The sequence below is a fragment of the Choloepus didactylus genome, chromosome 10 (genome assembly GCF_015220235.1).
Source record: "Choloepus didactylus isolate mChoDid1 chromosome 10, mChoDid1.pri, whole genome shotgun sequence".
NCBI lineage: Eukaryota > Metazoa > Chordata > Mammalia > Pilosa > Megalonychidae > Choloepus > Choloepus didactylus.
This window is the reverse complement of record NC_051316.1, coordinates 104,682,153-104,754,241: the sequence shown is the minus strand read 5'-3', so window position 1 is coordinate 104,754,241 and position 72,089 is coordinate 104,682,153. Positions and strand designations below refer to the sequence as shown.

At 36.5% G+C, this 72,089-nt stretch overlaps 1 long non-coding RNA gene and 1 pseudogene across 1 annotated transcript; one reads left to right on the top strand and one right to left on the bottom strand.

The window, feature by feature from the left end:
* Positions 1 to 30,193: 30,193 nt before the first annotated feature.
* Positions 30,194 to 40,654, bottom strand: LOC119505552. The gene is made up of 4 exons (XR_005210756.1): positions 40,369 to 40,654; positions 40,083 to 40,196; positions 38,677 to 38,721; positions 30,194 to 30,871 (listed from the first exon to the last, which is right to left on the bottom strand). It is a non-coding gene; the product is annotated as an uncharacterized LOC119505552 (long non-coding RNA).
* A 5,763-nt stretch (positions 40,655 to 46,417) lies between these two features.
* Positions 46,418 to 47,260, top strand: LOC119505519 (annotated as a pseudogene).
* Positions 47,261 to 72,089: the final 24,829 nt, after the last annotated feature.

Below are 72,089 nucleotides of genomic sequence, written 5' to 3'. Positions count from 1 at the left end.
CCTCTGTCCAAAGTCTGAATAGTCCATTAGCAATGAATGATCTATTTATTCAAGATCCTCTATTTGCTCAGTTGAAAGGAAGTGTTGTCTACTCCTTGAAGCTTACAATCACAGAATTCTTGGATTTTAGAATTGCCAGGACCTTAGAAATTCTGTTTCAAATCCTAACCTTCAAAAGTTCAGAAATTGAGGCCTGGAGAGTGGATGAGTTGGGGTCCTGGGAAATTAGACAAGAGAGCTAACATTGTGAGTCAGATCTCCTGAAACTTATCTTTGAAAAGATTGGTATGAAAGAGTCTTCGTATGACATGGATCAGGTGGTTACAGTTTTGGTTTTTTGTTTTTTTTTTTCCTTGCCATGTTGCCTAATGATCCTCAAGAGTCCTCACACTAGATTTCACATTCATTTGATCATCTCTTCTTGGGAAATTCAGGAAAATGAGTATTTCTCACTGATGATCACACTAGAGGACGTGGGGAGGGGTTTGGTTCCCTAGGCTGCCTGGGGATTGCCTCCATTGAGAAGAAGTGCTTCCCTTGAGAAAACAAGGATATTTTTTCTAGTCTTGTATCATGATTTAGAGCAGAGGCTCTGGATTTAAACATACCTGATTTTAAATGCTGTTTTCTCGACATATAGCTTAAATTATTCAAATTACTTAAATTGCTTAGTTCCATTACTGAGTAATTTCAAGCTTTAGTTTTCTATTCTGCAAAAAAGGGATAAAAAATGTGCTCACTAAACGTTAGTTAGCTGTTTCCAAGCAATATTCTTATCCCTGGGCAGGACTGAAACACAAAGACTGATCTCCAGAAAAATCTGGTGATTTGCCTAAAGAGAATTGATTACAGAACAACAATTGGAGCTCAAGTCTTCTTACTGTGGCTCTTTTTCCAACACCTAGTGTGAAATTGTGGGATACATCATCAAATTCACTTTGACTTCGAGGAAGATCTTACCAAATTAAGATGACAAGGTGGAAAGCTTTCATGGATGAGATGGGACTTAAGTACAGTCTTCAAGAAGACACCATTTAGATGGGGAGAAGAGGAAAGGTTCTCAGCAAGAAAAAAATCTCAGATTGACCAAATGTGAGGCATTGGAGGGGGACAGGAAGATATAGGGCATCATGAAATGTTATAAGCATAGGGCTTTAGTCTTGATTAAGTCCATATATTCATTTGATAAGGGAAGAAATTATCACCAGGAGAGGCAACATGATAAATCCATGAATAAAGTTTTTCTTACCTCCTGATCTATAACTCACTGTGTGATACCATGTGGTTGTTAATGACAAAATATTTGCTTCAGTAAATATTTTGCACAACATCTGGTGCATAGTAATGCTCAATGAGTAGGGTAATCATACTATGAAATTAATTTATTATCTATTTGGGGGTGAAAGGGGTTACTACTTGAAATCACATCAAGAAAACTGGTACAAAGCAGGGCTATCACAGGCAAACTAAGAAGGGTGTTTGCCCTACAAGTAAATACATCTTTACTGACTAAAGACTAATTGCTGATCACCATGTATTTCCTAATGGCCCAGCTTCCATCTGATTTCTTTAGACATCTTAGAAGACCTGTTGATTGTCCCCCCAAAAAACTTATGTTTTTGAGAACAGAGTACATTTTTAATATTTTCAGGTAACTGATGCCTGAGTTAGATTAAGCTTGGCATTGATTGATCTTTTTGACCTGAGCCAGGGCCACTTTCCATAGACCTTTTGACCTCCGTTACTAAACCCATTGTAAAATGTTTATCGAACTGACTATTTCTCCACCAAGCCCCTCTTTGTCAACCTTATGAATTAGCCTTTGAAATGCATTATTCCAAAAGCATACTAGAAGCCCATGTGAATTATATGTATGGTGATTATAACATCTTTGAAAAGTTAATCAACTTTGCTAAGCATGAGCTCCTTTTGAGCAAACCAAGAGAGAGGAGATAGCCAGCTATTGTCAAAAATCTTTGGCCTAAGAAAACAAGTTCCTGTGTTCTAGTTTCAGCTAAGTGCTAGCCAGGTGTGCAATCCTGAACTAGCTGCTTGTAAACTCAATGAGACTAAAGAATGGCATGTAGTAATTAAAAATGCATGTATTGAAAGTTTTAATAGGAAGTGAGACCTGGTAGGTTTGCATAGGTTAGTGTGAAATAGTGACACATCCCAAAGTAATTTGGGCAGAGAATAAAAATATATATTCAGGGACCCCCTGAGGAGCTGGGAGAAAATGCAGAGGTGTTGGACTTCCTCACTTGGATTATTGCTGATGTTCTGACAAACATCGAGGACTGACGGTTTGATGTGCCGAGCCCATGTTACTGCAAAGGAGAAGCTAAACCTGCTTATAATCATACCTAAGAGTCTCCCCCTGAGTACCTCTTTGTTGCTCAGATGTGGCCCTCTCTCTCTAGCTAAGCCAACGCGGCGGGTGAGCTCACTGCCCACCCCCTACATGGGATCTGACTCCCAGGGCTGTAAATCTCCCTGGAAACGTGGGATATGACTCCCAGGGATGGATCTGAACCCCACACAGTGGGATTGAGAACATCTTCTTGACCAAAAGGGGGATGCGAAATGAAATGAAACAATGTTTCTGCCACTGAGTCCAAATGGAGTTAAGAGGTCACTCTGGTGGGCACTCTTATGCAGTACATAGATAACCCTTTTTAGGTTTTAGTGCAGTGAATAGCTAGAGATAAATACCTGAAACTATCAAACTACAACCCAGTAGCCTTGACTCTTGAAGGCGATTGTATAGCAATGCAGCTTACAAGGAGTGACAGTGTGATTGTGAAAGCCTTGTGGATCGCAAGGCTTTTATCCAGTGTATGGATGGATGAGTAGAAAAATGGCGACAAAAAACTAAATGAGAAATAGAGGTGGGGGGGGATGATTTGGGTGTTCCTTTTTCCTTTGTTTTTCATTCTTTTTTTCACTTTTTTCTGGTACAAGGTAAATGTTCAAAAAATAGATTGGGGTGATGAAAGCACAACTATATGGTGGTCTGTGAACAACTGATTGCACACTTTGGATGATTTAAGGTATGTGAAAATATCTCAATAAAAATGAATTTTAAAAAATGCATGTATTGAAATCACAAAGAATGTCAACCACTTACAAGACTTTGAGCAGCTTGTTTAATTTGCCAGCTCATTTTTTTATCAGTAAAATGGAATGATATTAGAAATTGCCTGTATTACTTATTGTCCATGTTAAACTTCTGTGCCAAGGAGATCCTAAAATACAGTGATTTAAGTGACCTATTGGCATTTATGTATACTCACTTAGATTATTTTTAAAGTAGTTGTTCAAGATATTACAATATACATTCTTAACTTTTCACTTAGAGTTTTCACTATTAAAGTTTTAAAAATTTTAATGTAAGTTATCATTGCATTATTACAAGAAAATATAAGAAACTTGAAACTGCTTGAGTCCACTTAGCCCTTCCCCATCTTTGATGATAAATTTTTATGCACAGTATATTCAAAAATACTATACACTCCACAATATTTTATAATCTTTGGTTTAAACAGTCATATATATTTAAAGAAATTAAGAGAAAAAAATGGCCCTTTGCAATTACTTACATAATCATTTCTGCTGCTATCCCTTCAACCTGAAAATTCACATTTCCATCTGGTATTATTTCCTTTCAGGCCAAAGAACTTCCTTTAGTGTTCTTTGTAGCACCGATATGCTAGTATCACATTCTCATTGTTTTCTGCCATCTGAAAATTTCTTTATTACAATTTTATCTTTGAAAGATGGATTTATTGGGTAGAATTCCAGTTTTTCAATGTATTCTTTTTCCTTTCAATATTTTAAACATTCTGTTTTATTGTTTCTGATGAGAAGTTGATGATCAATCAAATTGTTGCTCAAATTATCCTTTTTTTTTTCCCCTAGGTGCTTTTAAGACTTTCTTGTTTCTTTGGTTTTCATGAGTTTAGCTATGTATTACCTAGGCTTGACTTCCTTTTGAGTTACTCCACTGGGCTTCTTTACTCTGTAAATTTATGTATTCAACTAAATTGGGAAAAATTTAAGCCATTTATTTATTCAAATACTTTTTTTTTCTGCCCAATTCTCTTTCCTTGTATTCTGTGACTCTAATTACATGCATGTTACACCAATAGATATTGCCCCAGAGGATTCAGGACACTATTTTCTTAATCTTTTTTCAGTTTGGATCATTACTATTGATCTTCTTCTGTACTGATTTCTCTCTGCTATCTCAAATTTGTTCTTAGGACTTCATTATTTTTTATTTCAGATTTTTAAATTTTTGATTATAGAATATCCCCATGGAACTTTGTATAGTTTCTGTTTATCTGCTGAGATGTCCTTTTATTTATTTCATTATGGTAATATTTTCCCTCATGCCCTTGGGCAGAGTTTTAGCACCTGGTCATGGTTCATCTACATTAGTTGCCTTTTCTCTTGAATATAAGTCACATTTTTCTGTTTCTTCATATGTCTGATAATATTAGATTAGACTGTGGACATTGTCAATCATATATTGTGAAGATTCTGGATTCTCCTATGTCTCTGCAAAAAGTATTGCTTTATTTGTTGATACCTCTGTGTTTTATCAGGCAGTTGATTCATCTGAATTCAAACTTCAAACCATGAAATCTCAGTTCAGGTTTTTTATCCTTCAATACATTGGACTATTAGTATTCTCTTCAATATATGTTAGTTCAGGCGTCACCTATCTCTTTTGGAAGATTTCATATACAAAATATTTAGCATCCCCTTTCTATTTCTTTCCTTTCTAGGACTTACCTCCATATTCTCCAACCATTTGGTTGCTCCAAACTCTGTCCTATGATTTTTCAAGCCAATAAAAGTACTGGTTCTATTCCAGTCTTAGTTAGCCCATCAGATGACATCTGGAGGCAATCTCTAAGTTAGAATCCGTATAAACAGAAAACGCTCCCACTGCCATTTTTTCTTCCAAATTGTGATCCCCTGGTGTATCTGTCTGCTTTATTAAATCCAGAGTGTTTTCATGCAGTGTATTTTAATAATTTTTCTATAGTTTACAGTTGTCGTCTGTGGGATGGTTGGTCTGATATGAGCTACTCATCAATTATTAGAATCTGACTTGTGTTTGACCCCAGTGGTTTAAATAAGATAAAGTTTATTTCTCTCTTATGAAATATTCAGAGATGTGGGAGTGGTTTTTCCCTTTGACATTATTCAGGACTCAGACTGTTATACTGAGTTTAATTTTACTGAAATGTGGATTTCATTTCTGGATCCAAGTCTTAAAGTGTTGTCTTTTCTTGCCAGAAGGAAGGCTGCAGGTGTCAAATTCTGAGTAAACAGTTTCGTTTTTGAGGAAGCAACTCAAAAGTTGTACAAATAACTTCTAATTGAATTCTATTGGTCCAATCTCATTCATATGGTCACAGCTAGCTATAAATGAATTTAGTAAATAAAATTTCCTGAAGGACAGCCAAGTAGCCAGCTAAAACTTGGCATGGAATATGAATATATTATAAACAGTCAGAATGTGAGAATGTCTTCTCAGGAAAAATTTGTTTTCTCTGCCACAGTCCATTCCAATGGCTACCTATGTATTCTCTGTACAATCACTGTCTGATTATGGGATAACACTTAGGTCACAAGTCCAAGATTCCTTGATGATAACTTGTTTTTTTTTCCGTCTTATTTTGGTATAGCTTCTCAGAGTCTAAAACTCTATTAATTAATACACAATAGTTACCCTCCCCATACACAGTCACTATACAATGATGAAATAGGAGCAGGGTACTGGATCAAAAACCAGTTTCTGAAAGGGGAAGAATGTAAAAACATACAGCAGCCATTGTTCCATAGCAATAAAGTAATTTATTTGTCAGGTATTGCAAAAATGTCCTCCCCTGGCAATTGTGTAACTTTCTTTTGTGGACTCTGCTTCTGCTCTCTGAGAGGCACGCATTTATCCAGTGTCCTTCATGACTTATGGCCTTACCCTCTGAACAAAATTCCTTTCCCAATATCCCTCATGGGCATACCTGAAACATCAGTTGGAGAGTATGTTCCCTTGTACACTAGCAATTTTTGTCACCTTCTTCTTGGTACAAGTTTAGGGTCTTTGTTGTTTCAGGCATTGAGCACTTAATGTCCCATATATACCATCATTTGATTTCTTTGGAAACAAAATAAAATAAAATAAAACACTAAAATCACTAGAAAGTAGATATCCAATCTATGCATTTTAGCTAATTGCATGTGCATATGTCCACAGTCAAATAGTCCTTATGTTTATATTTATTAAACCTGGCATATACGACTTTATCTACTGGGTCTTGTGATTATTTTCAGGCCGATCTCCCTTAATTTAATGGAAGATGTGCCAGTTTGAATGTATTGTGTCCCCCAAACGCCATTATCTTTGATGTGGTCTTGTGGGGCGGATGTTTTGGTGCTGATTAGATTTGCTTGGAATGTGCCCCACACAGTTGTGGGTGATGACTCTGATGGGATATTCCCATGGAGGCATGGCCCCACCCATTCAGGGTGGGCCTTGATCAGTGGAGCCATATAAATGAGCTGACTCAAAGAGAAGAGACTCAGTGCAGCTGTGAGTGATGTTTTAAAGAGGAGCAAGCTTGCTAGAGAGGAATGTCTTGGGAGAAAGCCATTTTGAAACCAGAACTTTGGAGCAGATGCCAGCCACATGCCTTCCCAGCTAACAGAGGTTTTCCGGATGCCATTGGCCATCCTCCAGTGAAGGTACCCGATTACTGATGTGTTACCTTGGACACTTTATGGCCTTAAGATTGTAACTGTGTAGCCAAATAAACCCCCTTTTTATAAAAGCCCATCCATCTCTGGTGTTTTGCATTCCACAGCATTAGCAAACTAGAACAGAAGACTATCTTGAAATCACTGAAACAGTTACTCAACTGAAGTGTACAGGCAGCACCTTTAATCATTTTTTGCTACTAGATATGCTCTTGGTGACAATCTTATGTTATTTAGGGTACAGAAGCAGTTGGGTTTTTTCCAATGTAGAAGACTTAAAATGTCTAGTCTGAATCAATTTAGATTGCAAGTCATGAGAAGTGAATAATTCCATCAGTGCAGCACTATTCCCTTCCATCTCTGCTTGTGAAATGGCCATTCATACCACTGGCCAATCCTCAGGTGTAATGCCTTGCTAAAATTAGCATTCTGCCTTCAGTAAATCTATGATACAATGGACATGTCACTTGCCCTCTGAATTATCACAGATGGCACAAGTGTTTTACCATGTTCTAACAAACACCACTAATATTTCTGCCTGTTTTTTGCCATTCACAGTTTGACAATTTTATCAATACCACAAGTGTTTGGCATTTGTTATATTAGAACCTGTTTCTACTGGTAACAATCACTGCATTATATAAGGTATGGGTTAAGCTCCTTATAAAAGACTTTTCAAAATAGACAGGCTTAAATAAGACAGAAGATTATTTCAGTCGCATAGTAATACACTGGTAATAGATCTGCTTATGGTGGGGTTGCTTAATTCTAAAAGATCATTCAGGAATCTGGCTGGGAGAGAGCAACAACAGTATTCTAACTCAAGTAAAGGGAGAAGAGAAGAGTCTAGTATAATGTGTACTGTAAATCTTAGTGGAGTCATTTGGAAGAACATAAAGTAGTATAACCAGTCATCAAATTATGGGAATGAAACGAAATCATTAAAAATTTGAATTAGTTGAAAATTGGACAGAAAAGGAGAACAAAAGGAAGAATAATCCAAGAGGGGACGAAAAAAGTGATGTTCAACTTAAATTCAACCAGATCAATAACTACATTAAATGTAAACATTCCAAACAACCCAATTTATAGGCATAGGATATCACATTTTATTAAAGGACACCAGGATCCAAGTAAATTATTTTTAAGTGGAAGAAAAGATAAAACACGCAAACATTATTCAGAACACAAATGGAGTGATTATAGTACTAGACAAAGTAGACATCAAAAAAACAAAGGAAAAAATAACTGGCTAAAGAGAGGCATTATATACTTATTAAGTGGTGAAATCATGAAGAAAACATGATAATCGTAACTCTCTATACATCTAAAAACAGAGATTCAAGCAACATGATACAAAAACTGATAAAACTGAAAGGAGGAAGAGATAACGTTAACACTCTTCTCTCAGTAATCCTGATAAGTTAAAAAAAAAAAAAGTCAGTAACAACGTAGAAGACTGAAAACACTACCAACAAACTTGACCTAATTGATATTTATGTAACACTATGAAATAGTAGCACAAGAAACATTTCTTTCAAATCACATGAAACATTCACCAAGATAAACTATATGCTTGTCCATAAAACAGGTCTCAACAAATTTAAGAGTTCAAATTATACAATTTATGTTTTCTGACCCCAGTAGAATTAAACTAGAAACCAAGATAGGAAAGGTGACTGAAAATCACCAAAAATTTGGAAATTAAACCACTTACTTCACAAGAAATTTTAGATCAAAGAGGAAGTAATGAAGAAATTTAGGAAATATTTTGAATTGAATGAAAAATGAAAGCACAACATACAAAAATCTGTTGTGATGTGCAGCGCTTCGAGTAAAATGTATAGCATTACATGTTTGTATTAGAAAAAGAAGTCTCATTACTGATCTAAGCTTTTACATGAAAAAATTAAAAAAAAACTAGAAAAATGGGACTAAACTAAATACTAAGCAAGCAGAATGAAGCAATAAAGATAAGAGAACAATTGATAACATTGAAAAAGAAAAACAGTACAGAAAATAAATCAAAAAGATGGCTAATTCATTCTTCACAAAGTTCAATGAAACTGACAAGACATTTACCCAAAATGATTCAGAAGAGAGGGAGAGGGAAAGGGGAACGGGAAGGGGAAGGGTTAGGTAAAACAAATTACCAATATCAGGAATGAAACAGGACACATAACTACAAATTCTAAAAAAAAATTAAAAAACAATAAGGTAATATTATGAACAACTTATGCCAGTAAATTTGACAACTTAGAAGAAATGGCCAAATTCCCTGTAAGACTAAAATTACCAAAACTTCCCAAAGGTGAAATATTCTACATATAATCCTATATCTATGAAAGAAATGGAAATCATAGTTAAAAAGCTTTCCAACAAAGAACATTCTTGGTGCAGATGCCTTCCCTGCTGAATTCCATAAATTTAAGGGACAAATAATGCCATTTCTGTACAATTTCTTCCAGAAAATTGGAGGTAAAGAAGCTCTTTCCTACTCATTTTATGAGGTGAACATTATTACTCTGATAATAAATTCAAAAATATTAGAAGAAAATAAAACCACACACTGATATATTTCATGAACATGGATAAAATCTTTACAAAATATAAGCAAATAAAGTTCAACCATATATATAAAAATACAAGACAATCAAGTGGCATTCATTACAGGAATGAGAGGTTGATTCATCACTTAAAAATCAATGATTATAAGTCATCATATCAATAGAATATAGAAGGAGAAAACATGATCATCACAATTGATAAAGAAAAATTATTTGGCAAAATTTAAACATCTACTCCTAATGAAGCATCTCAGCATATATGGAAGAAAAAGGTACTTTTTTTTTAGACACTTACAGTTTTTTGGAGCAAAGTTGGTCATCATTTCAAGTAGGAGTCTATATAATTTACCTGGGACCCTGGAAAGATATCTTCAGTCTTGAAGGTGAAGATTGTGTGAAGACCTGGAAGATGGGCAGGAAGCTTTCTTAAATAGCTTAATGAGCTGTGATGCTTTGCGGGGTGGGGGGTGGGGTACTCTGGATATCTGTTGCCTCCCCAGATTGAAGGTGTTAGTCCTCTTGGACATGAAGGGGACAGAAGACTTCTGGTCCCTGGTCACCTTTGGCAGAAGGGGCTATGTCTTCACCAACAGGACTGTGTTTGTACCTCTGGTTAGATCTTACAAACCTGGGACAAGTGAAAATCTAGGATGCCTGTTTCTTTCTCATGGAGCTGTTGTGACTGCTAGGAACAGTGACAAGCAAAACTCCAGCTTAAACACTAAAAGAACCAGATGAAGAGCAGAGAAGGGTCTTGCTGCTTCATGAAAAAATTCATTGCTTGGTTCAACAAGATCCACGTTGGTCTGAGATATCTTGTGACTTGTGTCTAGTGGTCTTAATTGTGCTCCTTGCATCCAGCACAAATATCCTTATCTCTTGGCCACAGATCATGTCCCAGATATGGAAAGAGAGACTTGAGAATCACTTGAGATATAATTTTTCTAATCTAAACATCCTTATTCTCCTCAGAAAGACATCTTTAGAAATAGTATCGTGTACCTTTTACATTTCACCAGAGACTTTACATACCATAATCCAACCCAGCTTCTAAAATGTATCCTCTATGCTCTTCCATCTTTCACCACAGGGATTGTTTTTATAGACAAATAGTGCCACATTCCTCTCCTTGAAGCACTTGGATAACTCCTTATTGCCCTCAGAATGAAGAAGAAAATTCTTACCGTGGTCTACTCTGATCCCTTCTTACCTCTTCAGCCTCATTTCTAGACCTGATCCTGCCTGGCCCATCCTTCCATACTTTGCATATCATGCTCCAGCCAGATGGTGCATTTTAAAAATTATATTAGAACGTTTTTCTTCTACTTTTCCCTCTCACGGCCAAGACTTTGCACTTGTTGCTTCTTCTATCTTGATTATATATCATTATGCTCCCCTATCCCACCCACACCCTGAAAGATATGCACACACAATATTTACTTGATCAGGCTAGTTTCCATTTATCTTTCAGGTATCAACTTACTTTCAAGTAAGATTTAAGTGCTCTTTCATGAGCAGCAAGTCATATCACGCCTATTTCAATTTCTTGTGTAACCATCTGATTGCCCTGCTAGACCATAAACTCAGTGAGGGTTGGCAACCATGTCTTTCTTCTTGTTGATCACTTAATGGTTCAAAAAGACTTAATACAAAGCTTGGTACAGAGTAGTCCTCCCCTCCAAAAAAAAAAAAAAAAAAACCAAGAAATTCCGGGGAAGGAAAGAGAAAAAGAAGAAATTATTCATACTTTCACATTTTGTGCCAGTGGGGGAAACAATTCTGTGACCTTTCAATCACACTGTATTTGTGTGAATGGGCAGGGAACAACAATGCCTATGTCTAGGACTGGAATTGCTGGTTTTGTATGAATTTCCTACTGGCAATGCTACTGTAAAGTCCCGGAGTGGGGAAAACAGCAACCTCCTTCACCTTGAAGGCTGGATTTTATTCTGTCTCTTTTGCTGATCTACAATTCTGCAGCAGAAGGCCAGTTCAATCTCTTTAAGTTGGTATTCCCTGGCAGAAGAAAAAAAATGACTACTGCTGTTGAGATGGTTTAAAATGAGTAATTTGCATGTTTTCATTATGCTACTGGAGTCTTATGGAGAAGGGCGTATTTAATAATATTTTTAATCCACTAAAACCACAATTATTGTAGCAACATAGCCACAAACCTAGAGTAGGAGGCTGTGATGTGTGATGGTCAGCTGGGTTCACATCTGAGCTCCACTCCTGAGGAGTCATAGCCAAGTGTCGAGTCTGCCAAATTTCATTTTCCTAATTGCCAGATGAAGAAGATGATACTTAACAAAAGGTATATAAAATAGTTAAGAATAAAAAATGCACAGCACTTAGCTGATAATAGGCATACAAAAATACATGATGATAATGAAGTTTATATTTATTGAGCTCTTCTTCTATATTACTTACTCTGTTTACAGCCAGAAAGCATCACAATATTAATCAAATTATCTAGGCCAGTTGGTATTTGTGAAGTAGGCTAATTTTTCATAATTTCCCATCCTTTTTTATCATTCTTATTCTTATCCATTTATTATGACCCAGTTCAATCCTGAGATTACTGTGGATTCTTATTTAAATCACCTGAACCAAGTGATTTTTATTTTCTTCTCTGCCTTGCTGTATAGCTTTGAACCAGCACCTCCCATTCTAACATTATCTTTCTGAGGATGGTGTTTGCCTTTTCCAGCCTACAAATTCTATACACATGTGTGTTATTGAGCATCTTAGAATTGAAAAATATTAAAATGTCAGTTAGCCCTGCTATCTGGAGAAAGGTCAGTTTCATTATTCTAATTCAATAAATGAGACGACTGAGCACCACAGAATAAGTGAATTTTTCAAGGTGATAAGAAAAGGAAGGAAACATTCCCTGAGGGCCGACTATGCATGGGGCACTGTGCTAATTACATGCACAAAACAATGAGAGCTCAGGTTTATTTAGAGCTACTTGTTATGTGGTGGGCGCTGTTCCATGGGATTTGTATTTAGGAAACCATGTAAACCACATAGTTCCATTATTTAGGTACTAGTATACGAATTTTCCAGATGAGGAAACTGAGACACAGAGACATAAAGTACCTTGGCCAATGTCCTGCCTGTCAGAGCTGCCATCTGAATCTGGCTGTTCAGTCTCCAGAGCATACATTTTCCCTTTCAATTCTGTGCTGTTCATAGACGTTTTCTAATTAGAGAACAGAGTGAAATTATTATAGATGAGGATAATGAGGACCAGAAAAGTCAAGAACTTTGTGCAAGGTCATGCAATGACAAATGGTCAGAGTCAAGGTATCAGCATGTCTTTTAAACTCCAAATTCAGTGTTTGTTTTAAAACACCAAGCCTTATTCTTAGACAAGTACTCTTTTCTCATTTAATATAGTGATTCAAGTCACTTCAGTCCTCTTGGCCTGCAGTGTAAGAAGATAACATTAGATTTACTTTATTTATTGATTCAGTCAGTCAACATACGCAGAGCCCTGACTACAAACCAAGCACTGCTCACTCTAAGAACCAGGAAAATGTTGCACCAAACAGACAACTTCTGCCTCTTTAGTACTTTCTGAGTTGTATCATCGTACTACCCATTGAATGCTGTGGAGGGGGGGGGGGGTCTGGAGTCTAATGAAAGCAATTTACATATATAATATTTGATATAGTCCTGTCTTGCAATTGGTGCTCAAAAAGTGGTAGGGAGTAGACTGACATGAGTGCTGTCAGATAATTAATATCATGGGTAGTCTAAGAAAGAGTGATCGTGTCTGGCTTTGAAGTGAGGGAAGGCTTCACTCAGTGTTACAGATTGTTTGAAAGAAGATTTCAGGTAAGCAGCATAGAAGAGAAAGGGCGTGTCCAAGAAAGGAACAATATGAAACCAGAATGCTGAATGTGTACTTATAGGACATTTCCCCACAACCTTCCCAAAGAGAACATGTAAGTGATGGCTTTGAAAATGACAGAGATGGCTGCAACACTGATGGGGCAGTGGGTGGGACATGACTGTCAGACACAGGAGTTCACAATTTATCCTACAGTGATGATAAATCACAGTTAATTTGGTTTAGAGCAAGTTGATATGGGATCTGAACAAATTAAATTTTTTTCCCCCAAATACACATCTCTCCCCATTCAAATGTGTGTGCATTTTTAAGTCCTGATGTCACTTTTGCCAGGTTGCATGTGGTCACCCTGATTTCATTGTCAGGTGACTTAGTTCTAGTTAAGCTTGTCCATTTAAACCATTAAACAATTGAAAAGCAAAATTGTCACTTTTAAATCGAGTCTGCACATAATCACATTTTGAAATGGTCCTCCTCTGGCTGAGAAGAAGTTGTGTGCATTATAATATTGAATTTTAAATAATATATTACACAAAATAGCTTCCAATTTGATTTGGGGGAATATATTTTCATGAATTATTGAATATCTGATTATTGTAGAAAGCTTTAGCCATTATGCACTGAAACTGCCATTCTTTCAGTTCTGTGATATATGAGCTTAGTTATCAATATTTTAAGTCACTGTGAGCTCAGTGTGGGCAGCTGAAAGCTGAAACATGGTTTAATCAGCAGTGATGCAGGCAGAACTACTTTTATGTCCCCTCAAATACAGGAAAAGGGGTGCTCTGGAAGGTTTTCCAGCCAGTCTCCTGCAGATGAATTTTCAAGATCCAGTTCATCTTTCAGAAACCCGCTCAGCAGGAAGTGGCTCTTATTGATCTATAGGGAGCTGATTTAATATAAAGAAAAAAAAATGCACATATTTTAGGTTTTCTTCAGATAATATTTACTTGCAGCTGAACTACAAAATATGCTCTATATATAATATACATATATAGTATACAAAGTACACTATAATTTGACTCATGTGTTTGCACAACTAAAATGTAAGCTCCCTGAAGTGAAGGTTGCTGCCCCTCTTGTTCACTGTTGTATCCCAGTGAACACTTATCTAATTATTTGGTACAGAGTAGGTGCTCAATTTTATTCACTCTCTGAATAAACAAATGAATGAATGAATAAAAGTTTAGTGGTTGATGGTCACTATTCATCTTTGTATAGAATGGAACACTATTCCTTTGCATTATTCAAAAAATGGCTTTCATTATATGTTTTCACAAGGAAACAAGGTACTATCAACATATTTTTCTCCTAATTTAACATAGTTAAATAAATATCATCACTTTTCTTCGAAGAGGAAAAAGGAGGAGCCTATAATTATTAAGCAGTTACCAAGAACCACCACTTTGTTCCTATTATATAATTTAATCCTCATCACAGCCTTATTTTACAGAAGATACAAATGATTGTCAAATTCTAGGTATAGTAAATGCCACAACAAGACATTTCAGGGATTGATTCTTATAGTCAACAGTGAACATATCTTTCCTGGGCACTAGGGAGCATGCCTGAGGCACAGCCTAGAACATATGAAGTTTTCAATTCCTTAGAGAATTGACACAAAGTACAATTATTTACACATACGGTGGATTACGCAAGCAAAGGATACAGAGGATGCTGATGGAAAAGGTGTATTCCTTGTAGAAAAAGTTCTCCTGGGGTAGTAACACCCAACATGAAACCTGGACAGTAAGTAAGAGCCAGATAAAGTGGAATGGGTAAGGAAGAGGTGAAGAATATCCCAAGTGGAGGGAATGACATTTCTTTGAACAATCATCTAGAAATGAGTGAGCTTGTGGCACATTTGAGGAGTCCAAAACATTCCAGTGGATGAGGATCAGAGAGGAATGTGTCTTCCTAATGCCTATATTGATGGAACTTCAGTGTCTTGCTTTGCAATGGACTTGCCTCGTAGTATCATCTTAAAGCTCGCCGAGGGGAAGGAAAAAGATTATGTCATTTAGAATTTCATGACACCTTTGGGTATCTTTTTTCTTTCTTTTCTTTTTCTTTTTGGTCTGTTCGTGCCTCTTTTTTCATTCACACATGCACAGATAAAGACACTCATTCACATAATTTTGCATAGTATTTCAGGGGTGAGGGAACTCTTCAATATGAATCTCATGCTGATTTCACTGTTCCTACTTGCAGCCCTGAGGTCTAAAACATTTTTTTTTTCCATTTATTCCTATCTTAACAGTTAATTTGACAAAAATCAGTTGTTTCAAAGCATATGTGAGTGACGTCTCATTTGCAGTAAATTTCCATTTTCTAACTAATGTGTTTACCATTTTTAGAATAATTAAAACATTGGTCTTAAACTTATTGAATGCACACAAACACACACACATTTTTCTTGATGTATGCTCAAAACCCTTGAAATTCCCCACCCCCCCAGCTGCCTATTCCCCTTTATCTGACTTGTTTCCCTTCATGCCTTGACCACAGAGAAGCTCAGATAAAAATCTAGGGCCCACGGACACTATTTTCTCTCCTCCTATATACTCTGTGCATGTTCGATTTTTATTTTTATGCATGTTAGATGCATGCATACTTTCAAAAGCAGCAGTTTCCTGCCTCGTCTTTTCCACACCAAACCAACTTTCTAAGGGCCACCACATTCAACTCTTCCCTATTTTTAAGTAATTTGTGCTATTTCTTGATTTGCCATTAAAGTATCTTTGTCTTCTGCCTGTAAAAATTGGGATTTTAGCTCTGTTACACTTGTGCCCCAAACACTTTGGATAATAAAATGACATTTTAAATTTTGGTTTAATCAGTATTCAGTGGTTATGTTAATATAAATATGTAAATATTTTCTACAGGTGAACCACAGGATATACTATGGTTGTGTAATTTCTCATAAAATTATGCTTTAACTACTTAATAATTATATCTCACCCCTATGCATACTTAATATTCAATGTATGTATAATTATTCTTTATAATTGGTGATAGAGCTTTAAATCCAGTAATGCATGAATCCTATTTTATTTCTCGGAGACATCACTCTTGGAGTCTTCTGTACTTTTCTGCTCCAAGTCCAGCCTTTCCTGGATTATCCTCTACCATCAGTCAGGGAATTTTCTTCATGAGAATTATTATCTTGAGCTACTATTCCCTGGGTCCCATGTCTTCCTCTGTCTTCATTAAGTCCTTTTTGGTTGTTGTGGTTGTTGAAGGACATTTTCCAGTAACTTCAGAAAAAAAGTGTTTCAGAGATTCTTGAAGCTTATATTACTGGGAAAAAAATGCCTTTATTTTCCTTTCATATTTAATTGAGAGTTTGGCTGGGTTTAGCATTGTAGTTTGGAAATTATTTTCCTTGAGATAATTGAAGTCGTTTTTCCATTGTCTTCCAGTAAGAATCCCGAAGCCATTTTGTCCCTGATTCTTTATATTTAAATTCTTCAATTTTTTTTCCCTACCAAGGAAGTTTTGAAGATTTTATCATGATGGCTGGAATTCTGAATTTTTGTACTAATATGTTAGGGTGCGGATCTTTAAAAATTTCTTGTGCTATGTACTTGTTCGGTTCTTTTACTCTAGATAGACATATTTTTTATTTCTGTAAAATGTTCTTGAGTTCTATATTTGATGATTTCCTACCATTCTTTTCATCTGTTGTCTCTTTCTGACTCTTTGTTGTCAGATTTTGATCTTCCTACACTGAAACTCTAATTTTCTTCTATTTTGTCTCATTTTTTTCCTATTTGTTTCATTGCCTTACTTTTATCTTGAAAAGTTCTACATTTATCTTACATTATTCTCAAATTTATCTTCCACTTCTGCTAATATGTGTTTATATTTTTATATTTTTGCTATCAATTTAATTTCCAAAAGCCCTTTTTCCTTCTCTGGTTTTTCTTGTTTCTTACTTTAATATTTTCTATTATATGGCCAATGATATTGATTATAGTTATTTCATTGTGCTTCCAGAATTCTCTGGTTTTCCCTGTTTACTTTGCTCATTTGTTTGTTTTTGACTCCTTCAGTATAGAGATTTTTCTTAAATTTCTGGTGGTCTCTAGCCATTAATTCATATTTAAATGAGATTTGTCTACAAGAGTTGTTACTGTAGGGTGATTGATCAGAGCTTGGCCATTTCTTTGGGGAAATTGTCCCTAAATGTCTTGCTTTGTAAATTCCTCTTCAGAAAAATCCTTCCATCTTCAGTTTGGTAGGTATGCCTGACTACTAAATATGCAGAGTTAAGTTGGAGAAAAAAGGGCTGGGGGTTCTCACAGTTCATTATGTAGCTTAATCCACTTAACCCAGTTCTTTTCACCTCTGCTCTCTACTGTGCCTAGAGTCACTGAGCCTCATGCTTCTTTGATTCAATTTAACTGTGAACTTATTTTCCATTTCCAGGTAACTTTCTGGAAATATGTGGTAAGAGGGAAGATTTGGGTCTAATTGTTCTTTATTCATACTTTCACCCAATCCTTCTAGTTATAGCCTAAATGTTACACCTGCCTTCTGAAGAACTTGAAGTTGCTAATTTTTGAGATTTTTCCCAGCTCTGCAGCATTACTCCACTTGTTTTCCTATTGTCATCACCCTTTTCAGACTCTGAGATTTCAGATTTCCGTGCTTTTCTTTTAGAAGTCAATTACTACTCAGTTCCGTTTTATGACTATCAAAATTTGCTCTCCTTCAAGGTTATCACTTTTCTTTTTATTCCTTTACCATAAGGTTTCAAGAGAAAGTAGAGATGAATATATTTTTATCTGCTTTTTTTTTTTTTTTTTTACTAGCTATCCCTCAGACCATTTTGCCATAGTGCTTTTGAAATTTCAAAATCACGATCAACACAAGTAATTTGGTGAGAGCCTTAGGGTTACTCTATTCCTACTGCTTCCTTGTACAGGAGATAAAAGTGAGAGTCACGAAGTTCAATATGATACAACATAAGCAAAGTGTCGAACTAGCCAAATACAAGCAAAGCATCAGAACTAGGATTAGAATGGTACACATGATCAGTTCTTGCAAAATTTAAGTGGTTCCCAGTGATGCATAGCTGTGTATGATTTTCTTAAATAACAAAAATTTCCTAAAGTTTGAAATAATAGATGTCAATCACTAAATGACACTTGCATGCTTGCTTGAAGAAAATAATCTTTAAAGTGCTCACATTCATTTAGATAAAAGATTTGTACTAATATTGAGATTTAGTGAAAGGTTTTCTATACATTTCTACCACATTTAATAAAAGCACTCAATTTTTAAAATGCATGTTTCTTTTCATTTATTTGAGGTTAAAACAAATTTTGCTTTTTGGACTTAAAACCCTTTTTTAATAAAACTGTCAACCTTATAGAGAACACTTTAAACTACTATTCACATTATGCTTAAAAAATTTAGTCCATTGTGTCCCTGTTTTCATCTTTTCCTTGGCTATTAGTGAGGGGTTCACTTTTCAAATTGGTTTTAAAATATTGATCTTCTTTGCTTAATATTTGTATTATTAATTTCTAGTCCTTAAGAACCGTGCTCGAGGTCTGAAGTATGTGAATTTTCTTTTCTGCAATTTATCTGGTCAACGTTCAGTTTTCTTTATATAAGCTCTATTTATAGAGAAAGAACATGTGTTCCCTTTGAAGGGATATAGCTTGGTTTATGTCAGTCACGTTAAACATACACACACACACACACACACACACACACACACACACGAACAAAAAAGACAACCTCTGTTTTCAGCTGTTCTCTCACACTGGTACACCTGAGGGAATTGACACACTTGCCTTTGTAACTGAGGCTGTGGCAGTAGCAACATCAACTTTTTAGACATGACCCCCAGGGCAAAGCAGTAGGATGAACTATGAGAATGTCTGGACTGAGGCAAAATCTGTTTAATTTGAAAGTTAGCCTTTTTTGGTGATTGTGATATATCCCACTCACTTCTGTGCCAGTTTGGATATATATATCCCCCAAGAAAAAGCCATGATCTTTTAATCCAGTCTCATGGGATATTGGGATTAGGCTGTTTCCATGGAGATGTGACCCACCCAACTGTGAGTGACACTTTTGGTCAGGGTGTGACCTAGGACTGAATGTTTCCATGGAGGCGTGGCCCCACCCGTTCAGCTTGGGCCCTGATTAGCTCACTGGCGCCCTATAAAAGATCACGGATAGAAGGATGTTAGAGCAGCTGCAGCTTACAGAGACATTTTGAAGACAGCCTTGAAGGCTGACATTTTGGAGAACCCCATTTTGAAATGCAACCTGGGAGCAAGTGGACCCCAGCCATGTGCCTTCAGAGCTAACAGGGGTTTTCCGGACACCAATGGCCATCCTCCAGTGAAGGAGGGTACCCTGTTGTTGATGCCTTACCTTGGACACTTTATGGCCTTAAGACTGTAACTTTGTAACCAAATAAACCTTCTTTATAAAAGCCACTCCATTTCTGGTATTTTGCAAAACTGCAGCATTAGCAAACCGGAACAACCCCTTAAGAGTAACTTCTTTAAGTATTTTTTCCCCTTCTATAGCTGTCATACAATAATAATGGTGAGTTGAATCTGATAACTCAGTTTTGATCATTTCTCATATTTTCAGCAGTTTTTGCTTTATGTATTATGTGGTGCTTTATTGCATATTTCTTAGATTATTACTACCACATAATCCCCATCAATATCCCTATTTTCATAGCACAATGGCCATCTCTGTATCACACTTTACCATTCTGAGTGTATTTTTTCACCATGCTTGCTTTCATTCTGTAAGAGTTTATTTTCCTGTATGTTTATCATTATCATTTCTGTGAATTTTTGGATTAGACACATTTCTGATAAGAGATGATTTATTGACCTTTCTATTTAAACCAGTCATACTCAGTTACATCTGTAATGAAAATATTGTAAATATAATAATTTGTTGCCTATTATCCTTTTCATTGAGTAAAAAATGCATTTGCTTTTTATTTATTTTCATATTTCCCATTGGATGTACAAATTTTAAAAATTATATTCAAATATGATTTAAAGGATAGCCATGCCATTTAAGAATTATTCACCATTATTTTAAAATGGTCTATAAATTTTCTTAAGAGCATATAAAATTAATTGTGACATATACCCATTTATGACTTTAAAATATTTTACGATTTTGCCTTTGTTTTTTCTACACTTCCATAACTTAATAGTGCAATTTGGTATCATATAATCCTATATTTTCAAACAATTATTGTTTTAGCTAGAATTAAAAGAAATACTCTCAATCATTAATTTTAATTAATATATTTATTAATATTTAAATTTACTCCACTTTATATTCTTATCTCTCAAAATGTGTAGCTGTTTTTGCCTAAGAATACATTAATGGTTCAATTTAAGAGTGAACACTCATATAATAAATCCCAGAAACAGGGAGAACAAGAAAATGCATAGGCCTGCATACATAAAGACAGATAAAAAATCAAACAGAATTTTCTTTAAAAAATAGCAAAAACAACTTTAAAATAGGAATATAAATGGTAGAAAAATTTCAGAGAAAACTTACCAGTATATGCCAAATAAAAAGCAAACTTATCTATTGTTCCATCAATCAAACCTCTAGATTTTTCTCCTACATAAGTCATTTACATATTCAAACAAAGAAGATATATATGCAAGGATTTTCAGTACAGAATTATTTGTAACAGTGAAAAATTTTAAATCCTTAAATATCCATGTATAGGGAGGTGATTAAACAAATTATGTATACTGATATGTGACTACCATGGAGTATTATGCAGGAATTAAAAAGAATGTTTAGATCAGTTTGTACAATAATGAAAGGATATAAAAAGTAATTTTCAGGAAATAAAACCCTTCAAATTATATTTGCATATGCACACACATACACACATACATATATAAATATATATCCATATACATAGGTGTACACAGATAAAGACTAAGAAGATACATACTGAATTTATAAAGGTAAGTTGTGTTTAAGAGAGAAATGATAGAGTCAGTGACAAAAGAAATGTTTCTCCTTTTAGTGTGTATCATTTGTTGTTGTTTGAATTTTCCACACACAAAATGCATATTTATGTACCACTTAGGAAGGAAAGCAGAAAGGAGGAAAATAAGAAAGAGAAAGAATCCACCTTTAATATAACAAACAGCATCACTCTGAGACAAAATGTCCTGGTTATAACTCCAATCAATATAAAGAAAGTCCATAGAATTCCCCCTTTAAATTTATAAATAAACATCATGTCTACTAATATTAGTATTGCCATTTTTAATTTTGTACATTCTCCCAAATGTATTAACATAGGAAAGGGTAAGGGAGAGAGAGAGAGATAGAGAGAGAGAGAGAGAGAGAGAGAGAGAGAGAGAGGGCAGTGGGAGAGAGAGAGAGAGAGAGAAAGTTCAATCCAAGATCAGATTTTAAATTAAAATTAAAATTAAATTAAATTAATAAGTATTAGAGTGGATAATATCACCAACAAAAATGACAACAACAAATGATGGCAGGTAAGATTTCTTGAGGGCTTGCTATTTGGCAGGTATTAGCCTAAGTGTTCCCTGTGCTAACTCATTTAATATTCACAACATTACTATAGGGTATGTCCCATTTTACAGATGGGGATTCTGAGGTACATAAGGATAGGTAATTGTACAAGGACTTAAAGGTAATAAGTGGCTTATCCATCATTAGATCCATGTGGTTTGCTTCCAGTTTCAGTGCTTCTAAAAACTACTTTAAACTGCCAAGAAGAATATTAGCTTAATAACAATAACCATTTGGAAAACATACTTAAAAATCCTTTGTAATGGCAATAAAATGTGAAATATGGAGGCATAAATTGTACAGGCAATATGCAGCCATAAATTAATCTATAAAATCATATTATAGAGAATTTAAAAGGAGATTTTATTAAATGATTGGATATATTAGGTTCCTGGATTGGAAGAAAACATACCAGAAAATTGTCTATCATTGACCTTGATTTTTAGATTTAAATTAATTCAAGTTAAAAGCCGAACCTTCTTATCTTTGAAACCTAATTAAATGATTTTTTTATTCATTCAGAAATATAAGTAGGTAAATAGCCAACATTCGATAAAAGAAGTTCAATGAGAGTAGTCTGGCCTTATCAGATGATAGGGAACAGTGATAATGTTGCCCATATAGATACATAAAACAATAAAGTTAAATGGAAAGTACACTATCACATTGAGTAATAGCTTCCTTTTGGCAGATTGTTACTATAACCCCTTCTGACTAGTTTCAGTGATAAAGGGTATTGATTATTTCACATAACTGAAAAATCCAGAAACATCTGGGATCATGTACAGCTTAGTCATAGCTTTCATCTCCATTTCTCTGTGGTTCTCATGGCTGTGACTTCCTCCCTAAGTCAGCTTCCTTCCTGGCGGCTTTTCCTCTTGGCTGCAAGACGGCTGCCAATAGCCATGAGAGCTTCATGCTTCCTTACTCGTATCAAAGGAATAGATCAGAATGGTTTTCACAACTATCCAAACAAAAGTACTGATCTTCAAACGAGGTCTCTTATGAACCATTATCATGGCCAGGAGAATGCCACCGAATAGTTTGTCCTGAATTTGGACTTAAGGTCAATCTTATTCCTCACCTGACCATTATGAAATAGGTTGATTTTTACCTGAGCCCCGTGATTCTGAAAAACCACTGACCACGACTGTATTTTTTCTTTCTCTCCACCAAGCTGCCAGCCTTGCACCTCTCAGGACCCTACCCACTCCTCCTTGCCCTGACTTCCTTGAAACTAATCTTACAGTTGTGGGGCTGCAGAGTAAAATGACCCAGACTGCAGAGAAAGATAACTTCAAAACCAGTTGTTTCAAATATTTAACTGCCCACCCCTGCCCCTCTATTGCTAGATGGTCCACTAGTACTTTTCTACTGCCCTTGCCCTATTTGCCTTGGGGTTCTTGAGTTCTACTCTCTCTCCCCTACAACAGTAGCTCCTGAATCAACTCATCCTTGTCTGCTTAACATTGATAGTGCAAATGTTTTTTTTTTTTTTTTTTGACAGTTCCCAAGGCATAACCTCTGTGTGATTAGAACAGTGAGATGGAAAGGATGTTGGATAGGCAAGCAGAAAACAAATATATGCAATGCATGTCTTACATATATGATTATAACTTTATTTTTAAAATATCCAAGGGAAATATAAGATAATTATAAAATTGAAACTTTTTTGCTGGTCATATTTTGAGTATTTAAAAAGTAAAATAATAATGTTTTATAATCATTAGTAATACCTACTGAGGATTACTAAAGTTCCAAGCTGAGATGTTATAGCAAATATAGAAACAGATCATTTGAATTGAGAAAATAGTGCTGAAATAGAGAAAGGTATACATTAATACATGAGGTAAAACAGTGGTTTATTTATAAAGCTTTTGATGACAAGCAACAAACAAACCATTTCAAACTGTCTTAGATAATAAAATGATTTATTATTTCATGTAGCTGAAAAATCCAAAAGCATTATTATTTTATAGATATGGAAACTGAACATTAGAGGGTTTAAATAACTTAACTACAGGACCATAGGCTGTAGGTTCAAGGGGGTTTAAACCAGATCTCTCTGATTACTAAACAGTGTTCTACATGATTCCATTATTTTTTATAACCATTGACCAGTTTGCTTTTTACTTGAAAGAATTCACTCAAGTTTCTATAATGTAAGTTATTTGGGAAGAAAATATGAGAGGAATTTAATTTTTTAAAGAGGAGATAACAATAAGATGAAAACCAAAAATGTAGTCTTATTATCCGACAATGAGACTCCTCTTGGGAAAGAAATTACCCTCTGAGAAAAATAACTGGAACTAGTACTCAAAGTAGGTCAGATTCTCTAGGTCTCATTTATCTAATATGCCAAGGCACTTTTTGAAAAGAGGGGTAGCATTTATTTGTTTATAAGTAGAAGAATATTTTCTTTGGAACTCCTGAGACCAAGTAAGGGAAACGAATGAGAAGTGTTTAGAAAAAAATTATTATAGGATGCTGAGAGAGGATGAAGGGAAGGGCTGGAGAATATGGTAGGGGTCCTATAGGCCATATGGCTGGGGAGGGGGGTCCTATAGGAGGGTGAGGGTGGCAATGGCTGAAAAACTTTGGAAGATGTTTGTATTGCTATTATTGCTATGATATAACTACCTCCTCTTTTCTCCTCCCACCTTGAAATGTTTAATAATATTGTCTATATTCAGAAATGCTTTAGGTTCTGAAGGTACGTTTTTATAAAGGAGACACAGGAGTGAATGAATCTCATTTAAATTTTCAGCATGGTACAAAGGAGGGGCATGTCTGCAAACGGGGATTAGAGGCTGAGACAGCCAAAAATAAAAAGTGGCAGTTTTTTGTTTTGTCTTTGTGTGTGTGTGTGTATGTATGAGGATGAGTGCATTTAGACATCTGAAGCTGGTGGAATTGGGGGCTCTTGCCAAATTTTGTCTACAATTTGAAGATCAGAGAGGCCTCTTGTTGTTCTACACATTTGCAAATGAAAACTAAAGAAAACCAACATGGGGCCTTTTCCTATAAACACTCTTCACCTCCAACTGTGGTTCTTTCCAACAATACTTATCAGCCCCTGACATTGTACCATACTCTGGGAGTGCACTGAACACAGGAGTCAGTCCCAACCTTCACGGAGTTGCATTTTACTAGAGCACTTAACAATAGGCATTAAGTAATCCAATAAACATTTTTTAAAAAATTATACTTGTGATAAGTAATACAAAGTAGAAATGAAAGATCTAAGGGGCCATAAGCTTTCCACAGAGAGCCTACTCTGTTCTGGGGACAACTTCTGAAGGAAATGAAATTCGGACTGAACCTTGATTAGAACGTAGGAGGTAAAAGAAGGCCAACGTGTGGTGAGTGAATGGGAGATGGCAAGCGATGAGGCTTAAACTATTGTAGAGGCCAGATAGTACACATCCTTCTTGGACCTTTAATTATTCCAGTCTTTATTCTCAGAGCATTGGAAACCATTATAAAATGTGGCCCTCTCAGGGGTGAGAGAAGAAGGAGTCCAGAGGTATGCAGGATATGAATATATATGGATTTTCTAGAGGATCATTCAGGCTGATCACCCATTCTCCAGTTCTTTGCCCTGGATGGAAAACAAACGCTGAATGGTTCCATAGTTAGCAGGCAAATTGGACCAATTTGTCCATTTCCAGTTGGAGCTAAAGAGAAAAGAGAATGAACACTCAGACTCATTCCCTGTTTTTGCATGCTTCGGACTCTAAGAAAGAGAGAGGAATGACTGAGATTTAGGAGAAAACAAAAAGTAGAAAGCTTCCAGGGAATGAAGCACACCAGCCATCACCGGCCTCGAGGGTAATTTGACAAACCTTGAATCTCTTCTGGACTGAAGAAGTGTCTCTGAAAAAGCAGTGTGAACTTCTTCCAGGCAGCTGTTACTCTCACCCACCACCACCCTCTGCCCTTCCCATCCTAAAACCCCTGTGGTGCTGACTTAACATATTAGCACTGAGGCATGCTTTCTCTCACTGAGGATTGTAGCTGAGTTGGGGAAATTTGCACATGAGGCAGTTGGGAGGTTTAATGATTCAGAAAAGTCCAGTGTGGGCTGATTGTGTCTGGGGAAGCACTATCGTTTGCCCGGGTAAATATTTTTCTTTTTCCTTCTCCACCCCACACCCCTTTCCTTTGTTCATTTTTTTTTTTTTTCCTTCATTTTCCCAGATCCTTCTTTAGAGGAGAGAACATGTATTCCGCAAACAGTTAAAATCTTTGTAGTGTGAGTTGAAGAGCCCTGGGGATGAGTAGCTTCAAGACAATCTAAACATTTATCCTTCTTGTTCTAAGAAGCCAGGAATTCCTGTAAAGGGACACCGATATCTTAGACTGCGTGAGAAGAGATTTATACAACCTTCCCTCTTCCACAAAAGTGTGTGGGAGATAAACGACATTTGGACTTTCTGACTCCAAATTCGACTTCAATCTCTATTTCTGTCACTTAGCCCATTAAATGCTTCTTTCCTTCCTTCCTACATTCCTTCCTTTCTCTTTCCTGCCTGCCTTCTACACTCTGTCCCTCTCTTCCTTCCTAATTGTCTCCAAATTCTCCACTTTCCCCTCCAAGATCTAATTAAGAACAAGGCAAACCCCAGAACTGAGTGACTTCAGAGAGTCCATATCTTACTCAAAAGATCTTAGATAATCCTACAGCAGTGGAGGAGAAGGCGGAAAATTCCAGGGCCATTTGCAAGAGGTGGAATTTCAACTGATAGGACACAGTGGGGAGAGGTACAGAAGGGTAGACTTGAAAAGGACTCAGGAGATGAAATGGTTCATTCCATTTTAGACCACTGCTTTCTTACATTGGAATAGTGCACTACTGACCACAGAAACAGCTGTGGTTGGGAGACGTTAAAAATACAATTTAAAAAAATGCAGTTGTTAAAAATACAATTCCTGCACCCCACGCCGGACACACTGAATTAAAATTATTGGAGGTTGTTTTTTTCATAAACACCCAAGGTGATTGTTATGTATACATATATTTGAGGACCGATGACCTGTAGTTATCACAAGAATCACCTGAGCTGTTTACTAAATGTACATGGGTACCTTGGCTCACCCTTCAGATTCAGTAAGCTGGGAACTGGGGCTTGGAAATTCTTAAAATACTGCAAGTCTGGAAAGCAATGGGAGAATGTGGGAAAGAAACTGTGATGATGTCTGGAAGGCATTGTTTTCATACTGGAGGAAATTGGGATCTGACTACCCAGTGGGTTTGTGACCAGGGCAGTTTTTAATTGTCCTGACTTCATAAATTCTCCTCCTGGAAGAGGTTTAACCTGTTGGATTAATATTAATGTTAAGTGACAGATATGGATCACAATTGTTTTCCTTATAGGAAGTTTTTGGTGCATTCAGTAATCTCTTCTATTTGTGAAGCACTCTTACATTTGTGAAATAATATCTTACATTTGTGAAGCACCTCACACACACCACCCCAGTGATCCTCAGAACAGCACTATAAGTTTAACAAGGCAGATTTGGAAGCTGAAGCTAAGAAAAATGGAATGCATTTCCTAAAGACACCAGCTGGTAAGTGTCACAGAAAAGGTCTTACAACTGGACGCTTCTGTCCTTGGGTCCATATTAAGATTCCTGATGTTAACTTGTGTAAAATGCGAACATATCAATTCTTATAGCAGACAAGTACAAGGATCATTCATGGTAAGATACAAAGGCTTAAATTGTATCCCCAGGACTTTGTCTCCACACAGTCCTTTTGGACAAAGGGTTCCTTTACATCTTTTGGTTCTCTGATTCCATACACTTTCTCACCCACCCACCTGAATTTTTACCACTCCTTCTGGGAAGTCCTTTCATGGAACTTCAATCTGCATTTCTTTGCATGTCTGTTTTATTTTTCTTGATCTGCTTCCCCACTAAGATCACAAGTTCCATATTGTATCCAACAGCATATACTCAAGACTTAGCACAAAGAAAGTGCTCAATTCACAACCTGTCAAAGAAGCAAATGGAAATGCATAGGCCTCTCAAAGCGTCAATTCATTTAAATTTATGATGGAGTTATTAACCCTAACTTAAAGGAATGTTGTGAGTATGACATGAAATAATATGTGTGTAAAATGTCTAGTGCATTTCTTAGCACATATTGGATGCTCTATGGATGATAGGTCCCTGATTGCTGCAGTCTTCCAGGATGGATATCAGAGTCAGAGTTTTAGGTTTCACAAATATGTCTAAGCCCAGCTCTAAGGAACTTTATTTTGGCTGCTTTACAAGAGCCAGTAGAAGTGAAGGAAGGGGTGGAGGAATTGAGTTCTTAGTAGCAGCAAGTATTAATTCAGCCAGTAGTGGATGCTGGCTTTTTAGATGGCAGTCTTCCAGCTGCAGTGAATAGAAACTACAAGATTCTCAGTGTTTAAAAATACACGGAGACTGATTAATTGCTGATTGCTGACAGGCAGAGGGGCGTGTGTGCCACTTTATGCCCTGACCCTGCACTCAAAACAAGATAACATACCAATTGATTTCCTCTCCCCCCATTAACAGTTTTGTAGATGTTGTGATTGTATTAATGAGCAATTTTATAACACTTTTAGAATTTAGAAAGCACTTTCACATATACTCTCTAATTTGAGCCTCACAATTTTTCGAGTTTTTGGAGACTCTTATGAGCAAATAAATGGTTGCTTATTGATTTAAAACTCTGTAACACAGTAGGACAGCCACAATTTCCCCATTAAGTTACTATTTTATGCATTTGGAAATAGTTTTGGAAAACTGAGATCATTTGCCTGAAGGCACTAGCTAGTAAGGGTTAATGCCTTTTCCAAATAAAAGAACCAGCAATCACCAATCTTCTTCCATTTCGCAGGATGTTGGAACAGGCCACTCTATGTCTGCATTTCCACTGAGTGGTCAATAACAAAGTGAATGACCAACAAATCCTCATTATCCTTGTGTGAAGAATTTATACAGGAAATGTAAGGGATCTGGTTCCACAGCTCTGAGGACCCACAAACAGAAGAAGGACATACATGGGATCAGGGTGTGGGGACAAGAGGGATCTTGGAATAGATTTCTTTATAGAGAGCCATTGCAGGGCTGTGGCATCCAATTCTATTCCAGACCCTACTCCTGGGAGAGACTGCTGTGGGAAGCGTCATCCTTCAGCCCATTCCTAGAGAGAGGAGGCTGCCTTGGCATCACTCAGGAAGCTTGATGTGTGTGTGCCTGTCCCGGATGCACTCTGTGGCCTGAAGTCGGACGCCTGCCCAGGATATCTAGTGTGAGTATGGGCTGACCACTGCTTTAAGAGCAGAGCACAGAGCTGCACATTGCTACAGTGAGCTCAGCCTGCACTTCCTGAGATATCAGGGCAAGGACGTGAGTCTCTCCATGAATCAGAAGGAGAAAGCTGAGATGGAGATGTCTTGGATCCTTGGAACCCAAGGATCAAGTGGGAGGTGAGAAAGGAATTCCCAAAATCATCTGGACAACAGAGGAAGTCTCCTGAAAAATAGAAGGCAAAATGCTGGATAGAGAAGAGAAAATGCCAACCATCCACCCACACCTCTCTTTGTTAATACAGGCTTCCAGGTGGAAATGGGTCTGAAGTGGGAGAGATGAGTTCTGACAAAATCAAGTTCAGGGCTTTTGGAAGCACTAAGCTAAATGCTGAACTGAGCTTTTCTGTGCAGGTTAAGGTGATTCTAAGCTGATTATCTAAGAATGAGCAGAAAAGAGTTTTGTTTTTGTTGTTGTTGTTGTTTTAGGATGGTGGTTGACTGTTTTCACTGAAGAAAATCAGGTGAGGCACATATAAGTAGAGAGAGACTTAGGAGAGACCTTCAACAAATGTGTGATTGAATGAATGAATGAGCTTCTTTAATTCTAATAGAGATAGCGTTAAGCATACTTGAAACATCTGTGTGCCACTCTCCAAATGCATATTCCTAGATCAGTATTTTCTAGGAATTGTGATTCAGAGATATGAGGTGGCTTATTTTTTGTTATCAGACTCTTCTATTCATTAGCTATGTGACCTTGGACAAGATCTTGAACATCCATAAATCTGTTTCCTTCTCTATAATACAGGGGGAAGTAGTATCTATACCATGGGGTAGTATGTAGATTTGATTCTTGCTACTCATGAACCCCCAGCATCAGCATCACCTGGAACTTGTTAGAAATGCGAAATTTCAGGCCCCATCCCAGGCCTACTGAATCAGAACCTGTATTTTAACAAGAGCTCATATTGCATGCATATTTACATGCAAGTTTGAGAAGCACTGATCAAATGACATAATATACATTAAATTGTTTAGCACAGTGCCTGGTATATTTCAAAAAGTTCAATGAAAGGTGTTCAGTCATCTAACAAATATTTATTGATCACCTTCTAGGGGCAAGGCATCATTCTAAGCATTGGGGATGCTGTAGTAAATAAAACTGTCAAGAGCACCAAACTCATGGAGTATCTACCCTAAGGGAGGAAACATGCAATAAGCAAATAAACCAGTAAATATATAATTAAATAGCAAATATTATGTTATTATTAATAGAGCCATTAAGAGTCACAGCCAGTCAAGTTCAATCCAATTAGACAAATATGTATTAAGTGGGTACATGGCACCTCATAGATGTTTGTAGAGGATGGATAGAGGCCAGATCTCCTCCGTCTTAGAACAGAACTCTTTCCAAAGCTCCATGCTGATTTCTTACTTAATATGAGAAGTAAATAGTTCATTAGGGCCAGAATCAACAGGAAATCGTGAAGCCACTTTATAAACAGCATTACTATAAGGGCACATCTGGGGTCTCTGCTAATAACCACAGGTTTACATTCAGGTTGTCAGTGTGCACACCATGACTACTGATTAAGCATATTCTTTTCTTCACAGTGTACAGTGATTGTAGAGTCCTCTGAGCAGGTGGAAGCTTGGCAGAGTAAGTTAGTTAAGTCCATTTCCTGAGGGTTAATGACTGGCATGGAGAATTCATGACCAGAGTCTTGCTTACATCACTAACTTCAGCTGATCACTTGTACCTTTAACTGAGTCCAAGGTCATTGTAGATATTGGAAGCTAATTGACGAGTACCTGTGTACCTGTAAATACACAACAAACACACAGATGCAAAAGCAAACACATGGTTTAGGTTAGAGTGTTTAGGGTGAGTGAATAAAGGAATGTGTCAAAGAGAATCAAAGATGATTCTTGAAGAGTGCTGGCAAGTGGAATGTTTGCTTTACCCACTTTCTGATCCCCCAGCATGGGAATCTCTGACTTGTTAATCCCCTTTCTGATCCTTTAGCAAGGAATATCGCTGCCTTCCTGGTCCCAAAACTTACGGAATCTTTTCCTTTCCATCCTTTCTTGAACCAGGGTTCTGGAAGGGAATTAAGCCCTAATGCTCAAAGGAATAATAATTAGCCTCGTACTATGCATGTAGAATGTACTACTTATGTAACATCCTTGGAAGAATTTAGAAAATCATCACTAAGATCATGCCTATGATGTGGGGTTCATAAGAGGAACCCTGGTTGAGAAAGGCTGCCTTAGGGAGTGATGCTCCTCAGTTGTCACTCTCTGCGGTGCTCCTTATTACATTCTTGCTCAATTGCATTGGTTCTCACTGGATAGCAAATCTTAACTGAAGGACACCAGTAGTTACTTGCTGCCTTGCATTGTAATTTGGCCCATGAACCTGCCCCTTTCCCCACCCACGAAAGAACACATGGTTGAGTCAATTCTCCTAGAGCTTGGTTTAGGTAATTCAGGTTCTTGGAGCTACATGAACCTAATTATCAGGTGTGTGTGTGTATATATATATATATATATTTTTTTTTTTTTAAGAAGGTTTGCAATCTCCTTTCCAGAATCTTTGAATGTAAGGCCCAATTGTTTGCATTTTACAAGTTCCCAAATGATTTTCAAGTTTGGTAGTTTTGTATCCCAGGTATTTTAGTTTGCTTCTCTTTTCTTCTGTTTCCACACCCCAGGTTGAACTTATCCCAGGGGACTATGCTTCCTATGGGTATAATGGAGCTGGACACTTATGTGATCTATTATGAGCATGGAGATTGTGGATCCCCATGTAATATCTGTTGTTGCCAGGATGAATTGGCTATAGCCCTTCCCAATAAGCCTCTGCCTGTTTATACCTTAGCAGTTTAATAAAATGTTAGAAAAGTCAATAGCCTCTTCCCTAGGATGAGCATCTAACTCAGATCCTTGTGCCTACTGCTTCTATGATGTTCTCAATATGTACTATTTCATTTGTTCCTCCTGCCTTGTCCAGTTGTCCTAGACTCAGTGCTTTGCCTTCTAGGCCTACAGACTCTTGCGGACTTCCCAAGGTTGGTCAGTTCTCCTGGATGTTCTTGGTTCAGATCAATCATAATCCATTTTGAGATTGTCCATATGGATTTTGAAAAGGGAGGGAACTCAGTGACAAGAACTGAGTTATATGCTGTAGTTACCCATATTTACTTTCCAAACCTTTTCTAATGAAGAAATGAAAGCTCAGATTTTGGTTGTTTCCAAGGTTATATAGCTGATTTGTAGAAAAGGGAGATTCTAAACTCAATTCTGTCTAGCCCCAAATAACCTCCCCTGTGCCCCATGATACATTAAAAATCAAATATTTCAGAAAATGGAACTTATCTTAAAAACTTAGTTTTATTTGAAAACTCAAATTCACCAAAAAATGAGTATTCTCATTACATGATGATTCTTTAGTTTACAAGAAGAGTCTCTGCAAGGTTCTTTTATATACTCTATTCCCTTAGTTAAGTTCAAATGGGATTTGATATACAAAGTATGATTTGTATGAGACTTGTCAGGAACACACTGGTTGTATCAAATGAGTGCACCTGCACATTGCGGGCTGCATCCCTCCTACTGTAGATGTTTTCTTGCCCTTCACTTGTGTTCTTCTAATGAAATCTCCAAATACATAGAAGCATGTTGAATACCCTGTGGTTCACAAGATTGGAAGGGAATTTAAACATTGTTAAATCCTCTTCCTTACCCAATGCCCGGATCTCTCTTCAACTTTTCTTGCAAGTAGTAGACTGATTTATGCATGAACAATTCTAAGGACAGAGAGCTTACAACTTCTCCAAGCTAAGGATCTCTGTTTTCCCTATTCCCTAACTTGTAATTTACTATTAAAAATAATGGCACACAATGGAGTTGAGAGGTCTCTCTGGTGGACATTCTTACGTACTATGTAGATAACACTTTTTAGGTTTTAATATATTGGAATAGCTAGAAGTAAATACCTGAAACTACCAAACTCCAACCCAGTAGCCTTGACTCTTGAAGATAATTGTATGACAATGTAGCTTACAAGGGGTGACAGTGTGATTGTGAAAACCCTGTGGATCGCACTCCCTTTATCCAGTGTATGGATGGATGAGTAGAAAATGGGGACAAAACTGAAATGAAAATTAGGCTGGGATGGGGGGTGTGTGATTTGGGTGTTCTTTTCTTATTTTTATTTTTTATTCTGATTCTGATTCTTTCTGGTGTAAGGAAAATGCTCAAAAATAGATTTGGGTGACGAATGCACAGCTATAGTATGGTACTGTGAATCGTTGATTGTACACCTGATTGTATGGTATGTGAATATATCTCAATAAAACTGAATTAAAAAAACAAACAAAAGCAAAAAAAACAAAATGGCACAATATATGTTTACTAGATCCATCCTTTATAACCTCTATTGAAATCCTATGAGATCTCAAGAAAAACATTTGTACTTTAGTTTTCTCAAGTTATCTGCTATTAAATGTGACTGTTACCTTTATTCTTATTAGTTTGGGTGCATATGGGAATTCATGTTTCACTATTGGAGTGCTAAATTATACTTAGAAAGAAGGATCTATAATAGTACAAAAGCCTATGGAAATGTGTTCTGCTTCGTCTATCAAATTATTCCTCCAGACAATCCTTTTTCCAATGGGAAGATCAATGGGGGGTTAAGGGAAGATGGTTTATGAACATGTGGGCCTTTCCTGATGTTATTCTATAGTTAATGACACATATCAATCCATGATTTTGAAAATGTATTCAAGTTATCTACTTACTGTGCCTTTGGTATTAGATGTGTTGCATATGCACCTTAGCCTGCTGTTTCAGTTATCTACTGCTGCGTAACAAACAGCCCCATATAAGCAAGTGGCTTGAAATAGCCATTTAATTTCTCACATTGCTTCAATTTATGTTGGGAACAGAGTGGGGATGATTTTTCTGCTGGTCTCTCCTGGGGTCACCTACCCAGCTGCAGTCATGTGGCATTAAGCTGGGGTGTCAGCCCCAAAGCCTTGATTTGTCTCTACACGACCTCTTAGCAGAACAGCCTGGGTTTCTTATGTGGTAGCATCCTTGTAAGGCAAATGCTAATGTGCAAGCTCTTTTCAAACCACTGCTTTTGTTACATTTGCTGGTCCCTATTGGCCAAGACAAGTCATGCAGTCAAGCTCAGGTGAATATGAGAAGGGACTACCCAAGGACTTGGCACCATTTATTGCGAGCCATTAATTTAACAATCCACCACACTTGTACTATATTTTCTCCTCAAAGCAGTTATTACCTTCCAAAATACTATATAATTTACTTATTTCATATGTTTATTTTTCAACCCTGCCTCCCTTCCCTAGGATGTAAGCTCCATAAGGACAGGGTTGTTTTTGTTTTTGTTTTTGTTGACCTGTCCTAAACTTCATTTATTTTGCCTGTGGCCATGCTCCAACAATGCTCGTAATTGGGAGATATGAAAATTTCGGGAGGAGAGAAAAAAAAAACATAGGAGGGAAAAATACTTTTTGTGAAGTTAAGAATTCTTTTGTAACTTTCTTTTTAGCCCTGAAATGTCTTTTTAAATCCACCCTTTTTATGTTGCACAGTTTGATGAATTTTGACAAATATATGTAGTCATATAACCAAACCCATAATAAAAATGTGGGATATTTCCCTCACCTCAAAGAATGTTCCCTTATGACTCTGTTGTTAATCCCCTCCCCCCTCCAACTCTACCCCTGGCAACAACTGATTTGTACGTTTGCTCCCCTCCCCCCAAGCAGGTCATAAAAATGAATCATAAAATACTTCATCTGTTTTTTTTGGTCTCTTTCACTTAGCCTAATGCTTTTGAAAACATTCATATTATTGCATGTATCAGTAGAGTCTTCAATTGCATGTATCAGTAGAGTCTTCATTTTTAATTGCTAAGTACTTCCATTGTATATTTATAGATGCATCAGTTGCTGAACAGTTCATGAGTTGTTTTCAGGTTTTGTCCTATAAATAAAGCCACTAGAACATTCTTTACATAAACATGCGTTTTCGTTTTTCTTGGGTAAATACCTAGGAGCTGATCATAGAGTAAGCATATGATCAGCTTAAAAAAAATACTGCCAAACTCTTTTCCAAAGTGGCTCAACCATTTTACATTCCCATCTACAGTTCCTCACTCTTGTATCTTTGCCAGCACTTTGAATCTCTGCTTTTTACCCCCATGCTAGCTGGTGTTAAGGGCTATCTCATTTTACTATAATTTGCATTTCCTGGATGACAAGTAGCATTGGATATATTTTCATACACATATTAAGGGCAGAGAAGTTTGCTTGTTTAGTTTATCAATGCATTCCAAGTGCCTAGGACAGTGTCTGTGCATCGTAAGTACTCAACAGAATATTTGTTGAATAAATAAATTTATAACCTGGAATTCCCTAACTTCAAGGAATTTATAGTCTCATCGAGGAGACAAAACATGAGGTGTAAATAGATACAATTAAGACTTGGAGTCAGTTCTGTGGTCTGCAAATTTCTGGGTTGGCTGTCTGCAAATTTCTTTCTGTATGACATTGAAGAAGTACCTTACTTAAAACTCTCAACTTCATTTTTTTTCTTTACCTGTACACTGGAAAAAACAACTATTCTGATTAGTTGTGGAAGAAAATAAGTGCAAATCATCTTATATCGTGTATATGATACATGATTTAATAAAAAATAGTAGCTCCTTTCATTGTTTTGTTAATAATAATAATAATAATAATAATAATAATAATAATAATTGCAGCAGACCAAACTGTAAAAGGTTGTACTGACTAAAACTGCAATAGGATTTAAAGAAGAGATAGCTTGGTGTGTGAGAAGTCCTGAGAAAGATTTCTGACTTTAATGGAAAAAATAGAAAAACACTGGTTGAGAGCTTGCTATGAGCCAAGTACTGAATTGTTTATCTCATTAAGCTCCTACATTCCTGGTAGTTTCCCATTATTGCCATTTGGAGAATGAGGAGACCAAGGCTCAGATTGTTTGATCAGCTTGCCTCATGTTCTTTGATAGTATGTGCTAAGCCAGTCTAAAGATACCTTCAAATTGTGTTTCTTGGACCTCTCTGGTTTCCATGGGGGTATCCCAGGGTAACCGTGGGAACCAAGAAGTGAGGAGAGAAGTAGGGCTGTAAGCCTCCATCCTCTTTTCAAACATAGTTGATCTATTTTAATATATTTTATGTTTTGAACTTCCAGACAAAGTTTTCATAGATAAATGGCTCCTGATATGTTTTTAAAATGTGCAAAACCCTGAACTACATTACCCTGTTTTGCTACATCCAGACAGAAGAATAATACTTAATATATCTAAAATATCTTTCCCTTCCCTTTACAAACAATGGGATTTGTAATCAACAGACTCATCTCTTAGTGCTGTTTCTATTTGCTGTGTGTAATGAGTTTTGTATGTTTACTGACCTTCATTGAATGTAGTCAGATTTTCCTGCAAGTATCCTATTCAAGCCTCTAAGGAGGCCCTAGTTTTCCTGTGTCAGATGGGCTGTGCACTCCTAAGACCCCTCATTCCCTCCCTCCATCCCCTTTGTGATTTTACCAAAGCTAAAGTGGGTGGTGCCAAGCAGCTGGCTCTCCTTGTCTGGGCTTTGCTTTTCTCTGTCAGTGAAAAACAGCTTGCAGGAGGAAGGCCCCCTCCTTCATCAAAGTGCCCTCTTCAGCATTCAGCCTTAATAGCCAACCCCCTCTAACTTTAGTAGCACTCTTCTCAGAATGTTTAGGACTGTTACAATAGAGTGCCACGGGAGAATCTGAATGGGGAGCTCATTAGCTTTGTGAGCCTGCATATGTCCAAAGAGGGTTTGTGCGTAATCCTAACAATTTTCTTTTGTTTGTTCTTTATGTTGCATTCTCTTTGACTGGGGTTGGTTACGCTGGATCATTAACTCACACAGAACTGGAAATAATCCTGTAGGGAATTATCCCAGCCCAGACTCTAGGGAGGAGCAACGAAATAGTTCTTCTCCATCTTCAATGATTCTGTTTCTAATTAATAATGGTCTTGATGCTGCTTATAGAGGTTCTTCTTATGTCATTACAACATCAGCTTCTCAAGGGGAAAAGAGCTACTGAAAACTCTTGTTAGTTGAAGCTCCCATTCTCACTTTCTAGCTTCCTACTGCATTTTGGACTAGCCCATGCTCTGTCATTTGCCATCAGAAAATCAAAGGATGTCATATCTCCTTTATTTACTTTGGCCCCTTTTGAAATATTGCTTTACACACGCAATAGCTTCCAGCTTCAAAACACCACATTGAAGATTTTCTTATTCAGTCTCATATTTTCTTTTCTGAGAGATGAGCATTTAATTGCAATTTAAAATTTCCTTGTGCCGAAGCACATAGTAAGTGCCTGGGACATACTAGGAGCTCAAGAAATGGAAATCTCCCTTTTCTTTCTGTTGGAGCTCTGAGATGTCATTACTGATTATTGCAATTCCACTGCAGCCATTCAAATGGCTCAGATACAGTGAGAGGAGCTATGTCAGCGGGATTCAGTATAAAACTACCAGACTTGGACACAGGAAGAAAATAATGATTTGAATGTTGACTTGCAACAATACCCTGATGCTAATGCTATTTATTACTATTACTTCTACTGCTGACATTAACTAAATGCTTACCATGAGCCAAGCATCCTGCCAAGCACTTAAGGTTAATCATTTCATTTGCTTCAACAATGCTCTGAAGAAAGTATTACTAGTAACTCCATTTTAACAGTGAAGAAAATTAGGCTTGGTTAGGTTAAGTAAATTGACTGAGATCACAAGGTAGGAGGTAATGGAGCTAGGATTCGAACCTAGAAAGTCTAACTCCAGGGTCCATGATTGTAATTGCTCTCATCCCACCCAACCATTCATACCCCTGCCCTGCCACCTCTACTTACTTGCTCTCAACACCAGTCAGTCATCCATTATATAAACTTCAGTTTGGAAGGAGTTGTGGTAGTTTAAGACACAAGGATGGTCACAGAAAAATATTGGAGGTTTCCAATCAGAAGCAGAAGGGCTAAGTTACAATATAAGATGTTGAGGGAAGGTCCTGGGATTTTGATGCTTATTCTGACTTTATCTCTACCTTCACTTATTAGCCACTGTGATAATTCTGGATATGAAACAGAGATCAAAGCTACATTTCTCTCCTCAATAATTGTATAGTTTAGCATGGAAAAGTGGCAGGTAAAACATTTATAATTCAGAAATACTTGCTATGCTAGGGTTCTGGAGCTGTGGACCAGAGGACCTGTGTGTGGGTCTTGCCATGCAACTTGGGCTATTCAGTACATGGCAACTTCCAAGAGAGAACATTCCAACAGGGAGCATGCATGGAGCATGAGAGATGGGAAATATTTTTATGACTATCTTTGGAAATTACAATCTGCCATAAGGCCATCCCAGAAAGCAAATTCCTTTCTTATACATAGGCACAAAGTCTGAATAGTTTTACATCAGCTCTACTAGTATGCACATATTTATATAAACATAAGACTTAGCTACCACACTAGCTATATTTCCTTGAACATAAGATTTGTTTCTTAGATATTGTTGTACTTACAGTGTCTATTACAGAGGCTGGCACATAATAGCTGTTCTATAAAATCTGTTGAACAAAGAGATAAATCCACTCAAGGTCTATTAAAAGAATGCCAAGCATTCAATAAACGCATACAAGACAACATATCACCATGCTCTATAGTTCTATAAAAATGTGGCCCAAAATGAGTAAACTATTAATTTCCAAAAAGAGTCACTAATAGTGGCATTCTAGATACTATGACATAAGGGTAGGATAAACAAAATATTTGTAAACAAAATGCATTTTAAAGCCCTCCCCACCCCAAACCCACTCCCACAAATCCTATCATTTTTCCTAGGAGGGCTTATGCTGGTAAAGAAAAACAATATACTTTTCATCTAAGCAATTAGACATTTTGTTCTGTTGGTTTGTGCTGTTACTTTGACTTGGGAGGCTAATTATATAATTAAGAATGTACAATCCACGACTGGAAAATACTTTAGTCAGTGACTCACTGTGTGACTTTGAACCCATGGTATGCCTTTGACATCAGCTTCTTCATCACCCAGAACAACTTATAATCAAAAGATACAGCAGCAAATGAGTCAAAGGTTTTTCCAAAGTGACAGCACATGGAGTATTACAGAAATATTATATGATAAACCTAAACATCTCCCTGTGTCTAACCCCCCTGATGGTAAGTCAGTCTCCTTGGAAGATGCATTTACACTCTCAATCAGAATATAAATAATAATTTGTTCCTTTGGAGCACAGCAGTTGGGAGAATTTGGCACCAGCAACTTTCTCTCTCTCGCTCTCTTTTTCTTGCTAATATCATTTGGCTTTCTTCTCAAATGGAATTTAAAATGAAGCAGTTTGGCAATTCATATTAGCACCATCTAGAAACAGTCCCATGTTGGTTCCACTGCAGTTTGATAATTTACAGACTCATTGAGCTGAAAGGGACTTGGCGAGCTTATTTAATTCAAAGGTTCCTAAACCTGGCTGAACACCAATATTTAATGGGGACCTTTTAACAAATGCAGATTCCAGGGCACAAAACCCTAATGATCAGTAGGTTAGGCTGTGCACAAGTGAGGTCTGAAAATTTTTATCTTTACAAAGCACTCCAAATGATTTTGTTGGCAAGCAAAGCTTGAAAATCACTGCTCTAATCCATATCCCACCTTCAGTCAGGAAAACTGAGTGGTTTTGTTTGTTTGATTTCATGTTTATCTATTTATCTATCATTCTTCTTTCTTTCTTTCTTTCTTCTTTTTTTTTTTTTTTAATAAGTAGAGAATGTCCTGCAATAAAACCCTCCAATTCCCCATTGGTAATTTTCAAGACCTCTCACAGAAAGTGGCCAGGATGTGCTGTGATCATTCTTAGAGATAAGAGGCTAAAAGAGGTCCTTCAAAGCATAGGCACTTCCAGAAGCTTACCATCAGCAACATTTCCTCTTGGAAAAATCCTTAGCAGCGAGGCCTCTCATGTGGCCTCTGAACTCTGACCTGGTTCTCAATTTTCTGATTTCCATTGGAATTTGATGCTTCTCCCTAAAGTATGGATTGCATAAAAATTGGTAAATGTCCATCTCTCTTAAGACCACCACTCTTTTTACATCTCAGACATCACATATTAAAAGAAAATGTATCAGATTATAATATCTCCTTGTTTAAAACTCTCCAATGATTTCTTATCTGATGAAAAAAAGAAAACCAAACTTACTTTGGTCCTGTGCCCCCTTCACGGTTTTCCTCTTGCTGGCCTTTTTGACCTCACCACATTCCATTTTCTTTCTTGTACACTGTCCTCAAAACCTCCTTTCTGTTTTGTCAGCACAAAGCCCTCTCCTGCCTCTAGACATTGACCCCTGCCCCCCTTTTTTGTTCCGTTCTGCCTCCAATATTTATCTCACTATTTAGATTCAGCTAACTGTCACCTCCTCGGAGAAGACTTTTCAGACCAATCTCTTGATGGCTTTCTCCACACTCTCCCGCTCTACAGCTTATCACTCAATTTATTTCCTTTGCAGAAATGATCAGAAGCTGTTATGCTCTTGTTTACTGATACATTGCTTGGTTATGATCTGCCATCCTGTGGGTAGATAGTCTCCCTGAGGACAGAGAGCTCACTGCTCTTTCTACTGTGGAATCCCAGGATCCCAGCAAAGTGCTGGCACATAGGAGACACTGAGTACCTATTTGTTAAATGAATAACTTACTCTTGGAGATTTGCCCAACAGACAGGCCTCTGAAATCAGAAGTAGCCTCTTGTCCAACCTACAGTGTCCTAAGAAACTCTGTTCTCTGGTACATCTGGCTAATATAAGAGTTGCAATTTTACTTAGACATAGTGGCTCCTAACTTGGTGCAGCCATCCTACTAACTAACCGGAATTCCCCTTTCTCTAATGTAAGGCCACATTCTTTTCAGACTAACTTCAGAAAATGAAAATACAATGGCAAACTTAGAGTTTATTCCCAATAACTTACGATTAGTAAACCATAGCCTTGGCCTTGATTATCAGACACCACTGCAAATGACAAACTACCTAATGAAGATGTATTACCATTTCATTATTTTTACACAGCAAACATACATTCTTATGAACTGCTGAGTCTGGAAGCATTTAGAAAGTTTTTAACCTTTTCATATTGAAGTTTTTGTGATTCTAACCTTGCAGCGTGGCACTGTGGAAAAAGAACTGGGTGAAGCACTTGCTGGAGTAATTATTTCATTTTCTATGTGACTTTGGAAATGTTATGTTGCATACCAAGCCTAAATTTCCTCCTCAATAAAATGGAGATAAAACCTAACCCATGGAGTTATTGTGACATTTAACATCCAAATAAAATACTGTACATGAATGCATTTGATAAATACCAAAACCTATTCAAACTTAAAGGAACATTATATGAATTGAAGCAATAGTCGTTCATTTGAAAACAATTTTTGGACCCTTGGAATGTGCACTTTTTGGGGTAAATGCAAAAGACACACTGATCAACATAGAAACAGTCCATAGTGCTCATGGAGCATTGGTCTAATGAGAGAGACAAATGTTAAATATTCATAAATAAATATATAAACATTAATCATGATAAGTATTATGAAATAATACTTTATGAGATTATGAAAGAGACACAATGTTGATTTATTCATTAATAAGCAATAACAGTGACAAAGCTAATATTCTCCTAGAACAATTCTCTATTACTCCAAAATTTCTCTGGTAAATTTCTCATTCTCTAAGGAGATTAACAGACATGTTAGACATCTGAACAAGAGAATAGTGGTATACACTGAAGACAGTCTAAAATGTTAGAGTCATTCCCAAATCCAAATTAATCCAATTCTTAGAGGACTGGAGAATAAAGGAATTTCCTTGGGGAAGAAGTTTCACCTATACAATAGGTTGGAATTTTATCCTTCTCTTCTTCCACAGCTGCACCTATTTCTGAAGGAGCTCATGCTGATTTCTTTTTCTCTATTCCTTTAAGTTACCATAGACTTGATTACTTATCAAAATCATTATAGCAGTCCTCTAACTAATGTCTGTGTTTCTAGTATCTTCTTTATCCAATCCAAGTGATATTTGCTTTCAGGATAATCTTTCTATAATGATCTACACTGATAATATTATTTTCTTTGGTCAGCAACAGTTCAGCATATATATGTAAGTCATAAAAACAATTGGAAATTTGACTACATATACCTGAATAAAAGACAAAGTACCTGCACATTACCAAAAGACAAATGATAAATAGGGAAATTATTCACAAGACATAATACAGGGAAAGGGCCAATTTTATTGGTATGCAAAGAACTTCTGAAAATCAATAAGAGAAAGATAAATGACCCAATAGAAAAAATGGGCAAAGAAGATGAACAGGCAGTTCACAGAAAGAATCATACAAATGGTCAATAAACATGGAAAAAGCACAATCTCACACATAATTAAGTAAATGCAAATTAAAATTTGCCACCTATCAGAATAGTATAGATTAAAGGCTGAGAATTCTCCTTATTGGCAATGGTTGAGAAAACAAAGTCTCACCATTGTTGAGACTGTAAACTTGTAAAAAGTATGGGAGGTCAATTTTGTCCCATCAGATTTTTCAGCATGCATAGTATTTCACAGAGGAATTCCATTCTTGGACTATACCTTACAGATATACTCACATTTATTTATTTATGACTGTGCAGCCTTCTGTGTGATTAAAAAAAAAAACACACAAAACAAAACTGGAAAAAATAAGCAAATGTAAATGCCTGTCAATGGAAAACTGCTTAACTAAATTTCCTACTTTGATATATATTGGGTTCTTTTAGAGGGTGTCCAAAAAATAGCACCTTTTCCTCTGCCTGGGTTAAGGACAAATTGAGAAATAAGACTAGGAATAGCATATGAAGAAACAAAAATATTCCTTTGAAAATGGATAAAGGCTGTGTTAGAGAATGTGGTGTGTATCTGCAGGTGGATTGTCTTTCTAGACACTCCCAGTAGCCTGGACCATTATAGTGCTCCCCGTGGAGCAGAAGCTGTTCCCAGAGGGACACAGCACAGTGCTTGCTCCCTGAAACAGCACTATTTAAACAGCATAAAGAAAGAGATGAGACAAGCATGTCCAGTCCATTCTTCCCAAATTGATCAATCAGAAAAATCACTACATTCTTGAGGATGTGGACTGAGCCAGGGGGAGAGGCTGAAATGTTCTACTAAGTGGACTCCGTCTGCAAGACAGGAAAACTCAGAATTTGGGTGAAGTTCTCTCCTCCCCTGAAATACAGAGGGCAATAAGTATGTGTCTAAAAGAAAGAATATGATGAAAGATAGTTAAATAGAAAAAAACAAAGTACAGCCCAATAAATGATCCCATTTGTATAAAATCCACATAGGCATCCTTGAGTAACTTAAATCCTTCTGGAACAATCAACCAAGCACTATTAATTGGTTACATTTGTGGAAGAGGACAGGCTCTGGGACTTGGGGCAACTGTTACTGTGTATTTTACCTATCCTGTACTCTCCAGATTTGTTTTTTAATATGGTCACATATTTTTCCAATAATAGTGATAATAATAATAAGACTAATATAAAACATTTGTTTGGATGGAACATCAGTAAGGAAATAGAAGATCTGAACAACAGTATCAACCAAATAAATCTAACCAACATATGTAGAACACTTCACTTCACAAATGATGGAATACACATTCTTTTCAAGTGCACCTGGATAATGCTTTAGGAGACATCATATGTTAGGGCACAGGAGAACTATAAATAAATTTTAAAATATTGATATCATGAAAGTAATCTCTCTGACTACAATGGAATGAAGCTAGAAATAAATAACAGAAGAAAAACTGGAAAATTTACAAACATATAGAAATAAAATAGCACACTCTTAAACAACCAATGGGTTAAAGACAAAATTACAAGGGAAATTGGAAAATACTGTGTGATGAATGAGAACAAAGAGACAAGATACAAAAACTTCTGGGATGAAGTAAAGGCAGTGCTCAGAGGGAAATTTATAGGTATTAAAACCCACAGTAAAAAAGAAGAAAGATCTGAAATTAATAGCCCAAGTTATATCTCAAGGAACTAGAAAAACAAAAGCAAAGTATACCTAAAATTAGCAGAAGAGAGGAAACTATTATAATTAGAGCAGACATAAATGAAATAAAGAATAGAATTGAAAAACAAAACAAAAAGCTGGTTATTTGAAAAAAATCAATAGAATTGACAAAACTTTACATGACTGACCAAAAAAAAAAAAAAAAAAAAAAAAAAAAAATAGAAAAAGTCCCAATAATTAAAGTCAGAGAGTAAAACTTTGATACCGCTAATGACTTTACAGAAATAAAAAGGATTATAAAAGAATATTATGAAAACTATATGCCAAAAAAGAAAACAGATAATCTAAAGAAATGGAAAAATTCCAAGAATTACATCAATTACCCAAATTGACTTGAGAAGAAATAGAAAACATCAGAAAACCAAATACAGAGAAAACATCAGAAAAACAAATAGAGATTGACTCAATAATCAAAAACTTTCCACCCAAGGGTCCAGGACCAGGTGACTTCATTGGTGAATTCTACCAAATATTTAAAGAAGAATTAATACCTATCATTCTCAAACTCTTCCAAAGAATTCAAAAGAAAGGGACACTTTCTGATTCATTCTATAAGGCCAGTATTATTCTGATAGCACAGCCTGGTAAAGACATCACAACAAAAGAAAATTACAGACCAATTTTACTTATGAATATAGATGCAAATATCCTTAACAAAATACAAGCAAATCCAATTCAATGGTATATTAAAAAGATTATACACCATGACTGAGTGACATTCATACCTGGAATGCCAGAATGGTTCAACATACAAAAACCAATCAATCTAATACCCTACACAGAATTAAGAAAAAAAAACCAACAATACATGATTATCTGAATAGATGCAGAAAAGGCATTTGGCAAAATCCAATACCCTTTCTTGATAGAAAAATAGAAACAGGAAAAACTTTATCAACATGGTAAAGTCCATTTACGAAAAACCCACACTAAAATCATCCTCAGTGGTAAAAGACAAAGTTTTCCCCCTAAGATTAAGAATGAGACAAGGATGCCCAGCTTCACCACTGCTACTTGATATTTTACTGGAAGTTCTTGCCAGAGCAATTATACAATAATAGCAAAAGGTACCCAAATTGAAAAGGAAGAAATAAAACTGACTCTATTTGCAGATAACATGATTTTACATATTGAAAGCCTATAGGAATCCACAAAAAAAGAAGTATACAGGGTGTTAAATGAATTCAGCAAGGTTGCAGAATACACGATTAATACACACAAAAACTGAACCATGTTCTGATATACTAGCAATGAACAATCTAAAGAGGAAACTGAGAAACAATTCCATTTACAATAGATCTGAAAGAATAAAATAGAATTAATGAGATACAAAAGACTTGTATACTAACATCTATAAAATACTGCTGAAGAATATTGAAGAAGACATAAATAAATGGCAAGACATCCCATGTTCATGGATTGGAAGAGTTAACATTGTTAATATGTCAATTACTCAAAGCAATGTAGAAATTCAATGCAAACCATATTAAGATTAAAGCAGCATTTTTTTTTTTTTTTGGTAGAAATGGAAAATCTTCTAATTCAAATGGAACTGTGAGGGGCCCCAAACAGTCGAAATAATCTTGAAAAAGAGGAACACAGTTGGTAGACTCACATTTCATGATTTCAAATGGTATTTCAAATGTGGACAGTAATCAAAGGAGTATGGTACTGGTAGGAAGACAGAAAAATAGAACAGTGGAATAGAGTTGAAAGTCCAGAAATAGACCCACATATCTATGGCCAATTGATTTTTGACAAGGATGTTAAGTGGAGAAAGAATTGTATCATCAACAAGGGGTGTTGGGAAAACTGGTTATCTGTATGCAGAAAAATAAAGTTAGAACCCTACCTCACACCATACACAAAAATCAACACCGAATGTTTAAGGATCTAAATATAAGAGCTAAACTATAAAAGTCTGAGATGATAACATAGGGGCAAATCTTTAAGGCCTAGCTTCTTAGATATGGCACTAAATGCATGTGCAACAAAAGAAACAATAGATATTTGTTTTCATCAAAATTAAACACTTTCGTATGTAGAAAGAAATTATCAAGAAAGTGAACAGACATCCTACAGAACGTGAGAAAATAGTTTCAATACATATACCAGCTTTTTCCTATCTTGGAAGATGGTGGGTGTAAAGGCTGGAAAGCTAGCTACTGTGGAGAAGAAACCTGAAGCCAAGAAGTTTAGTGCCCGTGGTGAGGTTAACAAAAGTAGCCTCAAGCCCAAAAAGCCCCCAAAAAGGGAAGTCTCACTGCAGCCAAAGCCCAATCCTCCTCAGAGGACTTGGCAGATATTCACGATCTGCAATGTATTCCAGAAAGGCCATGTATAAGAGGAAGTATTTTACAGCTAAATCCAGTATTAAAAAGAAAAAAAGGAAAAGGTTCTCACTACTGCCACAAAACCCATTGGTGGTGACAAAAATGGAGGTACCAGAGTGGTTAAACTTTGCAAAATGCCTAGATATTTTCCTAGTGAAAATGTGACTTGGAAGCTATTGAGCCATGAGAAAGCTGCAATCTAGCATCACTCCCAGGACAGTTCTGATCATCTTCACTGGTCACCACAGGGGCAAAAGAATGGTTTTCCTGAAGCAGCTGAGCAGCAGCTTGCTACTTGTGATGGGGGCCCTGGTCCTCAATTGAATTCCTCTGCACAGGACACACCAGAAGTTTGTCATTGCCACTTCCACCAAAATTGACATAAGGGGTGTGAAAATCCCAAAACATCTCACTGATGCTTATTTCAAGAAGAAGAAGCTGTGTAAACCCAGATACCAGAAAGGTGAGATCTTTGACACAGAGAAAGAGAAAGATGAGTTTACAGAGCAGCACAAGGTTGATTAGAAAACGGTGGTCTCACAACTTACGCCAAAAATCAAAGCTATTCCTCAGCTCCAAGGCTACACCTGTTTTCTGTGTCTTGTCTCACAAATGGAGTTTTTCTTCACAAATTGGTGTTCTAAACTTCTTGCAAAGAACCTAATTAAATAACTGATACATTTTAAGAAAAAACATATATGAGATAAGGGATTTATATTCAGAAAATATAAAGAACACCTACAACTCAATACCCAAAAGACAAACCACCCAGTTTAAAGATGGATAAATAACTTGAATAGGTATTTCTCCAAAGAGGATGCAAGAATAGCCAATAAACACATGAAAAGATGTTCAAAATCATTATCCATTTGGGAAATGCACATTAAAACCATAATGAGATACCATTTAACACCCACAAAGATGGTTATCATTAAAAGAATAAGGAATGGGAAGTTAAGGCTCCGAAGGTACAGGGTTCCTATTTGGAATGATGGAAATGTTTTAGTAATGGATGGGGTAATGGTAGCACAACACTGTGAACAGAATTAGCAGCACTGAAATATATATCTGAATATGATTAAAAGGCGATATGTTAGAGTTTATATATGGTAACCAAATAAAAATGAAAAAAAAAAAAATCCAAGGAACTATACTATACGATGAACCCTTAGTTAAACCATAAGTTTAACTAATAGTAGAATTCTAAAAATATGTTATCAATTGCAACAAATGTTCCAAACCTATTTTATGAACTATTGTTCTGTAAACCCACAATTTCTCTAATAAAGAAAAAAAAAAAAAAAACAGGAACATGTAAGCCATCCCCAGGGAAAAAAGCAGGCAAAAGAAACTGCCTGTGAGAGGGCCACATGTTGGATTTAGCAAAGATTTCAAAGCAGTTATTTTAAGTATGCTCAAAGATCCACAGGAAACCATGCTTAAAAAAGTAAAGGAAGGTATGAGAACAACGTTTCGCAGAATAGAAAATCTCAGTAAAGACTTAGAAATAATAAAATAGAACCAAATGCAAACTCTGGAGTTGATGAGTAAAATAACAAATGGAAATGAAATGAAAAATGAGTGGGGGCTCAACAGGAGATTTGAGCTGGCAGAGGACTAGATAATAAATAAATAGAGAATATGTAATGTGAAGGAGAGAGAGAAAAAAAGAATAAAGATGAATGGAGCCTAAGAGAAATACAGGACTTCATTAAGTGCACCAACATATGTGTAATGAAAGTACCAGAGGGAGAGGAGACAGACAAAGGAGCAAGAAAAAATTTTTTTTAAAAAAAGAATGGAAAATAAGTGTTGGAGAGAATGTGGAGAAGTTGGAACACTAGTGCATTGTTGATGAGAATGTAAAATGAGGAGCGACTGTGAAAAGCAGTATGGTGGTTCTTCAAAATCTTAAATAGAGACTTAACATTTGACCCAGTAATTTCACTTCTAGGTACATACCTAAAGAGAATGCAACAAGTTCTCCAACAGATATTGCACATCAGTGTTTATAGCCACATAATCGACAATTGCCCAAACCTGGAAATAACTTGTGTCCATAAACAAATGAATGGATAAACAAAATGTGGTACATACACAAGGAATATTATTTGGCCATAAGAAAAAATGAAGTTCTGAGACATGCTGCAACATGGAATAATCTTGAAAACATTGGATTCAGTGAAACAAGCAAGACACAAAATGACAAAATATATAATTGTATGTCCTACGTACAAAAAGAGATATCTAGAAATAAGCAACTTTGCAAGAGACAGAAAGCAGATTAGAGGTTACCAGGGAAAGGGACAGGAATGAGGGAAGGGAAGAAGGTAGAGTGTTTGTAAAAGTAAAACTAAATAAACATAAGAATAAACAAACAAAAAAACTCTTGAAAATGAACAACCAAAAAAATTTAAGTTTTATTGCCAACTAAACGGAGTGGTCAGTTCAAGGAATGAGTCAAAGATGTTATGTTTCTTTTTTGAGGAACTAGTGGTGCCATTATAATGCAAAATATAGATTACTAAATTAATGAATAAAATCTATGCTTCTTTGAGCCTAATGGTCTCTGCCTCCTCTTGATTACATTGGGAATGCATAATCTAAACATATACTGAGTAATTTGTTCAATTCTGGGCTCCAAACTAGCAAACACAGTGCATATCCAGAAGAAGGTAACCAAGATGGTAAAGTACCTTGTAAATTTTATATGATTAAATATGGAAGGTATGGAACTGTTTGTCTTGGTGACAGATAACATATTTGAGGAAGAAATGGAGTTTTCCTTAGTAATAATAGGACCAGTATCTGTAAGTTATAGGGAGAAATTTTGGATTCAATACAATAAAAATATTTACCCTAACTATAGATCCTTAGCTTAATCATGGGTTGGTCCTATTGTGAACTCTCTGTTGTTAATTCTGAGTTAGAAAGAAGGTGAATGAACTTCAGAGACTAAAGAAAGTGGATTTCAAAATGCAAAGTTTAACCCTAAAATAATTTGAAATTACTTTTGAGGGTGTTTCTGTATCAAGGAGTGTGGCTATTTTGGCCTAATTGGTTAGAACATCAGACTAATTAAATGAGTTGCTTCTATCTATATTGCTTGGTACAGGATACTCAGTAACTGTTGAAATGAATGTATCTGGATGAATAAACTGGGATTAATATACTGGTTTCTAAATAAGGGTTTTGTATAATACTTTCAGTTACTATGCCTTCAAAAAGTCCCAACTTTGCAACAAGTTCTCCAACAGATATTGCATATCAATGTTTATAGCTGCATTATTCACAATTGCCCAAACCTGGAAAAAACTTGTGTCCATAAACAAATGGATAAACACTGTACGGAATTGGGAAACAGACACCTTTATCTACTGCTGGTGGGAGGGTAAGTTATTGCAAACTTTCTGCAGAGCAATGTGGCTGCAACACATAAATACCTTCAACATGTTTGTTTCTTCTCCTGGAACAATTATTATAGATTGTGAAAATTTTATCTCTAAAGATATTCATCATAGAAGTGATAATAATGGGAAAAAATGGAATAATCTAAATGTCCTTCAATATGGAATTGGTTAAATACATTTCAACACATCTATACAATGAAATATTATTCAGCCACTAAAAATAACATTATAAAATAACTCTTAAACAGGGGAGACATGTTCACAACCTATTTTTAACTTTAAAAAGCAAATTTCCCAAGTGTTATGATTCAATCTTTGTGGTAAGGATTCAGTAATTTCAAAGTTGTGTGACTATGAAAGATTTAACATTTTGCTTTTCACTTATTTGTAATAAACATTTTTCTACAAAAAACATATTACGTAAAAACTAAGAACTCCTACTCAAATGCTGCTATTGGGCAAGAAAAAAAAATGATGATCGTTTCTCAAAGATGAGATAGTGTATCTATCAATAATTTAAAAATACCTTTCAATCTGACACTTCCAGTTTTAGGAATTTTCCTAAACCAGTCCTATGGAGGCAAGTAAAGCCTTAATTTCTAGGATGTCCATTGGATTATCACTTTTAATTGCAGTGGCTTTGTTAATATTAAATACCCAATATGAGGTATTAGAATTGGTTAAATAAGGTATGAGATGCTCCTACAAAGGAAAACTTGTGGCCGTAAGAGGGGTGAAAAAGAATATATGATGATCTGAAAAGATGTTCTCACCAAATCCTTAAATGGAAAACTGACACATCAGTACAAAACATTGTATAAAATATACATCTATTTTTGTAAATGAAATCTAAATAGGAAAAGGCATAGATCATCTATTTCAGGAAGTCTTTCTATGTTTCCCTGTTTTGTTTATTTCTCTCTCTCACCAGACTTTCTCTGCACATGTGCTTGACCCTCTTGCTACCTGTGTAGCAACTGCACTAGGCTGTAAACTATCTGATGCCAGGCGCCATGTCTTAACCAACTGGGAAATCCCCACAGCAAGGGCAGTGCAAAACACATGGCTGCAAAATAACTGCTTGTTGATCTGAATTGAATTGCCTTCACTGGGTTTGTCTTCCGAAGGAGTCACCAAAGTACTGACGACAAAACCATAGATTGTTAGGCACTGAAATAGCACATTTGAAAAACAACAACAATGAAACTGGACTTTGAAGAATGTTCAGTTTCTGAGTGTGATTCCATTTGTGTGAAAGTTGGGTGGGTATGTGAGGCATGCCAAGTGCAAGAGTTAGAAGATACCCTAAAATAAAGGGCTCCCCACACCTTGAACCAACCCAACTCTCGTGTAAGTCTGGAGTTCTTAATAAAGAGCCTGGTAATCAATCTAACACCTGCTCTCAACTTTGTTTTTTGAGGGAATAAAAGCTGCAAGACGAGCCCTGGCAGTTTTGTGCCTCTCTAGGACTTGTTAAATTTCTCTCTCTCTCTTCTTCTACCACCTGAAATCTTAAGCGCTGATGCTTTATGTTCTGGCTTGTAAATGAAGCCTGTTATTATCATTGAGATAGTGTTTTTATGGCATAAATAATGAGCTCAAACAGGGGAAGCAGTGTTGGGTGGAATTACTGCCTGAACCGAGATGGAAATAATCAATATGTCCTCACTTACAAATCTCATCTGCATGTCAACTCCATCCTGCTAGCTGTCTCCCTACAGATTCATTTCACAGGAGGCCCAATAAAACATGCGAGTGGCATTGATCTGTTTTATTCATAGCCAGAGATAGAAATGCATCATTTGAAATTAATAGGACAGATTGTGTTTATAACCCAATCCAGAATGAGTAGCCTGCAATGCAGACCATTAAGAGAGGACTCACCCACCCAGAGAAAGAGATCACCCCAGGGACCAGGGCTCAGGGACCCACCTGTGTTTAAAATCCTCTGTAATGATGCCTTTTACCACTTACCACACTCCAGGGTTATGTGACCTTAATGCAACTGATTAGAGTAATTCCCTAAATCAACACATGAGGCTATGATCAGTTACCAGATATTTCCCCAAATTCTGTCTGCCTGTTTACTCTTTAATCCTGTGCAAAATGAACAACCAGATACAATCTTATAGAAACGGAAAAGAAACAGAAATCATCTATTTCAATCTTGTTCCTAATTATTATGTATGTCCTACATTACAATGGTCAACCAGTCTTTGATGGAATGTCTCTGGAAATGGAAAATTCACTGTTTTATATCACAACCCCGTATGAAAAATAGTTCAGAAAGTTCGGTTTTTAGAAAGTTCTAGTAACAATGTTGCCCTTGGATTCTAGTGGATGTAGTTCTTTTCCTTGGAGTCACCGTAAGTAACCTAAGACATTCCTTGCATAGTAGCATTTTAAGAATACACAGAATAAAGAAGTATTCTGTAAAAGACCATCAGTAGCCTTAATAATAGTAGATCCTGTTTAACTTCTTTAATTTATCATGTGCTTTTCTGTGTTCTTGCTATGTTAAATTACTTTCAGTTCTTAGAACACATCATGTGGCCTGCATAGACATCCCTCAATATTTGCCTGGATAACACATACCCATCCTTCAGACTTCAGATTAAATGTCCCTTTTGTAGGAAAGATGTTCCTGTTTTCCTAGGCCAGATTAAATCCCTTTGTCATGAACCTTGATCCTATCAAATATATTCATATATTGCTCATATTGCATTTCAACTAATTTTTTAAAAAATTTGAGATAATTGTAAATTCATATGTACTAATAAGAACTATTGTGAATGGGCTTCATGTATCCTTTACCCAGATTCCCCCAATGGTAACTTCTGGCAAAACTATAGCACAAAATCACAACAAATATATTGTTGAAACACTCCACCAATTTGATTCATATTTTTCCAGTTTTACTTATACATATTTGTGTGAGCATGTGCATGTGTATGTGTTCAGTTCCATGCAATTTTATCATTATACAATTTCTTCATGTATCCACTGCCACAACCAAGGTGCAAGGCTACAAGTACATGGGTCCCTCACATTGCCCTTTAATAACCATATCCGCCACCCTCCCCTCCCATGTACCCTGCTCCCCACTGTCCATAATCCCAGGCAACCATTAATCTCTTCTCCATTTCTATAATTTTGTAATTTCAAAAATATTGTATAAATGGAAGCATACAATATACAACCTTTAGAGATTGACTTTTTTTCACTCAGCATAATTTCCATGCGGTTCATCCAAGTAATACTGTGTATCAATAATGTATTCCTTTTTATTGCAGAGTACTCTTCCATCTTATGGATGTACTACAGTTTGTTTAACCGTTCACTCATTGAAAGGCATCTGGACTGTTTCCAATTTTTGGTGACTAAAAATAAGCCTGCTGTGAATATTCATGTAGAAGTTTTTGTGTGAGCAAAAGTTTTCATTTCTCTGGAATAAATGTCTGAAATAGCAATTCTTAGGTTGCACTCATATTGCATTTTATAATGATAAATTTGAGCTGTTTATTCCACTTGCATTTTTGTCATTCACATGACTTTACATATGTTTCATGTTGGCAAGGACTGAATCTGTTTGTATCCCCAGGACTTAGGACAAAGCTTGGTACTTAATGGTTATTAAATAAATGTATATAAATACAGCATATGTAGCAGGTAAAATTTTTAATTCTCTCCTAACTGGTGGAAGGGCCTGATCTTGAGCCAATGGTTTTCAGCTTCATGCAAGACCCACCAGGTTTCTTGATTTGCACCTTCTTGATTTGTGCATGAGAGTTCTGACACACTGGAATAAAGACGTTGGAAAGAGGACTTGTCTGGGTGACTCCCTCAGTCTCCCTCCTCCAGGTTGTTCATCTTCTCTCCTTGCTGAAATAATATCTTTTGAGCCCTCTCAGGTCCAGGGAGTTCCCTCTTTGGAACTTAACAACAAAGGGAAAATAAGAAATAAAAAGAGAAACCGGAGTTTTAATTTTGATAATAGTAACATTTACCTGCAAGATGATAGAACAACGACCTGAAATACCTGACCATGGACTAGGAAAGAAAAATATTTTAGAAACAACATGTCCACTCAATTTTTTTCTTCATGTTTCTATCAAAACTAACATTCCAAAAACAGGCTTTCTGAAGAAGTAAAGTACCTGGGAAGACCCAGTTTTCTGTTAGCAATTTGGCATTACTCAAGTTGGGTAAGTTAATATCCCTGAGCCTCAGTTTCACAATAAAAAAAATGAAAAGATGATTTCATAACCATAAAGCATAGTGTAAATGTCTGTGCCTGTCTTTGCCTATTAGATCCCAAAATTGGGCTCCTCCAGCACTTTCATTTCAATTTAGCTTAGACTTTAACTGGCATTTCTTAGCTTCTAGGCACTAAAAGTAATTGTGGGTGTGGGTGTGCAGGGGGTGGGGAGCTAGCATGCTGTAAATGCTTATACTATCCTGCCACTATAGAAAAAAGTAATTGTCATGTTGCTGTGATAGATGGAAACATACAGTGCAATGGGAAATCAGGGGAGGAGCACTTAATCCAACTTGATAAGAATGACAGAATTTTGGACATGAGGAAAGACCCACTGAAGAGGGTCATATTTGAGTAGGTATTGAGAAGTAGGACTTTAGACCTTTAGGGGTGGAGAAAGGAGATTACTGAGACATGGCACTGTAGGATAAAAGGTATGGAAAATGAAAAGGAAATAAAGACTAATTTAATTTGACAGACAAGTATAATGGCTGGACAGGAATAATGAGGCACATGTATAAAAAATAGGTTTGGGCCCCCATTATGAAGGGTCAGTAAATTTAGACGTAAATTTTGGGCTTTAATCTATTGGTAAGAAAGGTCCTAGAAGATTTTTGATCAAGAATATGGGGCAAGTATACATGCTAGGGAAGATGATTATGGCAGTAGGAAAGGATTAAGAAAAACTGACTGGATCAATACATATTGACCAAAGAATGAAAAAGAAGGTAATTATGAGAAACAGAGCACAGAGATGTGGAACAGCTGGAAAAAGTCAGGAAACTATGAGCAGAGTAGAATTTCTAGATCAGAGTATTTTTAGGAGGGTTCTGGAGGGGGTCAGGCAGAGAGTTAAGTGAGGACACTCCATAAAGTGTCCATAGGTATGTTAGATTGCAAGTATGAACTCGAAAGACAGATCTTACTCAGCTTGCATCTTCATCCTTTCACTTCCTTGCTTGTAACTGTAGGCCAGTGGGATATCCTCTCTGCCTTAGTGTCCTCACCTGTAAAATGGGCTCAATTAGTTAGAATGCAGATGACCATTTTTCATGATTAAATAATAAAATGTTGAATATAATATAGTCACTGGTACATAATGGTAGCTCAATAAATGTGAGCTATGCTATCATTTTATTAATCAGGAATTAAAAATGCTATCCTGTGTGCCGGGTGTAACATGAAGTGTGTTGTGTTTTAGAAGGATCACTTTACCTATTATGCAGAGAGTGGATTTGAGTGGATTTGAGGGGGTGATACTGACAACATGGAGATCAATTAGGAGAATATGCAATAATCCAGGGAAATTATATTGAAAATCTGAACTGCGGAAGGGATCTTGCAAGTAACAGTCAAGTGTGTTCACTGAAGTAATACCATTGCCTAGAAATGTGCTCAGCACATGGTGGGTTTACAAAACAACTGATGAATGAATGAATAAAAGAAAAAGTGACAAATCTGAAAAATCTCCAGAGAATAAAATCGCCATCATTTTTAAACGTTTAAAATTGAAATACATTATGCACCCAGAAATATTATGTGTCATAGATAAATAGCTCCCTGAATTTTCACAAACTGAAAAACCTGTGTGATTATGTCTCAGATCAAGAAATTGGCCATTATCACTACCCCAGAATTTACATTTGTGCTCTCTATCTCTATCACCCCACAAGGAAGTCACTATCTTTATTTTGAACAGCACAGATTGGATGCATATGTTTTGTACTTTATATAAATGGAGGCATATATGTATGTACTTATTTGTGTTTGGTTCATTTGCTCAATATTTTGTCCATGAGATTCATTTGAACCTTTGTGTGGAGTTGTAGACTTTTCATTCTCATTGCTCTGTAGTCCTCTGTTTTTGTGAATACACCATAGTTTTTTCTTTGGTAGTCACTTGGATAGCTTTCATTTTGGGGTACTGATTAATAATATTGTGATGAACATTCTAGGACCTGTCATTTGGTTGAACTTATGAATGCATTTCTGTTGAGTATTTACCTAAGAGTTCAGGTGCTGAATCACAACAACAAATACTCAGCTTTAGTAGATAATGACAGTTTCCTAAAACAGCTGTTCCAATTTATACTCCCTCTGGCAGTGTATGAGTGTTTTGATTGTTTCATATCATTCCCAACACTTCATATTTCCTGGATTTGTAATTTTTCATCATTCTGTTAGTGGTAATACAATATGGTTTTAATATTTATTTTCCTGATTACTAATGAAGTTGATCAACTTCTTTGTTTATTGGCCTTATGAATATTCTCTTTTTTAAAGTTTTAATTCAAGTATTTTCCCCATTTATATTGTGTAATCTGTCTTTTTAAATTTACTTGTAGGTTTTCTTATATATTTGAAGGACACTGTAGTGGTCCTTTTTAAATATACCTCCTCCCATTCCAATATTGAGTTTTTACTTTATTAATGAAATCTTTTGTTGAACAGAAGTACTTAGTTTTGTTATAGTTCACTCTTTTTTAATAATCATTCCTTTTACACTATGTTTAAAAAAGTCTTTGTCTAATTCAAAGTTTTAAAAAAAGTTCTCCTATAATTTCCTCTAAAATCTTTATCGATTTCCTTTTCACTCTCAGATCATCAACTCTTCTGGAATTTATTTTTGTGTATGGTATGAGGTAGGGGCTCAATAAATATTTTTTTCCCATCCAGATATCAATTGACTCTGCACTCTCTATTGGCAAGATCACATTTCCAACCTCCCCAACACTACAGTGCTCTCAGTATTGTAAATTAGTTGACATTCTATCCTAAAATCCTATCTAAAAATCATTTTTTTTTCCCAGATTTGAGGAAACAGAGTCTTTGGGAAGGGGTGATGGTGGTCTTTTCCTGTTCACTTCCCAAGGAAAGTCCTCAGTTTGCAACAAGCCCTGATATTAGCTGTGAAAACAGTACAGACTGTTTCAACTTCTGTTATTTTAACATTCTTGGCATGAGATCTGTTTAAAAGTTCCATGTAAATGCTTCAAATTCATTTGCCAAATGTGTGAAAAATATGTATCTTCACATTATTCTGAGACCACATAGGTTAGGCTCATTTATTTTCCCATGCATGGTTAGGTATAACATGTTTATTCTGACGCTTCCTGGAAACCAAAGCTCAGCTTGCCCCAGAGAATAATAACCAAGATTGTGGTTCTTGCAGAGAGCTGGATTCTAATACAACTGCTGCTCTGGTTCAGTGTGAGGTAAGTGGGAACATCAGCTGAGGGTTCTGTGCCTCACTTTCCTTAGGAGAAAAATTAAGCTAATAAAAAACCAATTCATTTACCTCAAATAATTATCATAAATTATTGTAAAGTGGTAAAATACATGTGACTGTAAGTTAAAATGTATAAAAACCCTATGATTCTGAACTGCTTCTTTCCTAGGTCGTATTTTGTTCTGAGCCATAGAACATTTAAGTAAAGTTTGCATACCTTTAAAGAGTAGTAAAGACTGAGGTGCAGACACGTTGACAATTGCCTTCACTTCATCTTTAAATTTCAAAGGAATTCATTCTAAATTTTTCAAATACAGCCTTCTTAGCCATGCAGATTCCCCCTAGCTTCAGGCTACAGTCCTGTGGTGTGTGCAACAGACTTGAAGACATGACTAAAATAATTATTTTTACATTTGAATCATTTTCTGTCTGGGATATGTTTGCTTCTCTCTCCCTAGAGTCAATTTTTTTAAATTAGGAAAATGGAATTTTGCTAATAAATTAACTGAGGAAACAAGGGCATGAGCTTCCATATGGACTCTTAGCCTGTGGTCTTTCTCCATCCCAATTCATCTCGCTGCTGAAAGCCTGAGCTTCTGGAAGCACAGCTTTTAGCATTTAATTGTAGAGGATGGAGTGCTCTCTCTCTCTCTTCTTCTTTCTCTCAACTTTTTATTTCAAAAGAATTATAGATTCTCAGGAAGTTGTAAAAGTAGTAAAAAGAGTCCAGAGAATCTTCACCCAGCTGCCCCCAATGGTGACTTCATACAAAACTCTAGTCTTCTATCAAAGCCAGGAAAATCACCTTTGGTAAAATCCCTTTAGCTAGACTACAGAACATACTCAGTTTCTTCACTTTTTACTCACTTATGTGTATGTGGGCATGCATGCGTGTGTCCGTGTGTGTGTGTGTGTGTGTGTGTGTGTGTGTGTGTGTGTGTATGAGACTTGGGATCTTATCCTGCATTTACAGTCACGTAAACATGACCACAATCAAGATACACTACTACCTGTATTCCATCACCACTAAGGAACACCCCTTTTCTGCCCTTTTATTGTGGTTACCAGAGTGGGTGCGCAACTCTTCTTTCCCTGCAGCATAAAATTGAGACTTCTTAGCCTGGTAGCCAAACCCTTCCAAAAGGAAGAGTTACTTATCTGAATGGGCAGTACCTAAGGTATTCATCAGGCTCTGGTTTACCCATGGACAGGGTTCTGTGCATTAAAAGCTTAACGCCTGGGTGTTGAGTCACTCCTGAATTCATTTTAGTGATGTAGGTAGATGTTTGCAGAGTGTTCCTGGATATCCTCACCTCTCCAGCCCTTTTCCTCTCCATGCAGGTAATGGGGCAAAATCATTTGATAAGGGTCTGGAAAATTGAGGCAGATCTGCCACTCAACAGATTTCCTTTCTTTCAGGTTTTTTTCTTTTTTTGTTTGTTTTGGGGTTTTTTTGGCTAAAATTATATAGATAACCACTTTCAATGCCACATAGAATATCTAGACAGAAGATCAACAAGGAAATAGAGGGCTTGGGCAACTCTTTAAGCCAAATAGATCTAACCAACATATATAGAAAAATTCAACCAACAGCAGAAGAATACACATTCTTTTCAAGTGTCCATGCATTATTCTCTAGGATAGACCATATGATATGGCAAAAGAGAATTCTCAATAAATTTAAAATATTGATATCTTGTATAATAATAACTTATACGAACAAAATGAAATGAAGCTAGAAATCAATAACAGAAATAAATTGAAAAATTTAAAATCTGTGGAAATTAAACAGCACATTCTTAAACAATCAATGGGTTAAATAAGATTTCATAAAGGAAATTAGAAAATACTTATGATGGAAACAAAAAACCCAACATACCAAAATATGTATGATGCAACAAAGGCAGTGTTTAGAAGTAAATTTATAGGTAGCAAAACTTATTTTAAAAAAGAAGAGTTTTTTTGGTTGTCCTTCAATATACGAGGTAAATGGTTGAAATAAAAATTTAGCAAGAGGGTGGGGCAAGATGGTGGAGTGGTGAGGTGTAGGTTTTAGTTACTCCTCCAGAGCAGTAGGTAGAAAGCCAGTAACTGTGTGGACCGGACACCAGAGAGCAATTTGACTTTGGGCATGCTTCATACAACACTCATTAATGCGTGGAACAGCGGAGATCAGTGAAATCTGCAAGTTCTCATGGCCAGGGGACCCATGCCCTTCCCTACCAGGCTCATCCCATGGGAGGAGGGGCCATCAGTGCTGGGAGCAAGGAGGGAGAACTGCAGTTGCGGCTCTTATTGAGATCTCAGACGGCTGATCCAAACTCCAAACATAGATAGACTGAGAATCTGGGAGCAGTCAGCCCAGTGGAGAGGAGACAGGGCTAGCAAAAACAGCAAGGAAAACCCAAAAACAAAAGTGGAGACTTTTTGGAGTTCCGGCAAACATAGAATGGGGAAGGGCAGGGCTCAGGCAGAGTCAGGCTCATATGCCAATTCAGAAGGTGAGTTTCCTTGTCTGAAGAGCCGGTTTCACTGCTTTCCTGATTGTTCCTTAATGGCCCCAATCTCCTTGTCTCTTAGCATTTCAATAGCCCATTAGATCTGCGGGGGGGGGGGGGGTTCTTTTTTTTTTTTCCTCTTTTTCTCTTGTTCTCTTTTTCTAAAACAATTACTCTAAGAAGCGCATTACAGAAAGCCTCAAAGAGAGCTCTGAGACACAAGGCAATAAGTCCAGTGGTTGAGAAAATTCACTAAACACCACAACTTCCCAAGGAAAAGGGGATGTCCCCTTACAGCCATCTTCCTAGTGGGCAGGGAATGCTCCTGCCTGGCCCCATGCCACAACCCAGAGCTGCCCCAAACAACCCAGTGTGACGGGAAGTGTTTCCGACAACACATGCACACACCACAATATCAGGCATGGACAATAGCCTTTCCAGCACCCTCAGCTAATTGTCCTGGAGCTGGGAAGGTAGAGCTGTGTGAAAAGGGGGAAATTAACACGCCCCATTCAGCCATCCTTTCAGCAGACTGGGAACACCGCTACACAGCCCAGAACGTCCCTTGGAGGTGGTACTCACCTGTGACACAGCACAGTTGTCCCTCAGCAGAGAACCTAGGAGTGCATGGCTTGGAAGAGGGACCCACTCACGAGTCCCAGGGACCATACGCCAATACCAAGGACTTGTGAGTCAGTGGCAGAGAAAAACTGTGGCAAGACTGAACTGAAGGATTAGACTATTGCAACAGCTTGAAATTTCCAGGAACACCTGGGAGATTTGATTATTAAAGCTGCCCCCTCCCTAACCACACAGACACACACCCCATATGCAGGGCAGTCAACACCAACTACACACCCAAGCTTGATATACCAATTGGACCTCACAAGACTCACACCCCCATTCACCGCAAAGACAAAGTGTCCAGGGAGAACTGGCTTGGGGGGAGTAGGTGGCTCACAGATGCCAGCTGCTTGTTAGTTAGAGAAAGTGTACACCACAAAGCTGTAGATCTGACAAATTAGAGATAAGGGTTTGAAATGGTCTGCATATCCTAAAAGAACCCTATCAAGTTAAGCAAATGCCAAGAGGCCAAAAACAACAGAAAATTTTAAAGCATATGAAAAAACCAGATGATATGGATAACCCAAGCTCAAACACCCAAATTAAAAGATCAGAGGAGGCACAGTACTTGGAGCAATTAATCAAAAAACTAAAGATGAGCAACAAGAGCATGGCACAGGATATAAAGGACATCAAGAAGACCCTAGAAGAATATAAAGAAGAAATTGCAAGAGTAAATAAAAAAAAAATAGATGATCTTATGGAAATAGAAAAAACTTTTGACCAAATTAGAAATATTCTGGATACTCATAGTACAAGACTACAGGAAGCTGAACAGTGAATCAGTGACCTGGAAGATGACAGAACAGAAAATGAAAGAGCAAAAGAAAGAATGGGGAAAAAAATTGAAAGAATTGAAATGGACCCCAGGGATATGATAGATAATGTAAAATGTCCAAATATAAGACTCATTGGTGTTCCAGAAGGGAGAAAGAAGGGTAAAAGTCTAGGAAGAGTATTCAAAGAAATTGTTGGGGAAAACTTCCTAAATCTTATAAAGATGATAAATAAACAAATCATAAATGCCCAGTGAACTCCAAATAGAACAAATCCAAGTAAACCCACTCCAAGACATATTCTGGTCACACTGTCAAATACAGACAGGAAGGAGCAAGTTCTGAAAGCAGCAAGAGAAAAGTAATTCACCACATACAAAGGAAGCAGCATAAGAGTAAGTAGTGACTACTCAGCAGCCACCATGGAGGCAAGAAGGCAGTGGCATGACGTATTTAAAATTCTGAGAGAGAAAAATTGCCAGCCAAGAATTCTTTATCCAGCAAAGCTCTCCTTCAAATTTGAGGGAGAGCTTAAATTTTTCACAGACGAACAAATGCTGAGAGAATTTGCTAGCAAGAGACCTGCCCTACTTGAGATAATAAAGGGAGCTTTACTGACAGAGAAACAAAGAAAGGAGAGAGAGAGACAGAGAAAGATTCAGTACTAAAGAGATTCAGTATGGGTATGTTAAAGGACATTAAGAGAGAGAGGGTAAAAATATATCTGACAAACATAAACCAAAGGATAGGATGGCTGATTCAAGAAATGCCTTCACAGTAATAGCATTAAATGTAAATGGATTAAACTTCCCAATTAAAAGATATAGATTGGCAGAATGGATCCAAAAAAAAAAAAAAAAGAACCATCAATATGTTGCATATGAGAGACTCATCTTAGACACAGGGACACAAAGAAATTAAAAGTGAAAGAATGGAAAAAAAAATTTATGCAAACTACAGCCAAAAGAAAGCAGAAGTAGCAATATTAATCTCAGATAAAATAGACTTTAAATGTAAGGATGTTATGAGAGACAAAGAAGGCCACTACATACTAATAAAAGGGGCAATTCAACAAGAAGAAATAACAATCATAAATGTTTATGCACCCAATCAAGGTGCCACAAAATACATGAGAGAAACACCTGCAAAACTAAAGGAAGCAATTGATATTTCCACAATAATTGTGGGAGACTTCAACACATCACTCTCTCCTATAGATAGATCAACCAGACAGATCAATAAGGAAAATGAAAACCTGAACAATCTGATAAATGAATGGGATTTAACAGACATATATGGAACATTACATCCCAAATCAACAGGATACACATTCTTCTCTAGTGCTCACAGAACTTACTCCAGAATAGATCATATGCTGGGACATAAAACAAGCCTCAATAAATTTAAAAAAATTGAAATTATTCAAAGCACATTCTCTGACCACAATGGAATGCAATTAGAAGTCAATAACCATCAGAGACTTAGAAAATTCACAAATACCTGGAGGTTAAACAACACGCTTCTAAACAATCAGTGGGTTAAAGAAGAAATAGTAAGAGAAATTGTTAAATATATAGAGATGAATGAAAATGGGAACACAACATACCAAAACCTATGGGATGAAGCAAAAGCAGTACTGAGGGGGTAATTTATAGCAGTAAATGCATACATTAAAAAGGAAGAAAGAGCAAAAATCAAAGAACTAATGGATCAACTGAAGAAGCTAGAAAATGAACAGCAAACCAATCCTAAACCAAGTAGAAGAAAAGAAATAACAAGGATTAAAGCAGAAATAAATGCCATAGGCAACAACAACAAAAAATAGAGAGGATAAATATCACCAAAAGTTGGTTCTTTGAGAAGATCAACAAGATTGACAAGCCCCTAGCAAGACTGACAAAATCAAAAAGAGACAAGACCCATATAAACAAAATAATAAATGAGAAAGTTGACATTACTGTGGATCCTTAAGAAATTGAAAAAATTATAAGAGGATACTATGAACAACTGTATGGCAACAAACTGGATAATGAAGAGGAGATGGACAATTTCCTGGAAACATATGAGCAACGTAGACTGACCAGAGAAGAAACAGAAGACCTCAACCAACCAATCACAAGCAAAGAGATCCAGTCAGTCATCAAAAAGCTTCCGACAAATAAATGCCCCGGGCCAGATGGCTTCACAGGGGAATGCTACCAAACTTTCCAAAAAAGAACTGATACCAATCCTACTTAAACTCTTTCAAAACATCGAAGAAAATGGAACACTAACTAAATCATTTTATGAAGATATCATCAATCTAACATCAAAACCAGGCAAAAATGCTACAAAAAAGGAAAACTACAGGCCTATCTCCCTAATGAATATAGATGCAAAAATTCTCAACAAAATACTTGCAAATTGAATCCAAAGACACATTAAAAAAACCATACACCATGACCAAATGGGGTTCATTCCAGGCATGCAAGGATGGTTTAACATAAGAAAATCAATTAATATATTACAACACATTAACAAATCAAAAGAGAAAAATCAAATGATCATCTCAATAGATGCTGAAAAAGCATTCAACAAAACCCAATATCCCTTTTTGATAAAAACAATTCAAAAGGTAGGAATTGAAGAAAACTTCCTCAACATGATAAAGAGCATATATGAAAAACCCACAGCCAGCATAGTACTCAATGGTGAGAGACTGAAAGCCTTCCCTCTAAGATCAGGAACAAGACAAGGATGCCCGCTGTCACCACTGTTATTCAACATTGTGCTGGAAGTGCTAGCCAGGGCAATCTGGCAAGACAAAGAAATAAAAGGCATCCAAATTAGAAAGGAAGAAGTAAAACTGTCATTGTTTGCAGATGATATGATCTTACATTTGGAAAACCCTGAGAAATCGACGATACAGTTACTAGAGTTAATAAACAAATTTAGTAAAGTAGCGGGATACAAGATTAATGCACGTAAGTCAGTAATGTTTCTATATGCTAGAAATGAACAAAGTGAAGAGACACTCAAGAAAAAGATACCATTTTCAATAGCAACTAAAAAAATCAAGTACCTAAGAATAAACTTAACCAAAGATGTAAAAGACCTATACAAAGAAAACTACACAACTCTACTAAAAGAAATAGAAGGGGATCTTAAAAGATGGAAAAATATTCCATGGACAGGAAGTCTAAATGTCATTAAGATATCAATTCTACTCAAACTCATCTATAGATTCAATGCAATCCCAATCAAAATTCCAACAACCTAATTTGCAGACTTGGAAAAGCTAATAATCAAATTTATCTGAAAAGGGAAGATGCCTTGAATTGCTAAAGACACTGTAAAAAAGAAAAACGAAGTTGGAGGACTTACACTCCCTGACTTTGAAGCTTATTATAAAGCCACAGTAGTCAAAACAGCATGGTAGTGGCACAAAGATAGACATATTGATCAATAGAATTGAATTGATGATTTGGAGATAGACCCCCAGATCTTTGGCTGACTGATCTTTGATAAGGCCCCCAAAGCCACATAACAGTCTTTTCAACAAATGGGGCTGGGAGAGTTGGATATCCATATACAAAAGAATGAAAGGCTATCCCTACCTCACACCCTACACAAAAATTGACTCAAAATGGACCAAAGATCTCAATATAAAAGACAGTACCATAAAACTCCTGGAAGATAATGTAGGGAAACATATTCAAGACCTTGTGTTAGGTGGCCACTTCCTAGACTTTACACCCAAAGCACAAGCAACAAAAGAAAAAATAGATAAATGGGAACTCCTCAAGCTTAGAAGTTTCTGTACCTCTAAGGAATTTGTCAAAAAGGTGAAGAGGCAGCCACTCAATGGGAAAAGATTTTTGGAAACCATGTATCTGACAAAAGACTGATATCTTGCATATATAAAGAAATCCTACAACTCAATGACAATAGTACAGGCAGCCCAATTATAAAATGGGCAAAAGACATGAAAAGACAGTTTTCTGAGGAGGAAATACAAATGGCCAGGAAACACATGAAAAAAAATGTTCAGCTTCACTAGCTGTTAGAGAGATGCAAATTAAGACCACAATGAGATACCATCTCACACCAATTAGAATGGCTGACATTAAACAAACAGGAAACTACAAATGCTGGAGAGGATGTGGAGAAATTGGAACTCTTATTCATTGTTAGTGGGACTGTATAATGGTTCAGCCACTCTGGAAGTCAGTCTGGCATTTCCTTAGAAAACTAGATATAGAGTTACCCTTCGATCCAGCAATTGCACTTCTCAGTATATACCCAGAAGATCTGAAAGCAGTGACACGAACAGATATCTGCACGCCAATGTGGATAGCAGCATTATTCACAATTGCCAAGAGATGGAAACAACCCAAGTGTCCTTCAACAGATCAGTGGATAAATAAAATGTGGTATATGCACATGATGGAATCCTATGTGGCTGTAAGAAGGAACGATGTCATGAAACATAAGACAACAGTGATAAACCTTGAGAACATAATGCTGAGTGAAATAAGGCAGGCACAAAAAGAGAAATATTCTATGCTACCACTAATGTGAACATTGAAAAATGTAAAACAAATGTTTTATAATGTAGAATGTAAGGAAACTAGTGATAGAGAGCAGTTATGGAAGGGGGAATAATAATCCAATAAGAACAGATAAGCTATCATGGGTAAATTTAACATTCTGGGAATGCCCAGGAATGACTAAGGTCTGTTAATTTCTGATGGGTATGGTAGGAGCAGGTTCACAGATATGTTGCTATATTAGGTTATTTTCTTGGGGTAGAGTAGGACACATTGGAAGTAAAGTAGTTATCTTAAAAAAAAAAAAAAAGAGGAAACATCTTAAATCAGTAAACCAACTTTATATCCTGTGGAAATAGACAAAGAAGAGCAAAGAAAGCCCAACATTAGCAAAAAGAAGGGAAGAATAAAGATTAGAGTAGAAATAAATGAAATAGGGAATAGAAAAACAATTGTGAGAATCACAAAATTAAAAATTGGTTCTTTGAAACAACTAATAAAATTAACAAACCAACAAAGAAAAAAGAGAAAAGGCATAAATAACTAAACAGAAATTTAAATGGTGACATCACTACTGACTTTATAGAAAGAAAGCATTATAAAAGAATACGATGAACAATTGTGCACAAACAAATTAGAAAATCTAAATAACATTTTAAAATTCTGGACATGGCACAAATTGCCTCAACTGAAACAAGAAGATATAGAAAAACTTCAAAAGCCTAAAAAAATAAAGAGATTGAATCAATAATACAAAACCCTCTACCAAAGAGAAGTCAAGGACCACATGGCTTCACTGGTAAATTCTACCAAACATTTAAAGATGGATTAACAGCAATTCTTTTCAAACTCTTCCAAAGAGTTCAACAGGGGGAAACACTTCTCAATTCATTCTCTGAGACCAGCATTAGCTTGATACCAAAGCCTGATAAAGATATCATAAGAAAATTACAGACCAAGTTTGCTTATGAATATAGATGCAAAAATCCTTAAGAAAATACTAGCAAACTAAATCTAATAGCATATTGAAAAGATTATACAACATGACCCTGTGGGATTTATCCCAGGAATGCAAGGGTGTTTTAATATATGAAAACCAATTAATGTAATACACCACGTGAATAAAACAATGGAAAAGAAACACACGTAATTATCTCAATAGACATAGAAAGGCCATTTGGCAAAATCCAGCACTCTTTTATGACAAAAACAATCAGAAAAATAAGAATAGAAAGGAACTTCCTTAGCATAATAAAGGCCATTTATGAAAAAACCACAGATAACATCATATTAAATGGTGAAAGACTAAAGCCTGCCCTTTAAGATCAGGAACAAGACAAGGATGCCTGATTTCATGAATGCTACTCAGTATTGTACTAGAAGCTCTAGTTAGAGCGATTCAGCAAGAAAAAGAAATGAAAGGTATCCAAATTGGAAAGGAAGAAGCAAAACCGACTCTATTTGCAGAAGACATGATCTTACATATAGAAAATCCAGAGGAATTTACAAGAAAACTACTAGAGCTAATAAATGAATTCAGCAAGGGGTTAAAGTACAAGCGTATCACATGAAAATCAAATGAGTTTCTATACATTAGCAATGAACCATCCAAAGAGGTAATAAAGAAAGCAATACCATTTATGATAGCATCTGAAAGACGAAAATATCTAGGAATAAATTTAACTAAAGATGTCAAATACTTGCACACTACTAAACACTGTTGGTAGAAATTAAGGAATACCTAAAGAAATGGGAAGACATCCCACGATCATGGATTCAAAGACTTAATATTGTTAAGATGTCAATCCTACACAATAAGTAGAAGCCAGAAACTAATAGAAGCAAGAAGTTAGAAGATGTCAGAAGTAGGGGAAGCCAGAAATCAGAAAACACCACAAGGTGAGACCAAGGAGATAGACTGCCATGTGATGAGGGCAGAAATGCAAGCTAAGGAATTCCAAGGATTGTGGAAAGCCAATACCACAATACTACAGAATCTGGGAGAAAGCATGGCTTGTCAAGACATTGATTTGGACCTCTAGCCTCTGAAACCATGAGAAATAAATTCCTAAATATTCAATGCAGTCCCAATCAAAATTCTAGGAGCCTTTTAGTGTAAAAGAAAAAGTCAATCCTTAAATCCATATGGAAATGTAAGGGGTCCCAAATAGCCAAAACAATTTTGAAAAAGAACAAAGTTGAAGGACTCACACTTCCCAATTTCAAAAATGTACTACAAGTAATCAAAACAGTATGGTATTGGCACAAGGAAAGACAAATAGACTCATGGAATAGAATTGAAAGCTGAAAAATATACTCACACATCTATGGCCAATTGATTTCTTAAAAATTCATTTTTATTGAGATATATTCACACACAATCATCCAAAATGTACAATCAGTTGTTCACAGTGCCATCATATAGTTGTGCATTCATCACCCCAATCTATTTTTTGAACATTTTCCTTGTATCAGAAAAAGTAAAAAAATAAATAAAAAATAAAAGTAAAAAAGAACACCCAAATCCCCCCACCCTATTTTTCATTTGTTTTTTTGTCACCATGTTTCTTCTTGTCCATCTACACACTGGATAAAGGGACTACGATCCACAAGGTTTTCACAATCACACTGTCGCCCCATGTAAGCTGTATTGCTATACAATCATCTTCAAGAGTCAAGGCTACTGGGTTGTAGTTTGATAGTTTCAGGTATTTATTTCTACCTATTTCACTGCACTAAAACCTAAAAAGGGTTACCTGTATAGTGAATAAGAGTGCCCACCAGAGTGACCTCTCAACTCCATTTGAAATCTCTCAGCCATGGAAACTTTGTTTCGTTTCATTTTTCATCACCCTTTTGGTCAAGAAGATGTTCTCAATCCCGCGGCATTGGGTCCAGATGCATCACTGGGAGACATATCCCTTGTTGCCAGGGAGTTTTACACCCCTGGGAGTCAGATCCCACGTAGTGGGGAGGGCAGTGAGTTTACCCGCTGAGTTGGCTTAGCTAGAGAGAGAGGGCCACATCTGAGCAACAAAGAGGTACTCAGGGGGAGACTCTTAGACACAATTACAAGCAGGTTTAGCCTCTCCTTTGCAGCAACAAGCCTCATGAGGGCAAGTCCCATTATAGAGGGCTTGACACATCAAACCATCAGTAGCCACTGTTTGTGAGAATATCAGCAACAATCCAGGTGAGGAAGCCCAACACCTCTGCATTTTCCCCTGGCTCCTCAGGGGGGCCTGTATATATATTTTTATACTCTGCCCAAATTACTTTGGGATATGTCGCTATTTCACACTAACCTATGCAAACCTACCAGGTCTCACTTTCTATTAAAAGTTCCATTAATTATGGTATTTGAACAAACTGTATGAGTTGTTTAGGAAATACAGCTCTTGCACCAACTAACCATCTCTTCCCTTGGTCTCACATGAAATCTGAGGTTTTAAAATGCAGTCAGTATTGTCCTTTACCCTTTGGCCTGATGTGCCCTAGTCCTAACCACAGATGCTTCATTCATAGCTCTAGTTGAAGTCTGGACTCTTCTTCACCTTTTTTAACAGTTGCTGTATGTTCTTATACTGACATCCATATCTGCTGAGTTCTAGCTCTGAGTTCCCGGGGATCACTCAGGTTATATACAAAGAGATCAGCATCTCAGAGTTTGGAGATAACCATTACAATTCAGGAATAGATTTGACTGCTGTAAGAGTTTACAATCTAGGGAGCATTACAATAATGTTTCCTCTGTTAGGCTGTGCTCCAAGATTCAATTCTGAGTTTACACATTGTAGTTAGTCTATATTGGTGAGGCATTAAAGTGTTTGCCTTTGTTTCTGGCGTAGTTCACTCAAAATGCTGTCTACAGGTTCCATTCACCTCATTGTGTCTCACAGCTTCATTCCTTCTCACAGTTGCTCAATATTTCATTGTATGCACACACAACAGTTCAACATTCTGTTCCTCAGTCAATGTACTCTTACACCACCTCCAGCCATTGCAAGTCATGCATATTCTCTCCATAAACACCAGTGTGCAAATGTCCATTCATGTATGCTCTCAGATCCTCCAAGTAAATGCCCCTTAATGACATTGCAGGACCTTATGGCACCTACCTACTTAGCTTCATGTGGAACCACCACACTGTCCTCCAGAAAGGCTATACCACTCTACTTCCTAACTGACAGTAAATACATACATCCTTCTCTCCATGTTTTCTCCAGCACTTTTATGCCTGTTTATATTTTTCCATACAATTTTACAGAGCTATTTTCACAAACCACATAATTAGCCACAATGTACCATCAGTTGTTCATGGTATCATCATACACTTGTGCATTTATCACCATAGTCAGCATTTGAACATATTGATTACTACAAAACAAAAGTTTTTTTTTAAATAAATAATAAAAAAGATAATGAAAATAAAATAAAATATCATGCAATACAACAGTAGAGTCAGACAACACCACTAGCAAGAATCCCATAACCCTCCCTTATATCCCCCTCTCATACACATTTAGCTTTGTTATATTGCCTTTGTTACATTTAACAGAAGCATATTGCAATGTTACTGTTGACCATAGACTCCAGGTTTCTTTGCTTACATTTTTCCCCAATACCATCCCCGTTCCAACACTCCGTATGATTGACTTTCATTTGTTCTCCCACATGCAAGAACAGTTTTATATTTGTACATTTAGTCACAATCCTTGACAACTCCAGTTTTTGCTAAGTTAAACAGTCCCAGTCTTTATCTTCTACCTTTACCTCAGGGGTCATTTATGCCCCTAGCCCACCTCTTTCAGCCTTACTCACAGACATCTTTGTTCAGTGTACTTACAATATCATGCTACCATCACACAGTATTATGCCATCTATTTCTGGATCTATACAGTCAATCCTGCTCAACATTCTATAGTCCTTCAGCATGAAATCCCCAATCTTTACCTCTATTTATCTCCTGGTAGCCTGTGTTATCAGCTTTTAACTCTTAAAGTTTGCTTATTAATGTTAGTTCATATTAGTGAGACCATACAGTATTTGTCTCTGTTTCTGGCTAACTTCGCTCAACATGATGTCCTCAAGTTTCATCCACATTATTATATGTTCCATGTCTTTGTTCTGTCTTACAGCAGCATAATATTTCATCAAGTGTATGTACCACAGTTTGCTTATCCACTCGTCTGCTGTTGGACATTGGGTTGTTCCCATCTCTTGGCTCTTGTGAATATGCCATGAAAAACATCAGTTTACAAATGTTCATTCATGTCTTAACTTTCAGTTTCTCTGAGTATATATATATATATATATATATATATATATATGTACATCTAGTAATGGAATAGCTGGGTCATATGGCAAATCTATACTTAGCTTCCTGAAGAACTGCCATATTGTCTTTCAGAGTGGTTGCACCATTCTACATTCCCACCAACAGTGAATAAGTGTGACTCTTTCTTCACATCCTCTCCAGTACTTGTAATTTTCTGTTTTTTGGATAATGGCCATTTTGGTAGGTGTGAGATGATATCTCATTGTGGTTTTGATTTGCATTTCCCTAATAGCCAGTGAAGTTGAGCATTTTTCATATGTTTTTGAGCCATCTGTATTTCCTCTTCAGAAAAGTGTCTGTCCTTGTCTTTTGTCTATTTTTTGATTGGGTTGTTTGACTTTCTGTTGTTGAGTTGTAGGATCGCTTTATATATTCAGGATATTAAACCCTTATCTGACATGCAGTTTCCAAATATTATCTCCCATTGTGTAGACTGCCTTTTTACCTTTCTGACAAAGTCCTTTGATGTACAAAAGTGTTTATTTTGAGGAGATCCCATTTGTCTATTTTTTCTTTGGTTGTTTGTGCTTTGGGGGTAAGGTCTAGGAAACCACCTCCTATCATAAGAGCTTTAAGGAACTGCCCTACATTTTCTTCTAAGAGTGTTATGGTCTTAGTGCTAATGTTTAGGTCTTTGATCCATTTTGAGTTAATTTTTGTATAAGGTGTGAGATAGGGGTCCTCTTTCATTCTTTCGGAAATGGATATCCAGTTCTCCAAACACCATTTATTGAAGAGGCTGCTCTGTCCCAGTTGCTTTGGCTTGACTGCCTTATCAAAGATCAATTGTCTGTAGATGCAAGAGTCTATG